The sequence below is a fragment of the Zalophus californianus genome, chromosome 12, assembly GCF_009762305.2.
Source record: "Zalophus californianus isolate mZalCal1 chromosome 12, mZalCal1.pri.v2, whole genome shotgun sequence".
Lineage (NCBI taxonomy): Eukaryota > Metazoa > Chordata > Mammalia > Carnivora > Otariidae > Zalophus > Zalophus californianus.
Window position 1 is genome coordinate 31,351,411 of NC_045606.1, and position 72,089 is coordinate 31,423,499.

The 72,089-nt window shown below is 39.3% G+C and overlaps 1 protein-coding gene, 1 long non-coding RNA gene and 1 pseudogene across 6 annotated transcripts; 1 reads left to right on the forward strand and 2 right to left on the reverse strand.

The window, feature by feature from the left end:
• Nucleotides 1–16,127: 16,127 nt before the first annotated feature.
• LOC113910927 lies at nt 16,128–19,824 on the reverse strand (annotated as a pseudogene). The gene has a single exon (XR_003516323.2). The product of XR_003516323.2 is annotated as an RAD9, HUS1, RAD1-interacting nuclear orphan protein 1-like (transcript).
• A 551-nt stretch (nt 19,825–20,375) lies between these two features.
• Nucleotides 20,376–45,025, reverse strand: STEAP4 (STEAP4 metalloreductase). Of its 3 annotated transcripts, none has more exons than XM_027574974.1 (5): nt 44,891–45,025; nt 25,788–26,245; nt 24,422–24,949; nt 22,887–23,051; nt 20,376–21,208 (listed from the first exon to the last, which is right to left on the reverse strand). In XM_027574974.1, exons 1-5 carry the CDS (start codon nt 44,895–44,897, stop codon nt 20,924–20,926), a joined length of 1,443 nt encoding a protein of 480 aa, XP_027430775.1. In that variant the 5' UTR covers nt 44,898–45,025; the 3' UTR covers nt 20,376–20,923. The 3 variants fall into 3 exon arrangements, with proteins under 3 accessions (XP_027430775.1, XP_027430776.1, XP_027430777.1); XM_027574975.1 differs by lacking the exon at nt 44,891–45,025 and adding an exon at nt 42,082–42,132; XM_027574976.1 differs by lacking the exon at nt 44,891–45,025 and adding an exon at nt 30,761–30,868.
• LOC113911986 lies at nt 41,913–53,713 on the forward strand. 2 transcript variants are annotated; one of them, XR_003516656.1, is made up of 4 exons: nt 41,913–42,050; nt 44,179–44,331; nt 49,070–49,137; nt 53,577–53,713. It is a non-coding gene; the product is annotated as an uncharacterized LOC113911986 (long non-coding RNA). The 2 variants fall into 2 exon arrangements; XR_003516655.1 differs by having other exon boundaries at nt 41,942–42,050; nt 44,233–44,331.
• The last annotated feature ends 18,376 nt before the right edge of the window (nt 53,714–72,089 follow it).

The window sequence follows — 72,089 nt, forward strand, 5'->3', positions numbered from 1 at the left end:
GTTCTAGAGGGGAGGGGGGTGGGGGATGGGTTAGCCTGGTGATGGGTATTAAAGAGGGCACGTATTGAATGGAGCACTGGGTGTTATACGCAAACAATGAATCATGGAACACTACATCAAAAACTAATGATGTAATGTATGGTGACTAACATAACAATAAAAAATAAAAAAGGAAACATTCTCTACCTCATTTGATGAGGCTGGTATAATTTTGAAGACAAAACTGGATAAAGATAATATGAGAAAGGAACGTTCGACCAATTTCATGCATGACATCAATACAATAATCCTAAATAAAATATTAGCAAATCAAATTCATCAAGGTATAGCAGAAATAATACAATTTGACCAAATTGGGAGTATTCTAGGAATTCAGTATTATTGATGTAAGTCACCATAGTAATATAGTAGATTAAAGGAGAACAGTTTCATTATCACTATAATTTATTTGTGATACAGGCTCTATCTAACATTAAATACAGAAGGTTGTTCCTTAGTCTGTAAAGGATATCTAAAGAAAGTGAAGTACAACAGGTTAAAAGATGTCCTTATTTTATATAATAAATAAAATCTTTATAAAAAAAGAATTAGATCCACAGTTTCTGTGATCGTTTATGTAGAAACTCAAAAGAATCTAAAGATAATAGAGCTTAGCCTTGTTCCCAGATGTAAGATAAATATAATATATTGGGTACATGTATAGATCTAGATCTATGTGTAGATTGCTATTTATATGTTGGCATCAAATTGAATATTAAAAAATAAAAATTATTACCACCAACAATATCAACAAAGTTAACATGCCTAGAAATAAATATAACAAATGAAGCATAAGGCCATTTTGTAGAGAATTATAAAACATTATAAAAAGGTATTAAAGCAAGGCCTAAATATAAATATAGAGGAGAGACATATAATGTTCAAAATAGGGACATTCCAAATATAATAAGTATATAAAATATAAAATAAATACTAAACATATAATATACATGTATTTTAAGATAGGGAGGGAGAGAATCCCAACCCAACCACGCTCCATGCAGGGCTCCACCTCACGACCCTGAGATCATGACGGGAGCTGAAATCAAGAGTCAGAAGCTTAATCGACTGAACCACCGAGGTACCCCAAAAGTTAAATATATTTTTTAATGTGAGGTCTATTTCATCATAAAGACTAGTATTGAATATGAGAGAAAAATATGCTTATATGACATGTTTTGTCAGTGTGAGTAGCAGCCTAAAAACACATTTAATTCTCAGCTGAACTGTGATTGTATCCTGCCACACTGGTTCTCAGAAGTTAGATATGTGTTGCATGGCGAAACAGGGACAAAATTCCTCCAATTTTCATGGATTGAAGCAGACAAATATTTTTTTTTTTACGGTTTATTTATTTATTTGAGAGAGCGAGCAGGAGCAGCAGGGGCAGAGGGAGATGGAGAGTGAATCTGAAGCAGACTCTGCACTGAGCACAGAGCCTGACGTGGGGCTCGAACTCACAACCCTGAGAACATGACCTGAGCCCAAATCAAGATTTGGATGCTTAACCAACTGTGCCACCCAGGCGCCCCAACGAATATTTATAATAGGCAAAAGTATCTGATACACTTACATTTTACTTCTTCTGTTTTAATTTTCTGAAGTGGTTTAGATAAATTTTCTATATAAATACAATATCATTGTCTTGTATGACAAAATTAACATTTCCTATTAACATTAACAATTAACAACATTAACAATTTCCTAATAATTATACACCCAGTTTGTATTCAAATTAGACTAATTATTCCTTATGCATTGCATTTCCCTTTTATTGTCTTAATTCTGTCAATCACAAAACCTAATGCTGCTTCCTTGTCCTCTCTCCAGGGTATCAAGAAAGGCCTTTCCTAACCCTCAAAATTGACTTGCTGCCTAATTGCTCAACTTCCCTTCACCTTAATCAGCAATTTCAACTAACCTGCTCTTACCTTGGAGTAAGGGAAAAAATAATCACTACTTCATAAAGTGGTGATGTAGGAAGGTCTTATGCATTTCTGTTTTCCTTTCTAGCCTATGTAAGATGCTCAGGTGTTAGTTATATTCAACTTACACGTGAGCTGTACAATTTGTTGTCAATCAGGTGATTATAAGTTGATCATTTTTTATATTTCTCGGTATCTCCTATAGTATGTCATTCAAATACTTGTTAATTGATTGATGCTGCCAAAATATAAATTCTGATTTTCAGAGTACTCAGCGTACTTAGTCACATGTGAAGATATTTTAGAAAAATCTTCACAGGTTTTCAGATCCAGTTTTTTGTACTCATTCCCTCACTTCTCCCATTTCCCCGTTGTCTCAGTATTGGTGTGAAACCTCTTCCCAGGATGAAATGACATAAAGTAAGCCATATGATCTTTCACTTAATTAAAACCACAGGAATAGATCTGGGAAAATCAGCCAGTTTCTAAGCAGGTATTTGGAAAGTCTACCCTGAGATCTCTGGTTGATTGGTCACCCTGGAGGCAGGGTACTTCTTTCTGTAGCTATCTCTCAGAAGTTAATGTTTTTATGTTAATCATACACATTACTGTCTCCTCCCGCAGGCTATCTAGTGAGTTTTGCTTTTATATATTTTTAATGAAAAAAATTATTCATCAAAATAAACACAACAGTCAGCATTAAAAATTATTTTAAGGGGCACCTGGGTGGCTTAGTCGTTAAGCATCTGCCTTCGGCTCAGGTCATGATCTCAGGGTCCTGGGATCGAGCCCCGCATCGGGCTCCCTGCTCCGCGGGAAGCCTGCTTCTCCCTCTCCCACTCCCCCTGCTTGTGTTCCCTCTTTCACTGTGTCTCTCTCTGTCAAATAAATACATAAAATCTTTAAAAAAATTATTTTAAATCATATGTCAAGAATTTCACTGGTCCACCTCTAGCATTTGGGCAACCTGTTTGTATAGAGTTTATTTCTTTTGTACTTTTGTCTTGCTAAATCAGAGAAATAACTTATTTTATCCTGTATTTATTTTTTTATTTAAAGCTTTTTTTTTTTTAAGATTTTATTTATTTGACAGAGAAAGACACAGCGAGAGAGGGAACACAAGCAGGGGGAGTGGGAGAGGGAGAAGCAGGCTTCTGCTGAGCAGGGAGCCCGATCCAGGGCTCGATCCCAGGACCCTGGGATCATGACCTGAGCCAAAGGCAGATGATTAACGACTGAGCCACCCAACCCAGGTGCCCCTGTTCTGCTGTTCTGCAATTCCCCATGCAACATATATCTAACTTCTGAGAAGTTTTAAATGGAGGAGTGCCTTGTTTCAAAAGGATCTCTCACTTTGCTGAGTGTAGAGTAGACTGTGAAGGGGCGAGGGAATAATGAAGGAGGAAATTGGAAGATAATAATCCAGGAATGAAATTATGGCGGTTTGGACTGGGGGGGGGGCGGGTAGCGGGGAATTCAGTCAGGCACGGTCAGGAGTGGGAGGAACAGGTTTGAAGGGAGGAAATTCCATTTTGGACATGTCAAATGTGAAATGGGATTAAATGAATCATCTGAGATGTGAGTGAGAAATCAGGTCTAATGACTGATACATGATGCATCCTAACTTTAGACAGTGGGAAGATGAGGAAGATTCAGTAAAGGAGATTGAGGTAGGCTGACCATCTTGAAAGAGTGGAAAACTGGAGGCCACATGAAGAAAGTGTGTCAAGTAGGAGGGACTGATGACTATGTTAAGGGCTTCTGATATGCCCAACATAAGAGAGGCTGATAATTGGATTTGGCAATATGGAAATCATGGGTGATTCTAATAACCCTAATAAGTCTGTATCTGATCCCCCCTCAGCAAAGTGAGAGATCCTTTTGAAACAAGGCACTCCTCCATTTAAAACCTTACAATGACTTCCCTTGCAGAGATAGTAAAAAGCCCGAGTCCTTGCCCTGGGTTCCTGGGCTCACCGAGTGGCTCTGTTACCTGTCTGACGTGTCTCCACCTGTTCTCCTTCAGGTTCATTCTACTCCTGCCACACCTGGGTCCTTGTCCGTCCTTGAGTACCAAACCCTATCCTGCCTCAGGGTCCTTGTGTGTGCTCTTCCATCCTCCATCTTCATTCTCCTTAGATATCCATGTGGTTCCCTTCCTCAAATTCCTTCAGGCTCCTGCCCAAGTGTCACCTTATGACACATGCTTTCCTGGAAACCCCATCTAAAATAGCTGCCTCTTCACCCTATTCACTTACTTTTCTTCATAAAACTTACCACCTGACCTATTTTTTTTTATTGAGTTATAGTTGACATATAACATTATATTATTTTCGGGTGTACAACATAATGATCATGTGACATGTAATTTTAAAAATCGTTTATTAACTGACTCCTACTGGTAGAATACAAACACCATGAAAACAAGAAATTTACCAATGTCTGGATCATAGTTTTCTTTCAAAAACTCTTTGTTGAATGATTGCCTGAATCATTCAATTTATAAAATTTGTGAATTTAGGGGTGCTTGGGTGGCTCAGTTGGTTAAGCATCTGACTTCAGCTCAAGTCATGATCTCAGGGTCATGGATCAAGCCTGGAGTGGGGTGCTACACTCAGCAGGAAGTATGCTTCTCCCCCTCCCACTGCTCCTGCCCCTGCTGTATTCTCTCTCTCTCTCTCAAATAAAATCTTTAAAATGAATAGTGTCTCCTATAACTTTCATTTCATCAGTCTCAGTTATGGCCAACAGCTTACTCTCACCCCTTCCACCTACTAGGACAACTCATCAAATGTAATATTTTAAGATTCAATCATTTACCAAGATTGCTTTTTTTTTTTTTTAAAGATTTTATTTATTTGACAGAGAGAGAGAGAGCACAAGCAAGGGGAGCGACAGGCAGAGGGAGAAACAGGCTTCCTGTGAGTGCAGCACCTGACTCGGGGCTCGATCCCAGGACCCTGGGATCATGACCTGAGCCAAAGGCAGATGCTTAACTGAGCCACCCAGGCACCCCAAGATCGCTTTAATTTTGATCTTCTGTTTGGAGTGCTGATACTCTACACTGTCCAGTTCAGTATCAATCTGTCTTTTTTTTTTTTTTTTTTTTTTTTTTTGAGAGAGCATGTGAGCAGGGAAAGGGCAGTGGGAGATGGAGAGAGAGAATCATAAGCAGGCTCCATGCCCTGCAAGGAGCCTTATACAGGGCTTGATTTCATGACCCTGAGATCATGACCTGAGCCGAAATCAAGAGTCCAGCGCTTAATTGACTGAGCCACCCAGGCGCCCCTCAATCTCTGTCTTAATTCTAACTTTTGTTTGTCCAAGAGAGCCCATGTTTGTTGTTGTTGTTGTTTTTAAGATTTTATTTATTTATTTGTCGGAGAAAGAGACAGAGCACAAGCAGGGGGAGCAGCAGGCAGAGGGAGAAGCAGGATCCCCGCTGAGCAAGGAGCCCGATGCAGGACTCCATCCCAGGAACCTGGGATCACAACCCCAGCCGAAGGCAGACACTCAACAAAGTGAGCCACCCAGGCGTCCCAAGAGAGCCCATGTTTAAGGATGTTCATCTGGGGTACTGAGCACCTAGGTGTCTCTTGAGATATTGTCATACAAAACTAAAAAACTTAACTTCCTCCCTCTTCATCATTAATAGGCTCTCGTTTTTCTTTCTTTCTTTCTTTTTTTTTTGATCTAGGGCTAAGAAAGTTGGAAACCAACTGGTCAATTCCTGTTTTCCTATCCTATTGATAAATAAGCATGTTATCTAGAGTACAGAACAGGCTTGCTGAAACTGAGTGCTAACATAAGCTACTAGGATTTGATACAAAACTCTCCATTTTTTTTTTTTTTTCTGGACTATGGCTACAGCTATTACATTTCATAGAATTTTAGAACTAGGAGACATCTTAGAAAAATATAATCTAACGCACTTAACTTCACATAGGGTAACTCAAGGAAGTTATTCTGGTTAACTGCTTTTTCCTGCTTTTTTGGCTACCTCATTCTGTGCCCTCTGCTTACCCATAAAGGTACATTCATGTTACTTTCTGGTGATTGGAGGTAAAAAATAAGACTTAAAGTTATTTTGTCTAATTTCCTAAGTTTATATATCACCAGATCTGAAAAGATTAAATGACTTGTCCAAATTCAAAAGATTAATGTCAGGGACTGGCCCCAGGTTTCACTCTGGACTTTTATTCTAGGACATTTTCTATTACACTGGAATTTAGATTAAATTCTTTTTTTTTTAAGTTTTTTTACTTTTTTATTTGACACAGAGAGAGAGAGAGAGAGCACAGCAAGTGTAGCGGCAGGCAGAGGGAGAGGGAGAGGGAGAAGCAGGCTCTCTGTTCAGCAGGGAGCCCTATGTGGGGCTCCATCCCAGGACCCTGGGATCATGACCTGAGCCGAAGGCAGATGCTTAACTGTCTGAGCCACCCAGGCACCCCTAGATTAAATTCTTAAATGATTAGAAAGCAGTAATTATTAGTTATCTAGATTCTCTGTACTTTGTAAAAGTAACATGAAATACTTTTAAGAAAACTGACAGAGTTCTTTGGGTCCACTTTTTCAATTCCACTATCTCAAATATATTTTGGAGTGCTGAATAGACATAAAAATATACATAAAAATTTTTGAATATACAAAAAATTTTGAATATACATAAAAATATACATAATTTTTTATGTATAAAAATATACATAAAAAAGGATAGCATAGCGAATACCCATATGCTAGATTCAATAGCTGTCAACATTTTGCATAACTGGTTTCATTCATTCTTTTTTGCTGAAATATTTTTTTTAAAGATTTTATTTATTTATTTGACAGAGAGAGAGAGAGCACAAGTAGGCAGAGTGGCAAGCAGAGGGAGAGGGAGAAGCAGGCTCCCCGCTGAGCAGGGATCCCGATGCGGGGCTCAATCCCAGGACCCTGGGATCATGACCTGAGCCGAAGGCAGACACTTAACCGACTGAGCCACCCAGGCGCCCCAATTTTTGCTGAAATATTTTAAAGCAAATCCCGAACATCGTGTTATTTTACTCTGACGTATATTAGTATGTGCTGCTTAAAAATGGACTTTAAAAAAGTCATGAAACCATTATCACCCCAACAAAATGAACATTTCTTCATATATTCTAATATATTTATAGTTCTCCAAATGTTTCAAAAATATCTTTTTACATTTGATTTGTTCACACAAGGTATCACACTCTGCATTTGGTTAAATTTCTTGATCTGGTTTCACATCCTCCTTGTTGATTTATTGAAAAGATTGGATTATGTGTCCTGTAGAATGTTTCATATTTTGGATTTGTCTCTGTGCTTTCTGTTGGTGACATGTAACTTGTTGCTCTATCCCTTGTATTTCTTGTTAACTGAAGTTGGCTGGCACTCAGTGCTTCATGAGATGCAGGTTCAACTCTATTGGCAAACATTTGTGGTGCTGGTGCTTCGTAGAAAGCACATGGTGCTAGTGTTTAGTCATCACACTTTTGTGATGCTAACATGCTACAATTACCTGTCAACTTTGCGTCTAGAAATTTCATCTACTGATGAAAACTGCCCAAATTATTTCATTAGACAAAATGGTGATTTTCTAATTTTTTTCCCCCACTTTCTTTAACTGGATTTTTTTCTGTGGAAAAGAACTTTATGTCACTCAACTAGGGCTATTTAGTTACTGCGTAGAACAGAGAAGGCAGGATAAATGCCTAATTCTTTTCTTTCTACTGTCAATTTTCAAAGTAAGGAAATATTTTAAACACAATGGTGACCAACTAGATTTTTGTATGTGTATGCATTGGGTTTTTTTTTTTAAGTGATGGAATGAAATCATAAATTCTAATTAATTAATTTCAGTTACTATTTTTTTTTTCATTGTTAGCATATTTTTGCCAATGGGATTCTTCCCTTATATTTGCTCCTGCTTGTTTATGTTTGCTTCTGATATGTCCCATTAGTCTTTGATTGTCTGCTTGTTTTCTGGCATAACTTGCTACAAACTCATTTAATGCATTTTCTTCTCCAAACCTAGAATCAAAATTCTGCCATAGAGCTGTGGTTGCTTTTAGTGGGAAATTCTACTTGGACACCAGAATGTGGGCACTGGGGGCTATTTTGTTGTTGGGTGGTCACTGTCCTCAAGATCTTTGCAGTTGTAGAGCTAAGGAATACATAGTTTGAAAAGAAAAATAATGAAATAATACTCATATTGAATATCAATATTCCATTCAAATTTAACATCATAGAATTTTCATTTAGTTCCTTTAAACTCTTTTACACTAACAATTTTGGTTCTTAGCAACATTGAACTATTTGATTTATCTTCATGCCTAAATGTATGTGTGTATTTGTATGTATACTAGTTCCAAATTAATACTACTGATACTAAAAGATACTGAATTAAGTTTAAGATTAATTGGTACTCTGTTTTTAATTAGAACACATTCCACTTAAGATGTACACTGGAAGTCCTCAAAAACCACTTAAAATAAATCTATTGCCTGTATTATAATGTCATTATTTTGATATTTGATAAGTTTGTTGTCATTTGTTTTAAGTTTGGAGGCAAAGTGTGGTTTTAGAACAGCTGCTTCAGCATCACTTAACAACTTGTTAGAAATACCAATTCTCGGCCCCATCTTAGATCTTCTAAATCAGAAATTTTGGGAGTCAGGCTCTGAAGGTGAATTTTATGTAATATTTGAGGACCACTGATCTGGTAATAACCATTTTGATCAGTTTCTCTTTTTGCAAATACAACAAAATTATGTATATATTAATTATCTGCTCTTTTCTTATCCAGATGATATCATACTATATATGATTATCTGTATCTTGCCATTGAAAGAATATACTTTTCATATAAGTCATTTTTTTAAGTTTTTAAGTCCAGTTAGTTAAGATACAGTGTTATATTCGTTTCTTTATATGTCATTTTTTATTTTTGTGGGAATATTTTGGAGGTAGATTCCTAGAAGTGAAACCGCTACATAGATTGCTAGTCTTTTTTTTTAGATCTTATCAAATTCCTTTGCCTGGGAGTTCAGCTGTTTGCTAGAACCTTGCCAATAGAGCACAATGGCAGATTTTGGGATGTTTGCCAATCTGATATATGAGAAATAGTAGCTCATTGTCGTTTTCATTTGCATTTCCTGAATAAGAGTGAGTTTGGGCATCTTTTCATATGTTTAGGCACCATTTCCATTTCTTCTTTTCGGAATGGCTGCTGATATGTTTGGCCACTTTTCCATCAGGTCATTAGTCTGTTTCTTCTCAGTTTATAAGAACTCTTAATATATTAAGCATATTAGCCATCTAAGTGGCTAAATATGTTTTCTCATTTTACCATTTGTCATTGACCTTTAGCTTTTACCTTATGTTGTGTTGTGTCATGCCAACATTTTAAGGAACAGGAACATGATTAGATCTATCCGTGTTTTCTCTCGTAGCTTCTAGATTGTGAATTAGTAAGGTTTCCCTCAACTCAGGTGATAAGGCAATTCTCCCATGTTCTCAGTTTTTCACATTTAAACTTTGATTTATCTTGATTTTTTCTGGGTGTGAAGTACGGACCTGATTTTATTCTATTTTCCAAATTTATGTCTGGTTTTCCTAACACAGTTTATTATAGTTCATCTTTTTCCTCAAAAATCTGCGATGCCACCTTTATCAGATATTGGGTTTCTATGCACACTTGAGCCTATTTGTACACTCTCTTTTTTGTTCTATGTGTCTGTCTGAACCACACTGTTTTAATTATAGTGGCTGTAAAATATATCTTAATATCTGGTGGTAATTAGGAATACTTTTCATTTTTATTCTATTATTACTTCTTTGCTACTGTCCTTAGTCTTCTCTGACTTAGATCCTCTCCGGTGACTTCCTGTGAGAATCAGTACTTAAAATCGTTGGTTACTGCTACCTCTCCTCTGCTCTTCCTCTCACCATTCAATTTCATTTTTTGTCTTAATTTTGATCTTTAATGTTAAAAAGACAAAACATGGTAGCTTTATCTAATTTTAGTCCGTATATTCTGAAGTACAATTAAATGACTCCTATTTGGCTTATCAGCTTCGGGAGATATCCTTAGCTCACATTTTCTTTCATTGGGTGTCTTAAAAGGTATAGCTGGGAAGTGCATACCTAATTTCTGCTCTACTTTCCTTATATTCTTTTCTCCCTTCCCATTTTTGCTCTTTGTATGGATTATTTACACGCTGTCAGAACATTTGGAATTTATATACTACTTTGTCACCCTTATCCCTTTCTTTTAGTTTTTGTTCTACAGGTGAATATTTTCACTGCTTAATCTGTCAGTCTTATGCTCAAGCTTCTGCAATCCTCTTGGGTTGGATTGTTTTCTAGTACCTTCTTCAGGAAGAGCTTTAGTGTGTTTACAGCTCTTTGTCTGTGGCCTTTAGGTTTTTTTGTTTGTTTTGTTTTTGTTTTTTATTTTGAGAGAGAGAGAGAGGGAGAGAGTGAGAGGGGTGGGGAGGAGCAGAGAGAGAGAGAATCTTTTTTTTTTTTGAAGATTTTATTTATTTATTTATTTATGAGAGACAGAGAGAGAGAGGCAGAGGGAGAAGCAGGCTCCCCAAGGAGCAGGGAGCCCGATGCGGGACTCGATTCCAGAACCCTGGGATCATGACCTGAGCCGAAGGCAGACGCTTAACCATCTGAGCCACCCGGGTGCCAGGGAGAGAGAATCTTAAGAGGCTCCACTCCATGCCCAGGGTGGAGCCCGAGGCATGCTGGATCATGACCCTGAGATCATGACCTGAGCTGAAATCAAGAGTCCCACGCTTAACTGCTTAACCAACTGAGCTATTCAGGCACCTCTGTGGTCTTTATATTTGAAGAGCAGTTTGACTAGATATAAATCCTTAGCTCACATTTTCTTTCACTGAGTATCTTAAAGATGTTGATCCAATTATTTTCTACCTTAAAATATTGCTGCTTGGAAAATGGATGACAGGGGAACTGGGGTGGCTCAGTCGGTTAAGTGTCTGCCTCTGTTCAGGTCATGATCTCAGGGTCCCGGGATCGAGCCCCACATCGGGCTCGCTGCTCAGCGAGGAGCCTGCTTCTCCCTCTCCCTCTGCCCCCCCGCACTGTACTCTCTCTCTGTCAAATGAATAAAATCTTAAAAAAAAAAGGGATGACAATCTGATTTTCATTGTTCCTGACTACCTAAAGAATATTTTCCTTATCTTTGAAGTTTAATAATTTTACTAAGATATGTCCAATAAAATATATCATTTATAGATTAATACAGCATTTCTCCTTGATCTAGATCCAAGAACTTTTAAATTCGGGAAAACTTTTTTTCTTTTTATTTTCAGGAAACTTTCCTTGAATTACAGTCATATTTTATTTGTTACAATCCTTAGATGTTATCTTACAGTTCTCCAGTTGCATTTATACTAGATCTCCTTTGTTTGCTGGCTATTTCTAGTACTTTCTCCTAAATCTTAACAACAACAACAACAACTTTATCTTTGAGTTCCTTCACTTTTCCCTTTCTATGCATTTATGGCATCTATTCATGTGTTCTTTTTAATTTAGTTTTTATTTCTCATTTTTTGCCCTTTTTTCCCAATTCCTTTTTGACATTAGTCAATTGTCATTTTCTATCTTTCCATAACTTTTGATGCACGACTCCTGGGTATAAGGAATCCGCAATTCTTTAATTCTTTAAATTGGAATAACTCTTCATGGAGCTACCACTCAACTAGCCAATAGAATTTTCGATCTAAGTAACTCTTTGTGGCTTATGCTCCCTCACTTTTTTATCAAAGCAGAATCTGATCATTGCTTGTGGCTAGAAGATGGGGAGGAGTCTACTCCTGTGCCCATGGTGGTTGGCATCTTTATTCTCATTCCTCTGGCTACATGGTAGTGCTGTTAAGAATTGGTTTGATTTAGGCTCTTTGCTTGGAGGGTCCTTAGAGATGTTTCTTAGAGCACTTCATTGCATTGTCAGAAGATTCTTACAAAAACCTTTGTGTCTTACTAAGACTCAGTAAGGCATATCTTGTCTCTTGGGATGCTTCATTCTGCAACCCTCATTCCTCCAGCTGCCTCAGTCTCTGGGCAGAAGAGGGGCTAAACTCATACTTTTCACTTAGATTTGAACATTTTCAACTTCTGTTGCCTAAGCTTCTTCCCTTCGCTACCCCCTCAGCACATTTAGCCCCTCTCTGAGACCATCAGTTTAATATTTTTTGGTGAAATAGAAATACATATTTTTCCTTTATGTGTTTTGCAGGATATTTTATGTCTTTAAATCTTTAGGAACACATGTTATCTTCTGTTTTATGGGGAAGAGATTGGAGCTTGGGAGAGTCGATGCCACCTCCAGTAGCACTTTCCCAACATGCTCTGTTACGTGTGTCTTATTTATGCCTATCTTCTCCTAATATATGAGTTAGTGAAATTAGTTTCACTATTTCAATGAAGGACACAATACATGTTATGAGTTTTAAGATGCATTATAATGAAAATAATTGATTTTGTGGCTTTTCAGTCACTGATGCTTTGTCAGTTAGATCCTCCAAGAAGCAGACAGCAAGGTAGAACAAAAGATGTGTTGGAGGAAATGCCTGAAGGAATAGGTGGGAGGGAGCCTTCCTACTGCAATGCAGGTCTCATACCTGTGAAAGGCAGAGGTGACAACAGAAAGATCAGGTAGGAAGAGTTTCAGATCCTGGTGCAGATGTGAAAGACTCATGGTGGGGCGGGGCAATGGGAAATACTCAAACAAAACTTGCCCATTAGTGAAATCTTGCACGAAGTGGTCATTGCTTGGGTCCAGTCCCTGTCGTGCTCAGTCACGGGCCAGGAGCAGCCCAGGTTCAATGTGGATAATGGATTGCGTGGATGAGGTGGTGCATCCCAGGATATGGCAGCTGGAGGCTGTCAATCAGCTGGTTCTCTTGAAGGGCCATGGGATGGGATATCTCTATGGTTGCCACTGATGTCTACTTGATATATTTAGCCAGTTTAATAAAAAACAAACATTTTACTGTAAATTTCTTTTATATTAAAGCAGTTTGATAAAATCTTCATATGGGAAAAGATTCCAACAGAGATTAATAATGTATAACATTTGTTGCTGGATATTCCTCAAATGTCTGCTAAGGCTCTAATATTATTTGAATTAGAGAATGTGAAAGGAGTTAAATATCATTTATCATTATTTAGTATTCTAATAATCATAAGCAATCTAAATACACTATTAGATTGTATAATGCTGTTCTTTTAGTCTTATTTGTCACTTTTCTAAAGGCAAAGTACTCATCACTTGACTGAAAAGTAAAAAATCAGTAACTGGCTATACCTATTTCTGATCATTCTGTCCTTTGGAACATTTTGATTTTGATCTCCAGCCAATTTGTTTTCAATGGAGTCATCTGCTTCCAAAAGGACCAGAAAAACTCTGAGCCTGGGAATCAGGTCATCTCTCGTCTAATTCTGCTTTGTTACAATGTAACTGTGTGACCTTGCAGAAATTACTTCACCCCCTTGGGCTTCAGTTGCCACAGCTGTGAAATGAGTTTATTAGATTAGATAATCTCTAGGCTTCATCTAGCCTATGAAATATTGCCGTTGAAATTGGAGGTTATGGATAAAATGTTTCTATATTTGTTATCAAAAACTAAAATAAAGACACGGAAGCTATATTTAGGAAATGTGTGGACAGCATACGTGTTGGAAAGTGCAATTAATATTTAAAACAATCTTCCAGGCCAGAAGAATAGGTTATTTTCTACTAAATAAACTTTAATAACGATAGGGTGGATTGTTTGTCTGCTTTTTAAAAATAACCCTTTAAAAAACCCCTAGTTTTAGAGTTCCAGAATTATAGCGAAGATAGTAGAGAGTGCTTATTTACTTTTACTTTACATTTAAGTTTAAAAATATTTGTGGTGATCATTATTGGGTGGTTGGTATTGGTGGTGGAGGGGGCTGAAATGGGGCTACTAGGGCATATCATGGAGAGACTAGACTTAACATTTTCTGTGAAAAGAATTTAGGCATGTTATTGACTATCAAAAAACCCCTCACAATGACAACCTAATACAAGCTTGCCTACATTAATAGAGACCTACATTAATGATCCAGAATAAGGAAACGACAATCATATTGTGCTCCAGCCTGACTACACTTCATCTAGAGTTCTGTTTTTAGTTCAGGGAACATTGAAATGTTTGTAGGAGGCCAAAAGATGAGGGAACGGTGTGATGAAAGACTTGGAAGTTATTATCTAAGAGGAAAGACTGGATGAGCTGGAGAGGTTTAGCTTGGACAAGAGAAGACTTAGCAGGACCGTGCAACCAATTCCTTTTTAAATTAATTTTAAAAAACTAGGTAAACTACTCATATAATCAAAAAATCAAAGTGATGCAAAAGATATCAGTGCTTCTACTTCTGTTTCTACTCTGTTCCCCCATCCTGTTTAGGTGTGAATTTTTTTTTTATTATTCATTTTTCAATCCTCCCAGTGTTTCTTTAGGCAATTACAAGGAAATACACATATACAAAGGAATCAAATTATGCATGTTATTTTGCACCTTGATTTTTTTTTTTTACTTAATATATTTTGGAGATCTTTCCATATATATATATATGTATATATATATATATATATAGTGCCTCATTTGTTTTAGACAGTTGTATAGAATTCTTTCATCCATTTTGAAGACTCAGTTTTTTCTTCTGAGAAGTGGGGATAATATGCATACTTCAGAGAATTGGCAGGAGGATTAAATAAGATACAATATGTGAAGTTTAGCACAGGCTTTGCCCATAGTATCATGCAACAAACATTATTCAAAGCTTTGCGGGATCCCCTTGAAGTGGGAAAACATGTAGAACTGGATGCTCCTGTCTTGTTGGGCTAGGGCAGGGGTGCACGGTCCTGCTCATCTTGTTGTCTCTAATGTCCATTCCTTTCCCTTTCACCCTTGATCCAGTTCCTCCTCGTTGTAGTCTTCTTCTCACTTCCTCTCATCTGGGAGCTTGGGGGGTTTCAGAGGGAATTGCACTGTGTGCAGCTATTGATGTGGTGTGTCCATGGGAGGAGGTGAGTTCAGGAGCCTCTCAGCTTGCCATTTTGGCCTGGAACTCTCAGGACTTTGGCTTGAGTTTGAGGAAAGGCAGTGCCTAGGAGAGTAACTAACACACGCTTTTCCTAAATTCTCCTGAACAAATTTTTAAAAGAGTAGAGGATTTTTCTACACTGTAATTTTAACTTATTATAGAGAATTGGAGTAGGATCCTGCAAGGGTATGTTTGGAGCGTGAGTGTGCAGTGGACAGGTGGTGTGGATACTGGTTCGGGGGATGGAGAATAAAACCAGCACCTTGACGGCCATTCCACCTTGACTTTGGGGGGAGGTCCAGAATCTTCTGGGACCCTAAAGGTAAAATTCATTATACACTTTCATCATTATCATGGCTCTTTTGTGGTCCCTGAACAATTAATGCATGAAGAGCTTTTAGTGCAATTTCTAATTGAGTAAATTTTTATAAACTTTTGAGTAAGGGCTTTGCTATTTGCTTCTAGCTTTCTCCAGCTTGCTAGCCTCTATTTATTTATCAGTTTTTATCTTGCTTTTGAAAGAATGATCATGCCCATCAGGGCTGTCCAGTTGTGGCTGTCCAGTTGTGCAGGACATTTAATGTCCGGTCTGCAGGCTGAAATCCAACTGGAAGTCAGTCCATTAGTGAAGTCATTAGCCCCATCCTGGCAGCATCTACCTGGACGAAGGAAAGCTTTTTTTTTTTTGACTTCTTACCAAAGTCCATTGTGGGATAATATATCCCTACCTCTGTTTTGGCCAGCTGATACTCTCCCCTCTCTGAGGGTAAAAGTGAGACACAGAGGATATTGGAGTGCACCCACTGCTGAGCTCAAGCATATACTGCACGAAGCAGTATATTTGCCAAGCTGCAAATCTGTTTATATGCTTTTAAGCTCATGTACTGCCTCTCCTTTTCCTTATGCCTGAAGGGAGGTATTTTTACTTCCAGATATTGGAACTGCTGTGATTTAAAAGCTTTTAATCTTTTTTTTTTGGAATGCTGATGAGTCAAAACTGGAATTAAACAAACTGGAACATATTTTTAAAATAACATTTAATGAGTACAAATTTATAGAAGCAGTCATCCCTTACCATGGGGAGAACATACAAAAATAAAAGGTCTGTGAGCTTAAAAATTTTCCTAGAATACAGTGCAGTTTAGTCTTTTATTTTTTCACAGAGGTTGCTTTTATTTTTCCTGTCCATCATGTCATAAAGGAAGCTGCTGCTGAGCCTGACACAGAGTTGGTACTCAAAAGTGTGGAATGAATTAGTTTGGACAAGGTGATTAGAGGATTAATTAGTTTTTAAAAAACAACGAAGAAAGACCTTTTGTGGAGAAGGCAATATTGCTGCGTGATCGGTAATCAGAAGCAGGATTCTGTAAAACATTTCTGCAACCATTTATTTACATACATTTTAAAAGTTACTATAAGATACTTTAAAATTTTAGACAGTTAATGTTAAGAAAAATATGAACTGTTTATGACACTAAAAACTTTTTAGGAAAAGACATCTTAAAAAGCAAATCTGGGAACTGAATTCCCTTATGACTCCAAGGTTCTAGTTAAAACATCTTTTTTTCTTTTGAGGTTATTGGTATTATTTCCATTTTATTCTCCTGATGTACTCTCCTGTGAGCCAGAAAAGTACTTTAGCAACTTTATGAAAATTTCTTGAGACTGCTGGTGTCGGAGAAATCCAGTGAGTTTTTCACAAGGAACTGGTTTTTGTTCAGCTTCCCTCTCTCCCTGAGGTAAGTAAACAAGTGGCATCGTTTCCTCCATGTGACCTTGATCCCATACTTCTCCTCGGGAGTGTCTTCAACTAGAACAGGCCCAGGCTCTGAGCTCTTGGGAGTACTAGCGTGGAAGGAGCAGCTAGGGAGGCTACCTTCCCTCTGATCTGGGGGAATGGGCCCCTCCTTCACAAACGATGACTCTGGGGTCTGGATATCAGGGGGAATGAATACATAAGGTAAGTTTTGAAGCGCATGTACTGACACTTCCCCACAGCTTTGAGGACGGAGCATTGGAACTAAGGGCCTTCCGGAAATGCGCTTTTCTGATTGACCGGGGCATTCCCTGCGTAAGGGGATCCCAAGTGTGGCTAAACAGGAGGAAGACAGTGGACTGTCAAATGTTAGATGTGGGAACTTGGAGGCGGTAGATTTTCGACTTGCATGTCTTGCCTGGTTTCAACGATGACATTTCTGGTTCACAGGGAACCAGCTTTCTGCTGCCGTATCAAACTGAGGTGATACCCAGGAAGTGACGGTGTTACGGTCAATGGGCTTGCTGGGCACCTGTCTAGTGTGGGTAATGGTAAGCTGGGGAGAGCCATAATGGTGTTTGGGGCCCTCCAGTGGTGGTTCTTGGAATAGCAGCTGGGCTTTCTGGGAAGGCTGGCGGCGTTTTTTTCTGGGAGGCATCAATAGGTGAATGAAGAGCAGTTAAAATTAGTAACCACCTGATGCTGGTTGTCGTCAGGTCGGGGTTCGGGCTCGGATTCCAACCCATGCCCGCCCGGCGGCGTCCCGGCCGCCGCTCCCCTGGGCCTCCGCTAGTCTAACTTTTTTTATAGAGAACAAGTTGGACCTGTTAAAAGGAATACAGTTCAGTATTTCCATCTGTTCCAAACTCATTCTTTCCAACCGTAGGTAAACTGGAGGAGTCAGCTGTGTTAGGAGGATCAAGTTGGTTTGATGGTTCGGGGAGGAAGGATGGTGAGAGGGACAAGGGGAGGAAATTGGCTTCTCTGGTCCACTGGTGGGGCTTGGAGCCCCTGTGGTTGATGCTGAGGGTCAGGTTTGCCAAGCCATTGTTATACCAAAACCACTGGAGGTGTTCTTCAACTTCTGGCTTTGTGGATGGCTTCTATTAACTACCCAGGCAGAACAGTTTTACTAGGTTATTAAAGTAGATTTTTACTCTAGATAGGCTTTTTTTTTTTTTAACCTAGGTGCGACATTTTCTATCTTTAGTGATGAACTGTGGCCCAGTAAAAACTCTTTACCAAAGAACATGGTTAACCCCAGACACTTTCTTTACATCAGCCTGGGTAGTATTTAATTTTGAAGCAACCATTCTCTAGACAACAGGCAGGCTCCAACCCTGGCACACTTGGCCGTTTTGCACAAAATGGAGTGGATGAGTAGTGACATTTTCCCTGTCTTTCCCACTGATGCTCTAGGGTCAGCACTATATACCACAGCTCTGCTCACAGTTTTCCAGGTTTTTTTGTACCCTTGCTTAGGTGGATCAAGGGTAAATTAATGGAGCATGTGTTCTTTGTACCTTCTCAGTGAACACAAACTGAGATAAAAAACAAAACTTATAAAAGGTATGATGAAACCAACACCCTCATCCAATGCCAATGATATTGACAAGGTCAATTTAGAAATAATTTGGCAATAAATATCAAGTGCTATTAAGATTTCTTAATTTTGTAATCCCAATTCTTGGCAAGTATTCCAAGGAAATAATTTAAAATATGGAAAAAAGTAATAAGTGCTAAAATATTCTCTGAAATGTTATTTGTTTTAGTAAAAAAACAGATATAACCTATATGTTTAATTAGGGCAGTGGTTAAATAAAAGGCCATTTGATGTAATATATTGCAGCCACTAATAATATACATATACCATGTAAAAGAATGAAGCCACTGATACATTAAGTGAAAAAGGAAGGCTGTAAAATTGACTATACAGTATAGATGAAACTATTTTCAAAAAGTTTTGTAGAGAAATATCCTGGATGGTGGGTGATGTTTTAATATATTTTAATCATTTTGTATCACATAGAATATATGATAATAAAGGTTAAAAAAAAAAGAAAAATAGATGGCCTTTTATAGAGCAGGCAGAAAAACATCAATCTCAAGGCCTTTTGGTTATCTCAGTTTGTGGGAAGAGGGTGCACGAGGCTCTTTCAGCTCCATGCATGAGCCAGGAAGGCTAATCCTGCTGAAGGTCATCTTGGAAATGGCACTATCAGCACAGGAAAAACAGAGAAAACCATCCTGCATTCCAGCAAAGATTTGAGAAAGAAGCATGTCTCATATCTCAGCTCCTGTTCACACCTTTCTACCCTAAGATTTTACATAATTTTCTCTCATCTATGCCTTAGTCAAACTTATACGTTCATTATTCATTTAATTTCACTGCTTAAAATTATAATAAGCACTGAAAAACTATAGAAATTACTTTTTTATACTAGAAATCCATTTCATAAATGATTAGTATTGAACAATATTTGGAATATACTATTCACAAAGCATACCATAATACCTTAATCATATAAACCTTGTATAGTGCCACTTTGCAAAATTTATTTAGCTTGCTACCTAAAATTCTGGCTTATTTCACCTTATTGTGCAAGGGCTTTTATCAACCCTTCCTTGCTTATTATATATTGAAAAAATCCAGTGGATATCTCTCAATTTGAACTCAATCTTCCCTACACGTATTCCTTCTAGAGGAAGAATCTTAAGACAATGGTAATAGATTTGCATGTATTCAACCCATGGTTACTTCCTATCAATGGTGATATTTTTGTTGTGTTATAAAATAGTTCTCCACAGTGCATATCCAAGTTGGCAAAAGCAAAATCAAAGAGCACATTTAACTATAGAATTCACTATGGCGATACTTAGGATTTCCTTCATTTAAAAAGAACAGTAAGACTGGGTATTTACCCCAAAGATACAAATGTAGGGACCCGAAGGGGTACGTGCACCCCAATGTTTATAGCAGCAATGTCCACAATAGCCAAACCGTGGAAAGAGCCAAGATGTCCATCGACAGATGAATGGATAAAGAAGATGTGGTATATATACACAATGGAATATTATGCAGCCATCAAAAGGAATGAGATCTTGCCATTTGCAATGACGTGGATGGAACTGGAGGGTGTTATGCTTAGTGAAATAAGTCAATCAGAGAAAGACATGTATCATATGACCTCACTGATATGAGGAATTCTTAATCTCAGGAACAAACTGAGGGTTGCTGGAGTGGTGGTGGGTGGGAGGGATAGGGTGGCTGGGTGATAGACACTGGGGAGGGTATGTGCTACGGTGAGCGCTGTGAATTGTGCAAGACTGTTGAATCACAGATCTGTACCTCTGAAACAAATAATGCAACATATTTTAAGAAAAAAGAAAAAGAAGATAGCAGGAGAGGAAGAATGAAGGGGAGTAAGTCAGAGGGGGAGACGAACCATGAGAGATGAGGGACTCTGAAAAACAACCTGAGGGTTCTGGAGGGGGAGAGGGGGGATGGGTTAGTCTGGTGATGGGTATTGGAGGGGGCACGTTCTGTGTGGAGCACTGGGTGTGAACAAACAATGAATCATGGAACACTACATCAAAAACAAATGATGTAATATATGGTGATTAACATAACAATAAAAATTAAAAGAAAAAGAACAGTAAGAAAAATTCTCATTCCTTTTACTTCATTCGTCCCCCTTTTTCAGACATACCTGAGAAAGCCTTTATCAGTGGCCACCATCTTACTGTTTCCTTTTTCATTGCACTCAGCCCTCGAACCAGAGAAGGAAGTTGCATGTATTTCCCCTGGATTTTGCAAGACATGAGGTCATGCATGTTGCCCATAACAAAAAAATGTTTTAGTGTGAAACCACAAAGCTCACTGTGACCTCAGCCCCGCTGCCTCTGGGAAGAAGAGAGGCAGGGACCTACATAGGTTCATCACTAACCTGAGATTAAATGGTGTTCTATTCCTATTTGTCAATTTCTCAACGTCAGGCAACAGTTCCTTCTCTGTTAACAAACTTAAGGGCAAGGTGGGAGAAAATGCTTTCTTAACTGTGCCCATTATGTAGTCTTCCCTAAATATACAATACTATAGTGGAGAGTCCAGGTAAATTGAACTTTGCTTTAAATGTTGTCCATTTGATGTCGGTTTTGAGTTCCTCTCCCAGCCCTGGCGGATTCGTGTGAGGGTCTTGTCTATACAAGGCAGCATGAGGATGCACTTGATCACCAGCACGGTGCAGGGAATGATGAGCGCTATCACGTAGGCTGAAGGAAGGTACCATCTGAGACTCGAAGGACTGAGGAATCTCTTTCCGCCATACACCATGGTGTGGGCTGTGCACAAGATCAAGGTCAGATAACCCAGTTTGGACTATATAAGCAAGAAAAAAATATGTATACATTAACACTACATTTATATTTTAAAGTGAAACACTCTAAGCCAATGAAGATATTTATTACCAACCACAAACCTTTGACATCTGAAATATTTAGAACACTCTGCTAAGTACTGGAGAAAGCATTAACCCTCCTTTGGGATGATAAATATTGCATTAAAAAAAAGATTGTGCTTACAAATGATACGTTGATTTCATCCTTCTAAAAATTTTTTATTCTTGAAGTATAGTCGGCATACAACATTGTATTAGTTTCAGGTGTACGACATCTTGATTCAACAATTCTATACATTTTGTACCGCTCACCACGATTAAGTGTAGGCACCAGCTGTCACCATACAACGTTATTAAAATATTATTGACTATATTCCCTGTGCTGTACCTCAGTTCCCAGGATGGGTGACACAGGTGAAGGGGATTAAGTGGTGGTTTCATTTTAACCTGGCTGGATGGGAAAGTTTGCTAAGAGTACTTTTTTGGGTTAGAATAAATAATATACCTTGGCTTCTTTCCCAGTGGTAAAACTTTTTCCTTGATCAAATTTTCTGGAGGCCAGAGATGAATAAGACACAGCATGTCCTCAAGAAGTACCACATTAGTTTGTGTTACTGACTAGAAGCAGATGCTAGCTAATTTCTATTGCTATAAAGAACAGTTAGCAAACTTTACTTTTGTTTGCTTGTTTTGGCCTAAATTCTAAAGCTCAGTGTTTATTTCTGTCTTAATGCCTTGACTAAAGGTGTTAACATGAGAAAATGTTGACTGCATTTGTTCTCGGGAAGAGACTGCAAAACTTTTGAAATTTGAATAGTTTTATAAAATTCAAATCTAATTTCAGTTACTAATGGTCTTTTCTATTATTATACTGGTTCACAACAAACATGCATCAGAATAATCTGGAAGACTTGTTAAAACACATTGTTGGGCCACATCTCCGGAGTTTCTGATTCATTAGGTCTTGGGGGAGCCTGGGAACTTGTGTCTCTAGTAAGATCCCAGGTGATGCTGAGGTTCTAGGTACCACACTTTGAGTATTACTGGTCCATAAGAATAGTAACTAACTGCCTTTAGTGAGGTGTCCGGTGGTTGATATATGGGAAACAGCAATTTTCCCTCTTATAGACCAGCACTGGGTCTGGTATGATAACAGTCTTCACATAGCTTGCTTTGATGGTTTTAAACTTGAGTTTAATATATATATAATATATAAACATATATATACACACACACACATATATATATATTTAATATATGCCCTTTTGTATCAATATGTCCATATACTAAGGTTGATTTTCAGAGGTAAACATTTTGTCTTTGGGTTTCTCTTCACATTGTGCCTAGCACATCCCTACACACAAAGTTTAATAGTTGTTGGTATTTTTCACTCTCTACTCTTACCTGTGGCTCTAGGAGTAAGCAGTAATCCTGGCAAGTGATGCCCAGCTAAGAAACAAAACTATTATGGTATGACTTTTGGTACCAGAGTTTAGCATTTTCTCACTTGAACTTGGTTCAGTTTCTATTTTTGTGACATTGCTAGGGAAGTGAGGGAGCAAGATGAAAATTTATGCATGGTATGAGAGAAAAATGAAAATATTTGTAAAGCCAGACTTATTTTGCAATATAAAGGAGATTAAATCTTGAAGTCCTTACCTGGACAAATCGGAACTCTCTCCAGTTGACCATGTTGCTAACTGATGGCAAGGAAGTGATTCCCAAGAGTACAAACAGGAAAAACCCAAGGATTCCCAAAGCTATGTACGAATCATTAAGCCAGGCAGTAGAGGTGCTAAATGGATCTTCCGTCTTGGCTGTTGCCTAAGAAAAATTATAAGCAATTTTTAAATATTATATTTTTTTACAAACTGCCCAAACTTGTAAGGGGACTGAAAAATACCTCTGCATGGTATATTTGCTCAAGATAAATTGTATGTATTTCCTAATAATCACTTGAAAATAACTGTCGAGAAAAATACACTTGGAAATGATATTTCTCGGTAGAAAAAGTAATTGGTTCTGCTGGGACTTTATTATAATAGTTGACTCCAAGAGTTGTGTAGAAAGTTTTAATTGACCCTATAAATTCTAAAACAAAGTAAACCTTTACTTAAACCTTCTTTACCATATGGCTTCTTGTTCCCCAAGCAAAACTTGATGTTCTCAAATGATTGTATCAAGATTCTGTTTTTCTGCTTTATATGCTTATTCACACACACAAAGTTTGGGTTCTTTCATGTTTATTTTTGCTGTAATATAGCATCAAATCTGTCACACCACAGATTGAGAAAAATCAGGCCCTTCAAATGGGACTCTTACCTAAGAACTTCCCATGTGTTTTTTAGGGAAATAATGTCGAGAAATCCACAGAAGTACCATCAATGAGTTAATCGTCTCATAAACTTTGAGAAGGCAGTAAGATTGATCAAAACCAATTATATCCAAACTAGAACGGATGGATAGCACTTCCTCTGGGACTGCTTTAAGACTCTCTGAGCTAATTCTCTCTGAATTTTTGACTATGCAGAAAATAGTATTTGACATTTGCTCAGAATTGTTTAGTTTTCTAGTTCTCGAGGGCAGCTCTCTGCAAGTCAAACATTAATGAAGTTATAAGCATCCTTCTATGAATTTGTTTACCTTCCTGTGACACAGGTTTGAACAGCCCCCTTACTTAGAAGATGGTTGGTTTTGACTTCCAAAAGGAAGTAGCATGCATAAAAATAGAAGCTTGAAAGCACATTGGTTTACATTTATTGACTGCACCCCCTCCCCAAGAAATTCAAATAAGTGTTATTAGGTTTCCTGAGCCCCCAGATCTGTCAGTTTGCCAGTATCCCAGTGAGTCCTGGGAATACACATCTGGATGCAAGTGAGCCCAGGAATCTAACTTTCATTCTCAATAGTTGTATGAGGTCTCAACTGAATTCATTTAAAACAAACAAACAAACAAACAAACAAGCAATAAAAAACCAAACCAAACCAAGCAAACAAACAAGCAATAAAAAACCAAACCAAACCAAACAAACAACAACAAAAGAGAAAACAACCAAAACCTGACAGGAGCTCTAGTACTTAAAAAATAAAGATGCTTCGGAGAGTGATTTTCTATAATTGTGAAATGGAATATGATGCAGCAAGATTTCTTTTTGATTTAAGGCATTGGAGAATATAAATGAGTAGAGATTTACCTGGGTAATGGTTCTGTTTTTCAGTGTCCATCGTACATAATAACGAATAGGAATCACAAGTGTGTAGAGGACATGAAGGAAGGCAAATCCCAGTGCTGCTAAGCCAAGCTGCTTTCTGCAAAGCAACCAGTGGTCAAGCCAGTCTGGGAATCGGCGGTATTTTGTACCTCGGTACAGTTGCAGAATTGCAGCAGTAACACCAGGGAGGTAAACCAAGGCAAGCAATGTAAGTGCTGCTATTGGAAAGATACGATTTGGAATGGAAATAGCCAAGCGAAATGTGCCATCTTTCTTGCCATTAACATAAGGGTAGATTATGTCTCTTATAACACAGTAGAAAAAGAAGAAGACACACAGAATAGCAGACAAATAGAAGGGGAACTTCCACATTGGAAATAGTTGCAGGGGGTAGTTTTCAATTTCTTTGGCTGCCATGAGAGATCCTTGATCCAGTGGAATAAGTCCAAGAGTACGAACAATATCCATCACTCTTTGCTTGGCTTTGCTATCATTTCCGCAGACAAACACCTGGGTTGAGAATAATCAGTTAATAAACAATTAAATAATACTTATTCTTTCTTTAATCATTACTTTGAAAATCTATGTAAGCACCGTGCAGAACAAGGACATGCTTTTCAAACAAGGATGTAGAAGCAACATGTTTTAAACTTGCACACGTGTGCTGGATGGTTAAGTACCAGGGTTGAAGTTGAAAGTGGTTTTAAGCATATCAGACTGATAAAATAGGACTTGGTTCTCCACAGGGTGAATGGTTTGATTTTTCTTCTGCATTCATGGGTGCTACATCACTTATGGATTACTTTTAATTTCAATGAATAAATGGAACCAGTTTCATACAATGTAATGGGAATGGAAAGGATATCCATCAACAATCTGTGTTATTTTTTAGTACTTACATGAGGCCTCTGGAGCCTGACACCATTGTGTTCCATCAAACTAAAAGCTTAGGGTGTCAACATGGGAAATAACTCACAACAATCGACTACTTGGTTAAACCCAAGAAAATTATCCATGGCACGTATTAGCAATCAGAAATGTTTAGTGGGTATTTTATTTTGGAATTCTATTTTGGCATCTTCGAGGTAAGTGCACATTAAAACATTCACTTTTTTTAAAAGATTTTATTTATTTATTTGAGAGAGAGAGATAGCAAGAGAGAACAAGAGTGGGGAGGAGAGAGAGAAGCAGGCTCCCCACTGAGCAGGGAGCCCGATGTGGGGCTCGATCCCAGGACCCTGGGATCATGACCTGAGCCAAAGGCAGACATCTAACTGACTGAGCCACCCAGGCACCCCAAAACATTCACTTCTTAAAGACTGAGTATAAATTAATCATTTAATCTTACCTGCCGATTTGCATCCAGTGCTCCGGACTGGAGAGCCCAGGCTGAGATGGTGTTAAATGCTTTTACTACGTGGGCTCCTGGCACTAACTGAACAAGGTACTCTGCATTAGATTCTGGATACTGATTGATTTTGAGGTTGTTGCTGATGTCAACCAATATTTTTCCTTTGAGCACCTCAGTTAGTTCCTTGAGAAACTCATAATGCTCTCTGTGGACTGCTATGATTATGATGTCTGATTTCTGGGCTGCTTCTGAATAGCTCAAGACCTCTGCACCGTTGGGCAGCAAACTGGACTTCTGCGGGTTTCTACTTCCGAAAACAATAGAATAATCACACTGGAGCATTTTAAGTGCCAGTGATCTTCCAAAATCTCCAGTTCCAAAAATACATACAGTCTCTTGCTTTTCTGAAGAATTCGTAGTAGAAGGAAATGCATCTGTAGAAGTTTTTTCCATGACTGAAAGATAACAACAGAAATAGCCAACAAAATATGAATGCTCCACAGGGAAAAATTATTGTCGTATATGTTCTCATGTGTCTGATTGAACAAAATCACTGGTCAAAGACTTCTTCTGTTGGATAAAGAGATGCAGTGAAAAACCAGGACACTTATTGGTGGATGCTTTAAACTACGGATATGTGTGCAATGATACTGCCTTTGTCCAACATTTAACAGTTCCAAGTGTTCTCAGAGCAAAATCTAGCAAAGAATGCACTAGTAAGGAAACTGTAGAGCCATTTACTTATGTTTCATGATCCAAAAAGCCTAAGTAAAACATTAGCAAACAGAATCCAGCAGCTTGTTAAGAGAAAATGGGGATTTTGGTCAAATGGGGATTATTCTAGGAATGTAAAAATGAGTTCTGTAAATTCAATATTAGAAAATCTATTAATATAGCTTACCATATTAGAAGATTTAAGGAGAATAATACAGTCATATTTATGTATGCTAAATGGGCATATATTAAAATTTGACATTTATTTTTGACTCAGTAAAAAAAAGGAACAGATAGGTATTTCCTTAACATACAAAGTATCTCTCTCAACCTAAAATCTAGTATTTAACTTAAAAGAAACTTACAAAAAAAATGACTAGAGACACTCCCAATAAAGTGATAAGCCAGACAGATCATAAGCCAGACGAACATATCTGCTTTGATCAATTTAGTTATTATTGTTTGGAAATTCTAGCTCACACAACTAGACCACAGAAAAAAATTTGAGGTATAGAAATTCAAAAGGGGTTGTGGATGATGAAACTGTAGTCTTAGAAAACTTGAGAAAGTCAACTGAAGAAGTACCATACATATAAAATCAATCCAACATCTTATTTAGGAACCCAACTAATATCAATATTCTTCATATATTAAAAAAATTAGTTTGAAGATTTGATAGAAGGGGCCCTACTTAAAGCTGCAACAATATAGGGAAAATACTTAGGAATAAATGTAACAAGATAACAAGAGAGGTACAAGAGCTATATGAAGAAAAATGTAAAATTCCCTTAAGACCCAGAGAAGATTAATGTAAATGGAAAGGTACAGCATGTTCCTGGATGGGCAGGCTCAGCTTTATGCAGATGTCAGTTTTCCCTAATTTAATCTCTAAATTCTGAAAAACAAAGTAAGGAATAGGGGGCTAGTTTTATTAAATATTTAAATATTATAAAGCTAAAATAATGAAATAATATAGCAGTGTCACAGGAATAGAAAATGTTCAGTGAAATAGAGTAAAAAATACAGAAATTGACCTAAGCACATATGATAAAGATGTCATCTCAAGTCAGTGAGAAGAAGATGGATTATTCAGGAGCAAATATTGGGACAACTAAATAGCCAATTGGAAGAAGAAGTTGAATCTATATGTCATACTCCCCTCCAAGGTAAATTTAAAATATATTAAAGATTTAAATTATGTATGTATGTATCTATCTATTTTAAGTAGAACTATAATAAAACTAGAAGGAACCATGGAGAATTCTTTTATAACTTTAGAGGGAAAAGGCCCTTTTCCTATACCACAAATCCCTGAAACCATTAAAGAATAAAGGGATAAATAAAAATACAAAGTATATCTCTCAACCTAAAATCTAGTATCTAACTTAAAAGTAAAAATTATCATATATATTACATAAAACTGTGATTAAATAAAGATAAATAATACTTGCAAAGCAGAAACCACTGTAAGCAAAGTCAGAAGATCATCAACAAACAGCAAAAAATATTTTTAACTCCTACAAATTAAAAAAAAAATTGCCCAATTGAAAATTGGACAAAGGATATAAGTTGACTTTCATCCTAAGGTGATATAACATAGTAAAAAAAAAAAATCTTAATCTTACCCAAAATAAAAGAAATGCAAGTTAAAACTAAACTGAAATACTGTTATAAAGCATGTGAGTTACTTTTTAAAAGCTTCTGAAATGTAAATTAAAAACAAACCAAATAAAAGTTCTCAAAGTTCCTATGGTCCAATAAAATAATTTAGGTTATTCTGAAGAATATTATTTTTCCTTTCAGTAATGAACTTTTCTCAAAAAATTATTTATTTTAAATAACATTTGTTATTTACTGTAAATTTTCAGTTAACCTTTTCCTTTCTTTCTTTTCTTTTCTTGGTCTTTTTTGTTCAGTAACATATGCCCCGTGCTAATAAGAGCGTGGACTATGATGGACTAGGCACTTCTTGACAAAATTTGTTGAGTGATACTAGAAAGATGGAACGTAGGTGTTGGAAGGAGCTGTTTGCTCTGTGTGCCAGGCACAGTGTGGGGCACATAATGAAGAGGAAGTTGAGTGATTAAAGTGTAACCACTGGGAAGAATAAGGGAGCAGGAGAGAAGTCGAGAAGATGTTGTAAAGACAGTACTTCTTTCACCCAAATGGGTTTAAAGTAACCCTCAGTGAATTTGCTGTGGAATTTTAAACCAGATGTAGTCATACTTCAGTTCTTCCATGGTGGATTTCATGCTGATTGTAGAGCATAGGAAGCTTGCCCTTTTTAATGGGATGTCAGAAATTTGCCCTTTCCATTGTAGCCTACAGAAAATACCTATATTCTTACCTGAGTTTATCCAAAAGTGTGTACCTGTGTCACAAGCAGACCATTTAGAGCTTTGTAGGTCATCAGAAGTATGGAAGAAACGGACAGGAAATATAAGACTTCCCTGTACTTCCACAGAAACTCTTGGAATAATTGAATTAATCACCACAACTGAATCATTTTTAAAACTAGCTGGTGACTAATATCCTGAACTGAGTCAGAGAAGGGCGTAATACAGGGCCTCTCATATGGAAACATAGCTGGGCCTTAGGGAAATTTTTTGTAGCATCTGCAAATGCAAACAAGTTTAGCAATTTATATTATATTGGTTAGTTGCTAATCAGTAAACACCTACTTGTTAGAACTCAAACTCTCAAACTGGTGAATAATGCCTTGATTATTGTGAATGTGTTCAAAGAATGTTAGTTGGCTGACTATCTCCACACTTTTTATCCAGTGTTTTTCCCTCATATATTGTTTTTCTCTCTCTTACATTCAGATGAGCATTTGCAAGCAAAATACAGATTTGATAAAGTTACCAGTGTTCTGTAATGAGATGGATGATATCTTTATCGACATATTTTCACTTGGATCATCTTAATCATTGCAAAGAGAGAGTGATTCTGGAGTCTGTTTTGACGATTTGGCCACTGCCTTAATTTATTCTAACCTGTCATAAACTTTTTTTTTTTTAAATGGAGATATTCACTAAACAACACTATTTTTTTGTTGCAACTCTTACTAGCACTATCAGCTTGGGTAAGTTACACAAACTCTTGGTGTCTTAGTTTCATCATCTTTCAAATGAGAGATTGATAGTACCTACTTTTGAGACATTGTGAGGATTAAATGAATTAATGTATTTTTTTTTCTTAGGGAGGGAGGGAAAGAGAGAGAGAGAGAGAGAGAGAGAGAGATGGTGTGGCACGGGGCAGGAGTGGGGAGGAGAGAATCCCAAGCAAGCTCCACATCCAGCATGGAGCCCCATGAGGGGCTCGATCTCACAATCCTGAGATCATGACCTGAGCCAAAATCAAGAGTCAGATGCTTAACCGCCTTAGCCACCCAGGTGCCCCACGAATTAATGTATCTTAAAACAGTTCTTGAGACATAGTAAGTACTCAGTAAATTGGCTGTCATTAATAGATTATTCAAATAATCTAGTAATTTTCTAATTTTCCAATCTATTGATTACCTAATTAACCTTTATATAAATTCCATAAATTAGGGATTAATTATGTTTCTATAACTGATTATTGGAAATATATAAAATTTATCTGAAATAGCATTCAATAATTCTTAAGAAGTTTCTGCTTTTCCCACTTATTTCTTATAAATAAAACCCTATATGAAAATGGCTTTAAAACATATGAGTTTATCAAAACACAGATGTATAAACAGCTCAAGTGTGATTTTCTCTCATTTATAATTCTTACTCATTTTAACATTTCCCTCTTAAAATGCAGCTTGGCAATCCAGTGTAACACACTTGGGCTGTTATAGCAACCATTGAAATTATTTTCACTTTCTTAAACTCTCAGAGACATCACTGGACAAATTGTAGGTACAAAGACAGTAAGGAGATATTAAAATATCACTGATTGACTTAGAAAGAAATATAGTCATTCCATTGGGCAGTTATTTACTCCTTATCAAGTTATGGAAGTTCTAAGGTTGATAATGGTGTTTGCCATATCTTGAGCTCCTCTTCAAATCCTCCTGGTTCTATTTCCAGTTACCAGGTAGTAATGGAGCTCTGCTGAACTTCCACTGCCTAACAGAGGCTCATTTTGGGGACTCGCATCTTCTATCTCTTGATTCTTGTCCTGAGACTTCTCTCATACCTGTACCTGCTTAGCATTCAGACATGTATGACCCATACGGCCACCATAGACCAATGGGGGACAGGACTCCATGAATAAGTGCTTACCCTTTCATCTCCTGGCACTCAGTTGTGACATGTTTTATGAGGCTCCTCAGAAAGCCCCAGTGGAATAGAGCACCATTCCTCTGTAGGGGTGGCCAACTTAATGTTCTTTCCTGCGATCTTTCTCACGATCCTGGTTTATGTCCTGTGCCCCTCACTCTTGCTCTTTGGAATCACTTCCTTGGTAAACTATCTGCATGCAAACCTTTGTCACCGGCTCTGCTTGCAAATCAACCCAGGATAATACAACATTTTGATTATTTTTTTTCCTAGAAAAAGAAAAATGATCAGACCTCAGGTTCCTAACTGGGATGATGAAATAACATGTAAAAAATAAAAAGTTAGAAAAAAAAAGTTAGTAATTCTTTGGAAGAATTTCATTCTGAACTCTTGGAAAAATTCTGATAATAGGAGTTCATAAAAATGAGATGTATGCATAATCTAAACCACAAGGGATATCAAGTTGAGGGTTCGTTTTACAGTAAGTACTATATAAAAAAGGAAGTTACGCCTATTTCAGACTATTTGTAATTCAAAATAGCTCCCATGTGTAAACATGGATTTTGGAAGTAGTAAGATTTCTTAGGCAATGACTTAAAAGTTTCCTAATCCTATTTTACTCTTAGATGTAGGAGGAAGGAATAAAGAAAATAAGAAAGGTGGTACACGGGAAGCAGAGTTATAGGGAAAGGGGTGTTCAGAGAGTTGAAACATAACACGGTGATTTCTTTTTCCTGCTGCTCTTCATAGACTTCAGTTCTGTAACAGGAAACACAGCAAGAATACCCCTGGATCGGAAAATCTCCAGGACCGATTTTGCATCTCCCAGAGAGGCTCCTCCAGAGGAGGGCCAAGATAGGTTAAAGTGATTGCACCGGGTGTTCATATAGATTAAGAGATTGGTAACCAACAGCACAGTTGCAAAGATGGCGAAGATGACTTCGAAGTGCCACAGTAGCAGCTGCTAGAGAAGCATGTGTGCGTGCTCACGTGCTTGAGCGTGTGTGCGTGCGTGCCCGTGTGTGTGTGTGTGTGTGTGTGTGTGTGTGTGTGTGTGTGTGTGGCATAAGAGGGGGCATCAGGTGTGGGTCATGTAGATCCCACCCTCTTGGTGTGCAGATCCCACCCCAGGCCTGGGGAACCTGAGGCGGCAGTCTTCTGGGATATTCCAATGAAGCCTCCCGTGAGGATGTTAGCGGTGGTTTGGCTTTTGGGGTTTACTTCTGTCACCTCCCAGAGGTCAGAAATTAGAGAAGTCCCGGCCACTCCCAGCTTAAGAGATTTCTAACATATTAAAAACATGGAAATGTCCAAACAAGATAAGAAAAATTGCGTATTTTAAACGTTTGTACTTAACAAGTCAGTGCTACTAACAAAAGACTCATTTTATTTGAAATAATTATAGATTCACAGGAAGTCGTAAAGATAGTACAAGAGATTCCTGTGCATCCTTCATTTGCTCTAATGGTTACATTGTACACAGCTATAGAGCGATGTCAAAACTGGGAAATTGACATTGGTGTAATGTGTGCAGATAGTTGTATGTCATTTTATCCCAGGTAGGTTCGTGGATCCACTGGGGCAATCAGGATACAGAACTATTCTGGCACCACCCCTTGATTGTCATATTTACCCCCCTCTCTGCTCTCCTAACCCCTGCAAACTATCTCTAAATCTATAATTTTGTCATTTGGGGAATATTTTATAAATGAAATCACACAAAATGTGACCTTTAAACAAAAATGGCTTTTTTTCACTTCACATAATGTCCTTGAGAGCCATCCAAGTTGGTACGCATATCAGTTGGTTCCTTTTTATTGTCGAATAGTGGTCCACTGTATGGATTTCTTCATTTGCTTATATGTTATCTATATGCCTTGTTTGGTGAAGAGTCATCGTGTCTTATGCCATTTTCTAGTTGGATTTTTGTTTTTTCACTGTTGAATTTTTATATATTCTAGATATGAGTTCTTTGTCAGATACATGGTCTTCATATATTTCCTCCAGCTCTGTAGCTTGTATTTTCATCATCCTAACGTGGTTATTGACAGAGCATAAGTGTTTAATTTTGGTTAAATTTAATATATTGCTTTTTTCTTTTATGGATTGTGCTTTTCATTTCATATCTAGGAATTCTTCACCTAGCCTTTGGTCCTGAATATTTTCTTCTCAAAGCTTGATAGTTTTATATTTTACATTTAAATCCATTATCCATTTTGAGTTAATTTTTGTATAAAGTCTGAGGTTTAAGCCAAGTTCATTTTTTTTTGCCTGTGAATATATCTAATTACTTCCCTATCAGTTGTTTAAAAGACCATCCTTCTTTCATTGAATTGCTTTTGTACCTTTGTCAAAAATCAGTTGCTTGCACATGTGTGGCTCTATTTCTGGGCTCTCTATTCTGTTCCATTGATCAGTGTATCTACCTTCTGCCAATTCTACCCAGTTTTGATGACTTAAAATTAGGTAGACTGATTCTTCCCACTTTAGTATTTTTTTTAATTTTCAGAATTATTTTAGATATTCTAGTTCCTTTGCCTTTCAATGTAAGTTTTAGGATAATCTTGTCCATAGCTATAAACAATTGTATATTTTAAATGCTTATACTTAACAAATCAATGATTTTTGGCATATTCCAAAAATAACAAGCAACCTATTTGGTTTGTTTAGGAGATAATCACAGTCTGTATTACGATACTAATTCATGTTAAAGCATAATAGCAGTGTACATTTATCTGATAAAGAGATACAAATCTAAAGTTGTATAATGGACTTTTCATCCTAAGCAGTATATTTCTGTATATGCATAGCCCTCATTTGGAGAATGCATCAAAATAAAATTTTAAAGTCTCTTGTGCATCAGCAACCAGAGGCAAATTGACCTTTCTCCCCTCTCTTTGCCCTGGAAAAGATCCTATTCTTCATTGCTCTTAGTAAGAAGAACAGGAATCAACAACCCAACTATGCCACTTCTAAAAGGTGGGCACTTTCTTGTCTTTCTTTTGGAAATAGGCCATTTGTTTCCCCTAAGGTTTTCACAGATTGAAGAGGAAAATATGTAAATACTTACGAATATAAGACCATTTGTAAAAATGGGAAGAGGAAAGAAAATCTTCCCCTCTCTCTCAGGTGCAGATAGACCTGAGAGGAAAAATTAACCTTCATGAACCCTCTTTTATCTTTTATTTTGAGAAATTTATAGAAAATACAAATTAAGGTAAATTCTTTTATATAAAAGTTCAATCTTAGTTATACACAGTATTATTTGTTTTTTAGCTTACCCAATTTTACATATTTATACAAACTAAAAATGCAAAAAAACCTTTCTCTAAAAAGTTTGGAGGTAATCATGGAAAGAACTATAAAGACAAAACTATCATCACAACACAATTTTGGGTAATTGAAATAGTGTTTTGGGAACCATAAAGAACTATAAGTACAAAGAAAGACCCATTTATAGAATTTGGCTTGGATGGGAATGCAGGGAGAAGAGCCATGAGGTGGTACAGACAGACGGACAGATGTCTCCCTGCCACTCTCCAGACTTTTGTATGACGATCAAAGCAACTTCTTAGAACCACTAAGGTTTATAAAATGCAAATACCACCACAAAGGGTTACACTAGAAACCAGTGGTTCTCAACCATGGCGCACATGAGAATCACATAGAGAACTTTTATAAAATATGGATGACCAAACTCTTGGAGAGTCTCCATCAACTGGTCTAGGATAGAGCCTGGGCATTTTTTTCCCCCAAAAAACTCCCTCAGATGATTCTACTGTTGAGCCAAGATTCTGAACCATTGCCTGTTAGCTTTCAGTTAATGGCCTGCTATAGTGGTTCTCTTCCCTGGTCACACATTAAAATCAGCTAGGTAGATATTAAATGCTAGGGCACCCTCTGAGATTCTGAATCAGTTGGCCTGAGGTAGAGCCCAGGCATCTGTATTTTAAAAAACAGAGAAAACAAACATACAAACTAACAACAAAAACCCCATCCCAAACAAGCAATCAATTCTAAGGAGCACCCAGGACTGAGAACCACTACAAATGAAAAAAATAAGCCTATCTTTTTTGGAGATGGATGGTGGGGAAGGAAAATGCAGAAAGCAGGGTGTTGATGAGGTTGTGAGGAGTTGCAGGAACATTTCACCTGCTTTACAACAACTTTTTCCACGGAATAGTCATTGGCTGAGTCTGAGAGGCGAGAATTCCTATTTTTATGAAAACCAGAGGTAAGAATGAGTGTGCAGGCCCCACAAAGAAGAGAATCAAGGGAGCCAGACTCAGGGCTTGGTATCAGAGTCAGGTAGGCTTTGCTCTGTAACCGTCTCAAGGAAACCTTGACAAGTTGTTCTTCATGAGCCACAAAGTCTGTTGGATCAAATCCCCCCACCAATCTCCTAGGGTATTCCTGAATACTAACTCTCACATAGGGCCACAGTCTTCCTTTATCATTTGGATGAAATCATTATTAAAGATATTCCCCACTTAAGAATTCAGCTTTGAACTCTGAAACGATTGTTCGTCCAAGATGTTGAATTCTTCCGCAGGTAGTATCCCCACTGGACACATACACTTCTACTGGGGTTGTAGCACACACAATCCAGTGATCTGGCTTGGCCCTTTCTGGGGAGTTAGATTACAAATAACACTTTTAAACTCTATAAGATGTGACACAATTTTTCATTTTAATTTGAGGCCTGTAAACAGGGATTTTTTTTTTTTTTTAGTCTTTCCTTCTGTTTTATTATTCCTTCTGAATTTCAACCTGAAAGCCCTACATGACTTGACAACATATTTGTAATGAGCTGAATGAAGCCCATCCATCAAATATTTCCTTTCATCACAAGGCATAGGGGCAGGAGGGAGTTCTGCAATGGTGCCAGTCTTTTTGTGATTAGAATATTTGTTTTAATATATCCCAGGGACAAATGGAAAGCAAAAATATTTTTAAAAATTTAAAACCTTCCACTAACACATGAACCCATCCAATTTATTCGCTGAGCTATTTCTGTATTTAGTGAGATCAAGGTTCTTCAGGGAGAGCAAGCATATTCACATTTAAGCCCATATCCTTTTCTGACAGGTATATATTATTGCAGCAAAATCAGAAGACCTTGGCTTAAAAAGACCTCTGATTGCAGCTTATGAAAAATGTAACATGTCTATAATCAATGGATTTTTCTACTAATTGTTTTCTTTTTTGACATTCAGTCTTCAGTGTCTATATGTTATTTGAAAATATAATAGTGTATTTCTTATTTTAGCCTCTGTATTAGAAGTACCTCTGTTAGTAATAGTCACAGACTAACATAATCTAGCATCTAAATAACTAACCCACTGCAGGTTGGTTGCTGAAAAACTGATAAATTATTTCAGTTGTTTTGTAAGAAAATGTTATTTCTCTTATAGCAACCAAGTTTACTGATGATTTGTTTTTATGCGAGGCAATAGAATAATACAAAAGGAAACAGTAGTCTTAACTTGTACGGTTTGATCAAGTCACAAGAGCATAACTAAATCTAACATTCACATTTATGTTCTATAGGGATATATACTTCCTCAGGAATTGCTAATAACTAGAACTAGCTTTGGCCTGTGCTGTAACTACAATGATTCTGTTAGTAACATTTCACTGCCACCCAATGAATTACCAAGACAGCAAGGAGATGCAGATTTCTGTTATCTATTTTAATTGTATTTTAAGAGAAAAATTATTTATTTTTAATTTAAGTTCTTCGTGAAATTCTAGTTCATTCAAAAATCTTATTAATACAAGTTTTCTCATTTAGATCTCAGCTGCATCTGTTGAGATAAATGAGGATTGTATTATGATTCCCTGGCCAAGAATTTTATCATGTAGGTTCATTATCCACTGACAAGACTAGTTAGTTCATTTGATTAAAGCCTGGGGCTCATGACAACAAGGTCAGGAATTCAGTCTCGTCTGAGTTAATTTGCTTTGACCTCTATTTACCTTCTAAATGCTGAACAACTTCGTAGGAATCTATAGTTCACCAAAGATTCAGCATCAGGACAGAACCTAGACTGCCACCATCAAAAAAACAACTCTATCTCACTGATTAGGTGGCATTTGGCTTGTACACACTACACAAGCATTTGCTTATTGGATAATTTGGTGATTGCAACAACCCACTTAATACTTAGTGTCAGTTAGTGAGTTTTGCTTTTTTTAGGATTACTGTGGCCAGAGATATTTAGCAAGAGATATGATCATTTCCATTTTTTTGTATTGAAGATTTTATTGATTTATTTGAGAAAGTAAGAGAGAGAGCACTCGAGAGAGACCATGAGCAGGGGGGAGGGGCAGAGGGAGAAGGAGATGCAGACTCCCCACTGAGCAGGGAGCCCTACTTGGGGCTCGATCCCAGGACCTGGAGATGGTGACCTGAGCCTAAGGCAGACCTAACCAACTGAGCCACCCAGGTGCCCCTGATCATTTCAGTTTTGAATGAAATTTGTTTCAGTAAATTTCCTATGAATAGTCATTTATCTTCATATTGAGGCCACTGAGAATTATATGAATATTGATAATTGCCAAAGTAGTTTAGGGGTAGAGGAGTTTTGCTGTGGATCTGATCCCACTCTGAAGTCCCTGCTGATGAAACTCCATTCTGCTTCATATTATCTATCTTCTTACCGTTTTTTAGAAATCTTCTGGGGTGGGGCACCTGGGTGGCTCAGTTGGTTGAGTGTCCAACTCTTGGTTTCTGCTTGGGTCATGACCTCAGGGTCATGAGATCAAGACTTCGCTTCCCCCCCACACCCCCCTTGGGCTCTGTGCTCAGCGTGGAGTCTGCTTGAGATTCTCTTCCTCTTCGTCTGCCCCTCCCCTGGCTTTTGAGTGCATGTGTTTTCTCTCTCTCAATCTCAAATAAATAAATAAATCTAAAAAAAAAAAAAAAAAAGAAATCTCCTGGGACTGATGTACACATTCTTAGGAATATAGTCTCCTTCATCTTTGGGGTATCATTTTCTTCTATTTCTAAGCTGGCTGTGAGAGGCAAGGACTCCCCAGTGGCCATAATGCCTCTAATGTTTGCCAGGACTGATCAGCTTGAGCTTCAGGGCAGGATCTGGCCTTGCAGGCTCTCCTTGTCTTACCCCAGGGGACAAAGTGCCCTTAAAACTCCCTCCCCCTTCCTTGTGTTATACTCTGATATACAAGCATGAGAGCTGTGCTAGTTTAAAGTATTTTTTAATGAGACAGCTCCTTCTTTTAAATTCCTTGGTTTTTAATCTCAGCTCTTTTCAGTGGTATGGCTAGAGACTGGCTTGCCAGGTGAGGGCTTGAACTCAGCCATGGGTGGGAGTTTGCACACCACGGAAATCAGCAAATGCTACAATGCGACTTTTTTTTTTTTTCTTTCCTTAGAGAGCCATTTACCAGCACTCCACTGGCTCTTTCCCTCCCTCTCATCCCCTCTCTCCAAGAATGGCACGTGACCAGGGAAATGGGAAAATAATTTGGCTGATAGGATAATACATTTTTCCAGTCCTGTCTGCACCTTAGGCCTAAATCTCTTTCCTTAGGGGCCTCCCTTCGCAGAAGGCTCCTAGGCTTTAATGAAAACAGGGTCCCTGTGGACTCCCTCTTACCCCAGCAAAGGGCCTACACCCTCTCCACCCCATACATGGAATGCACACAATGCTGGCTGTAAATCTGATCCTTCTAGACTCCTGCTTCCCTCAGGGAGATAGAGACAGGGGCCTCTTTGTGTACTACCATCCCCAAACACATACCTTCCCATTTTCCAGATATGCCTCAAGAATGCACAACTGGAGATTTCTTCGTTCTTTTTAAAAATACTTACAACAATTCGCACTATTTATTTTATATGTACTGTACAGTACACAGCAAGTTCATGCTTCTCCTCAATGGCAAGTAGTCGAAATCTGGACACTTTGACTTAAGTAGTACAGTACACGGGGCATCTGGGCTCGTAACCGCTACAGCAGCCATAAGGGTTTGCATATTCCAAAAATCAAAATCAGTTTGATCAATGTCTTGGTAGGGTTTCATGTTTTCAGTAAACTTTTTGAACAGACTCTCTGTGCCAGGTGCTGTGCTATGCTCCAGTCTTGGGGACGATGTAGACACAGAATCAAACTGCTATAATGCGATGTGTAAGGACCCATGCACAGGAAGGTGCACTGTGAACCCCATGTTAAAGAATGGGCAATAATTTACCTGGGAAACAGGACAAGAAAGTATACTAAAGTCTGTGCAAAATGGCTTCAGCCACTGTTTAACTTCAACAGCTCAAAGCTGTTTCCACACTCTTCAAAAGGAGCAGGTCTAGATGAAACACGCATAATCAGTGTGGACCGTTAATTGTCCCCCTCATATTCCCAGCATTGGTGCCATTGTCAATGAAGACCTGATTGGAGCCCCTTGCTATTTTTTTCCCTTCTGTATATGGAGCTGAGGCAAAAGAGACTACCTAGTTTGTGTTCTAATAACCTTCTGTGAGGCGTGATATATAGTCATATTGCTACCTCTTAGGTTTCTTTGTTTTTCAAAATTATAGTTCCTAACTTTTCAAAATTACCCTTCACAGACATTTTTTTTCTTTTAAGATGAAAAGTGGACTTTACTTCAGCCTGACATTAGGATTGCTCATATAGTCTACATTTAAAAGAAATGTATTTCTTTCAAAATAAGTTTTTCAGAAATCTGTGACTGTCAAAGTACAATGTGGTAAGAACTCTCACACATGGTGTAATAAACTCTTCTGGGACATTGTGGAGAAGGATTTGGATCAGGATGTCAATGTCCTGCCTAGTTAGAGTGGAAATACTTCTTGTAGAATAGTACATTTTTTTTTTAGTGATATATTTCTGAAAGATGGTCTTCAAACAGTACAAGCATTCTTTGTTCTCTTTTCCTTAATGATTTTGGAAGAACAAATTGTTTATGTATATAGGCCAAGTATGTTTTCTTATCATGCATTGTTTTAAGCACTAATTATCCTTTAGTTACTTGGCTTTATTCCTTCCAGGACTGATTTCTTGTCAACAAAAAAACAAGTGTTAATTCAGATCATTTTGGAAATGTCCTAAAAGTCATTCAAAATATCTTGAGTAGGTTTAACACATCATACAGAACTGTTCAGAAAGTCTTTATCATTAACTAATGACTCATTTTCTTTGGATTTACAAAGAACAGAGTCAAATAGGTGACTTCAGAGCTCTTATATTTGTAAAGTCTTATTTCTGTTATTTCTGGAGGAACTATAACTTCAAAAAAACCCTCCTACCCAGAAAACTACATATTCATAGCCTGTGTAGAATCTTACAGTAAGAATTATAGGTAGATGTGGGTGCAGGCATTTAGCAAATGACCTCCTTCTTGGAGGACAACCCAGAGGAAATGAGCTACAAGGTACCCTAGCAAGTCTTCAAGTTTGAAGGGTGATTATGTACATATATTTGACCATAGCTTATTAGCTTTCTTAAGATTTTAAAAGGAAATGATTTTTAAACAGCAGTTGACAAAAGATCCAACTGACTTATAAAGAGAAGCAGATGGTGAGGATCATGAAACATTGGATTGTATTTCTGTGGGAGACTGCAGAATCAGCTACTTGGGAGACTTTAAAAGAAGAATTTATGTCCTTTTAGTAATGGCATTAACAATGGTAGAGTGACTAGGGGTGGTCTTTCAGGAGACAGGGAAGAGCAGAGTGACCAGGGTTGCTTCCATGTTGAAATTTTATGACATATGAATCTATTCTTCTTAAAACTGTTCAGAACAAGGCTCAAGGCCCCGGATTTTCAATTTATTAACAGGCTTATACAAATTTATTTGGTTACGTCTCACAACAGTTAGCAAGCTTAAGCAAGGAGGAAATCTGGAAATTATTCTCAAGTTAGGGGTCACATCTTGTACACATTGGTTTCTGAACCTGAAGTTTCTATGTGAACTTCAGCAGGACCATAAATGTTGCCGATGGAGAAAGTGCTATGACCCAATTTCTCTGTACACATGTACCATTTACTTTACAACCTCAAAGCCTGATAAATAGGGGAAAGTTCCATCCTGTTTTCTGGGTTGGCAATGTTTGCCATGCAGGTAGGATACACGCAGGTGGAATTTCATCCGGTGCTAAATCAGAGCATTCTGAAAAACTCGGGGCCTTGCAAAAGGCCATATCTCAAAGAAGTTACTGCTTCAAATAAATGTGCCATTTTATAAAAATTACACCTACTGTATCAGAAAAAATGTTCTTTCATGTGAGTGACATTTATATGACTGCCATTTATAGGGAATAGGACATTCTCACATAGCACGGCTGAAGAATGGTTTTGAAAGCTGAGAATATTCTCTGAATGATAAATGTGGTAGAAGTCTAAGATACTTGTGTGGGAAGAGATGCTCCACAACTGGGTAGTATCCCTATAAAAATGAAACTTGCATTATTATGAAGAAAGCAATTACTTGGTTATGCTTATTGCATTAATGAGATTTTCAATAGATTTCAAACCAGCAAGCGTATTTGGTCATGGATTTTCACCTTGTCAGAGTTAGAGTGTTGGACCTTGTGGATCATCTGGTCCAGTAGCCTTTTATTTTACATATGTGGAAACGGAGGGTGAGGTGGTGAGCTGCTAGTTAGAACTAGGAGTAGAATTCTCCAACTTCCTCGCCAATTCACCTTCATTACACGGGTCATCTTTTTAAAAAGTTCCTACATTACCATCAGGAGGGAAAAAAAAAAAATTTCTAGCTGCCTCTGGACAAACAGGGAAACCAGACTATGTTTATTCTTCACAATAAATTACATTTCAAACAATATTTCTCTGGAAAAGCAATCGCGAAATTACACAAGGGAATTTAAATCAAGGTCAAGGACCGAAGGGGTTGCAGGTCTCAGGACAAATTTCATCTCTTGGTGAAGGTCTGAGACTGAGGAGATTGCCAAAACCACATTCTTCCAGGCTCCCTTCACGGTGAGCCTCACAAGATTGCTCTCGTCGAGAATTAAGGGACAGAGAGGAATACAAACCCTAAGTCTTCCACCTTCGGGTTTCTCTGCACCCTCGAGAAGACAGGAGCGATAAAACTCCAGGAAGCTAGATGCTTGTTGAATTGCTTAACTGATCGCGCGACACCCTTGGATGGCCTTTCCTGGAGAGGGGCGCGGGGGCGCGGCGGGGAGTTTGCCTGCACCTCTTTGCTGGTGCGAGCTGGCGGGGGAGTGAGGTCCTGGAAGCGGGGGCTCAAGCTGGGCTGAAGCGGATAAGGCAGCGGGGCAGCGTGGCGAAAGGTACGAGGCAATAGCCGGCGACGGGACCCACCTGCTGGGAAGTGCTTGGGAGGCGAGGCGGCCACGGTCAGCTGCAGCTCGGCTCAGGGCTGCGGGTGGCGCCTCTCGCGGGTATAAGAGGCCGGAGAGAGCGGAGGGGAGGGCCCGCTAGATTTCGCAAGATAAGCAGTGAAGAAAGCGTTTTCCGGAAGAGTTCAAACTGGGAATCCCGGGCAACTGGAAGAACCAAAACTTCCGGTGCTCTACCGCGGCGGTTGCTGCAGATGTTGTTGAATGGTATCAGCCTGCGGGAGTTTTCAAGGGTTTTTCCCCAGAGTCCTTGGAATCTGTGCATTCCAGGCAGATGGAATTTTAGAGAGGCTGGGGAGGATCCCTCTCCTGAAGGAGTCAGACAGCTCTGAGTGGCTGAGAAGACACTACCTGGTCTAGGCTTCGAGGCATTTCTCCGGTTGCCATTTTGTCTCAGTTCAGCCTAAGAGGTTGACATCTTTCCCCCTCTGTCTGGAAGCCTGGGGTTCTCCTGGGCCCCATAACGGGTGATCTTGAATTTGGAGGTTTTAATTTAGGTAGATTAAATCAAAAGAAGCCAAACGAAAGGGAGGGATAATGACGCGGATACCTTATTGTTGATATATATCTATATAATATTGAATAATAGTATATATAATTATGCAATTGGATTGATACGTCTTTCTGTATAGGAGAAGCTCAAAAGCTATAGCTATAAGGGGTTTAGAGATTTAATTCATCCTGATAACCTATGGGGCAAAGCACCTCTGCCCTCTCAAACTCTGCAGTGTAGAACCTGGAGTCCTCCCCGTCTGGCTCTTGCCCAGCCATCAGGTCTTAAGTTCCATGGCATACGTGCCAAGACCCAGATGTTCAGCCACATGGAGGACTGTTCCCAGCACTTCTGAGCCAACCCTTCCTTTGCCTGAATTGCAGCTCTCCCCAGAGTATCTTGTGGTGTTAGCTCAGACCTCCCATCTTCCAAGAAGACTTCTCTGAGCCTCTCCTTGCAATTAAACTTTCCTTTCTCCGTACAGTGTAGTTGATACTTCCAATACAGCAGTTAGGACGGCTTGCCTCTTGAGAAAGTTATTGTGTCCATATGTCCTCTCCTGGACAGCAAGCTCGGGGGCTGACACCCTATCCTTTTCAGCCTGGGATTCTCCACCACACCTAGCACAGTGCTTTGCTTATAATAGGTACTCAGTATTTATAGCACTCATTAATAAACCTACTGTCAATTATATTTTGTAAAATGTTCATCTGATAGTATTCTTTGGACAAGGAAGAACTTAAAAAGGTATTCATTGATGTTATAGCATCAATTTTTCCAGCTTGAAGACTGACAAGGTGGGAGAAAGGGGTGCAACTAGGAAAGAAGGCCTCCTGGTGTGTGCCTTAGAGGACTCATGGTTGAGCAACAGTATTTGGGTGACTTGCTCCTGGGCTAGCATCTGGCTTTAAGCCTTGTGGGCACAGAAACTTGATTCTTAGCACACTGAACTTGACACTTACAACCAGAATGCTGATCTGTTAGTTGTCAGTGGAATATAAAGGAAATAATTACTGTGAAAATACAGTTGCTGAGGGCACCGAACGTTCTAGCCATCACATTCTTTCCCTGGAGACACATCCTGAGGAAGCCATTTGATGCAGAAGTCTGCTCTATAAATGGGGGAGTGAGTTATCAGATCCCAAGGTCGCTGGCATCTAGCCATCCACCACTGACACCATGGTGACATATCTGCCATCAGGAGCATGTAGCTGGGTCTGTGGACCAGGTCACTCTGGTTTCTGAGTGGTGTTTGGATCCATAATGAGTTGACATATGGCCAATCATATTCCCAAATGCAGCCTCCAACTAATAACAGAATCATTCCTTTTATACTTATTTTCAGGTGGGCAAAAAATTTTAAAAACCCAATTTTTATGAGAAGCAGATATATTTCAGTTATGTAAGCTCTTTTCTTTGCCAAAGGCAACCAGAGTCCCAGAAAGGGAAGATGAAATTACTAGAATATGAAGGATAGAAGAAATTGTCTTTATTAGTACTAAACTTAAGAGGTGCTTGACTTATTTATCTTGAGGTTTAAAGATTGGATTTTTCCTTTGGTCCTAGGAGGGACACAAAATTCATAACTCTCCTAGTCTTTCCTTAAACCCTTATTGTCAGGAAAATTAAACTTTCAAAGATGCCAGCAACCTGAAGACCCAAGGCTTTGCTGTTGGCAGAATTCTTCCTTTTCCTGAAAGCTTATCATCAGAACTCCAGGTAAGCTTTCCCAGATGTTTCGCACACCCAAACCATTCCTGTTTAGAAATGTCCACGTTTACTCTGCCCTGAGTCTCTTCTCCCATGTCCTCCCTTGCCAGCCTGCTCTCTCCATTTCTCTATGTGGCAGAACTTGGGAAAACTGATGAAGTAGGCCTAGTGCCAGTATTAAATGATTGAATGAAAGTATGCCTTTAACCTTGTATCTCCTTTTCTTTGTCATTTTTCTCCTCTTAAGGGGCTGTTTTCTGTGCCGGTCTCGACCACTCCTCCCTCTTCCCCAAGGCCTTTCCTTACAGTGCATCACACATTATCAAGGGGGCTGGCTCTAGAGGTGACTAACTTGATAGTCTATAGTTAGCATGTATTTGGGAAACTCTAGTTGACTTAAACATTTGCCCTCTAGGTGTTTTTGAAAAACAAAACAAAACTGAGGGATTTCTGGAGATGTCTGGCTTATCCAAAGAAATAAATCTCTAACGGAGAGGGGGATGGATTTCAGGCACTCTGGGAGATATTTTTGAATATGGGTATAATGAGTATTTTGTCTTTTGCTTACCTAGCATCCAAGGTCAGGACTATGGTGAGATGAGTGGGGAGCCTAGGGCACAACATTTGAGGAGGGGCTCACTCTCAAAATAGACCCCCATGAACCAGGAAGTGAGGCCTCTTGGTGATCCAATGACTTCCTCTTGTCCTACCCTTGCAGAATCCATTTCTCTTTATGCTAATCATGTCTTTATTTTCCTTTGAAACACACCCTTGCACAATCTCAGTCCCTGTGGTTCAGGTGGAAGTGACAGCACTGGGAGGGGGGTTGGGTGGTGTCAGTTTCAGAAATAGACATATGACCTAGACCTGGCCAATCAAAGCACACAGCCTTGTCCACAGTGATTGGTTCAGTGATGACATGTGACCTAGGCCTGGCTAATAGGTATCTTTCCTGGAACAACTCAGAAGGAAGCATGTTCTTTTTTTTTTTTTTTTTTTTGGTATATGTGCTGCCAAAGCCAGCACTGGAAGCATGTTCTTTACAGAAGGTTGTGGAGCTGCTTGAAGGTAAACCTAGGGCATTGTGAGGAGAGAGTGAGCCTGAGAAAGAAGCCAGTCAAGACAAAGGAGGGTGAAGAAGTGAGAAGGAACAGATTTCTGAAGTTGTTGGAACTCTACACCTGAAGAGGGTTCTCCACCCTGGGCTTTTGAGTTCCACGTGTGGGTAATTGTGTGTTATCTATACCGTCCTGCCTAACGAAGTGGGACTGGGTGGGATGAGAAGGGCATCTGCTCAGTCTCGCTTCTCCAGTCAGACTGCCTCCTAAGGTGGCTTCATCACTCTGTGCAGCCAGAATGAGGGTAATATTTGTTTGGGGGAAAAACTATTTTTTTTTTTTTTGTAGCAGATTTGAGACATGAGTGAATAATCTCTGGCTGAGGTTTCTCAGCTACTTTTTGGTAGATTTGGAAATTTAATTTCTTATTCCAACCAACTTCTTTTTCTACTTCTTTCCTGCTCTCCTGGGCTAATAGAGCCACCTTCTCTCCCCTCCAAAGCATGAAACTGCAAAGGGCCAAAACCAGGTTCATGACCTGAATTTATTTACTGTACCAATCTGTAGGATTCCTGCCAACAAAGAACAGGAAGCAAAACCCAACAACATTTAGCCACCCACCTGTTACCCAAAAAAGCCCTGATGGGAAAATATGCCAGACACTGACAATATTGGAGACTGGGCTAGGTGATGATGTCAGGAATGACAATAAAGAATTTAAAAATAAAACATGCCCTAAAGACCCTAATTCTGTCACTAGAAATTCAAGAGAAGGTAAAAGTTGAGTGTGTGAGATGTTCTTTAAAAAGTCACTGACTAGAGGCACCTGGGTGGCGCAGTCGCTAAGCGTCTGCCTTCGGCTCAGGTCATGATCCCAGGATCCTGGGATCGAGCCCCGCATCGGGCTCCCTGCTGGGTGGGAAGCCTGCTTCTCCCTCTCCCACTCCCCCTGCTTGTGTTCCTGCTCTTGCTATCTCTGTCAAATAAATAAATAAAATCTTAAAAAAAGTCACCGACTAGAGGTAAAGGGCAGTTACTTCTGGGATTTGGAAATGGGGAAGGAATCCCTGTCCACTTTGTCTGAGTCTCTGACTCTCTGAGTTACAAGATCTGTGGTGCTTTGGCAGATTTCCCCAAGAAAAATCTGGATGTGGCCCAGGCCACACCTGCTGATCTCAGAGGAGGTCACTTGGCCATGATACTATCAAAGAACAAGATCTTCAGGGGCGCCTGGGTGGCTCAGTTGGTTGAGCATCCAACTCTTGATTTCGGCTCAGGTCATGATCTCAGGGTCCTGGGCTTGAGCCCTGCCTTGGGCTCTGTGCTCAGCTCAGAGTTTTCTTGTCCCTCTCCCCCCGCTAGCGCAAACACTCTCTCTCTCTAAATTATATATATATATATATATATATATATATATATATTTTTTTTTTTTTTTTTTAAAGAACAAGATCATCAAAGCCTGAAGAGATGAAGAAATATTGAAGTGGAGTTAATGTTTTGGTAAATGCAATTTTTGATAAATGATACATGTTTTGATAAATTAAAGGAGATATTGTTTTGGTAATTCAAAAACTGAAAATCAGCTGTATCTCAGCCTCCTGGTAAAGAAGCTGATTGTCAAGTTGCTGGGAGAGTCATGTTTCAACAGTGGGTGGTGGCTCCTGTTAGTACTGGAGATATTGGTAAAGGTCAATCCAGTACGGCGAGCTAATCTGTGCCTGATGCCAGTGAGGAAGGTTAGTTGAACTGTTGAATTGTCATATACTGAGGAGGAGAAAAAAAAAAAAAAGAAAGAAAAAGAAAGAAAAGGGTGAGTGTAGCTTAATCCATTGTTCTGTTCAAACAGAATTTGCAATGAAATGAGTGTAAAGCAGCTCGCAGGAGGAAAAGGACAAGAATAATGAAAGTATGAGGCCATTTTTTTCCCCGCATACTTGTGACTGTTTATAAAGATCAGTTACTTGCTAAGAGTTATTTTTCTTCCTTGACTTGCCTGAAAAATAACTATAAAACTTTATCATGCTGGTGAGGAAATGCCAAATACAGATGATTTGTTTTATATGTATAGATTATTTGCCAAACAATTGATTTCACTACTGTAGATTGTTTTTGGGTATGTAAAACTTCATTTGAAAGGATTAATTAAAATATTTGAAAAATTGATGCACAGGTGCAAAATTCAAGATTTTTTTTTTTTTAAAGATTTTTTTTTTATTTATTTGAGAGAGAGAGAATGAGAGACAGAGAGCACGAGAGGGAAGAGGGTCAGAGGGAGAAGCAGACTCCCCGCAGAGCAGGGAGCCCGATGCGGGACTCGATCCCGGGACTCCAGGATCATGACCTGAGCCGAAGGCAGTCGCTTAACCAACTGAGCCACCCAGGCGCCCAAAATTCAAGATTTTAAAGCAGTGCATAAGAAAGCATTTCCCCCCAGACATTGAGTTCTCCTGCCCGGAGGCAACCCTGTTGATGATTTATTGGATTCCTTTCATAGACAAACTATGCATATGAAAACATGTCTATTTAGTCTTAAAAAAATCCAAGTGGCAGCCTCCTAGTTACATTCTACGCCTTGCTTTTTTTCACTTAACAATGCAACTTAGAGATCATTCAGAAAGAGCAGTCAAGGCAGGCCTATTTGAATTTACGTCCCTACATGCCCAGCCCAGCTCCCTTTCCTTGATCCCCCCCTTTCTCTGCTTCGTTTCCATAGCTCTCACTACTTGCTACTGCATTATAATTGAATGATTCACTATGTTTATTGTTTGTCTTTCCCCTGGATTGCTGGGGCCATGGGGACAAAAAATTTTTGTGCCGTTTGTGGTCTGCTGTGTATGTAACACCTAGAATGGTGACTGGCACATAGCAGGGTCTCCATAAATATTGTTGAATGAATGAATGAATGAATGAATGAATGAATGGATGAGTATTTCAAAGGAAAAATGATGCATTGGTAGAAACCCATAGAGAAATATGTAGAAATTGAAGATCTTTGAAAACATTCATGTAAAAACTGTATGGATGTGATTAAACCTCTTCACCAGCGGAAGTGGAAAGCTCAAGTAACTGGCTCTGTTGATTGCCAAACATTTTTGTGCTAAAATCGTTCAGAAAAGGCCAATGCCTCTGGCTACTTATCTCTTGCTATTCCCAGGGTTCTGCTTCACCCCCCCCCCCCAGACTTCTTTTTCAGCTATAACCTTTTCATTTAATTACTTCCCTCCCAGCTCTGTATCTCCTATGTCTGCAGTAGCATTTTGTGAAAATGTAATGGAGTTCTGTGTCTTTTTTCTGAAAGCAAATTTGTAGTGAGATATCTCACTAAGTCCCAGCAGTTAGCACTTGTAAACAGGCTGTGGGAGGATGTCCAGCATTCATTATAGAAAACGAAGGAGAGCCTACCCTCTTTGCGTTTGGGGACCATACAGGAGGCGCTGAAAGGGTTTGGATTCGTCAAAACAGTCACCTGTGTTTTTATATAACGATTGCAGGCAAAAGGGCTGTGGGACAGATGCTTTCAAATGGCCTAAGTAAAAAAATATTTAGAATCATTAAAAAAAAAAAAATGAGGTGGAGGAAAACAAAATACCTTGTTCTCCTGGTCCCTTTTAGGTAGATCTCTGATTTGGTGGGGCTAGTGGCTATTTGGAATATTCTTAATTTGTGCTTTCTTCCATTTTGTAAAGCAGTGATTACCTAATGGATTTGATACATGAGGAAGACCACACGGAAAAGCATACTTGGAGGCGGTGGAGGGGTAGGTTATATTTTTTTATGTCATTCAAATATGAATTACTTAAAACCCTAGATCAGAACTATTTTAACTTTGAACTTAAATCCAGGGCCATTCCTATCTTAATGGCTATTCCTTAAGAAGAAAGCAAGAGATATATTTTAATTAAATACTAGAAATTTAAATAGAGAAGTTTGTCAAATCTTGTCAAAATCCACTTGCTAGAAATAAAGCCTTATTATTTTTTGGAGAGATTGACATCTTTCGATCCTGGTGCCCTTTCTCCCCTTCAAAGAATAAAACCTTATTTGACCAGAGGGAAGGAAGGAAGCCAAGTAAAGTTCACCTAAGAAACCCAAAAAGATTCAGTCAAGTTCATTGACTTTAACTGTAGTGCCATTAGGACTCTGTAGAGAGCAAAATGGAGTCTCTCATGTCAAGCAGGGGCCTGTGTCAAGCAATGACGCAAGCAATTTACGTATTGTAGCTAGGAGATATCCCCAGGACCAGTGTCAGCTGACACCCCAGAACTGGGATAATGAGCAGAACCAGAGGAGGTCTGCGGGGGCCTGAGATACATTAAATCCCTTTGGAAAGGAGAGGATTTGGGTAGCAAACTGTCAGACTCTTCAGACATGACCCCTCTATGTCTGACCACTTAAAAAAGGCAACTGCGGCTGAAGGCTCTGCCTGATGGATCCCCGAACAGAACCAGGATTCTTTGCTGCTTGAACATCAGAAGCAGTCAGTGCCAAGAGCTGACCCAGACCCGACCGAGGTCTCATCTTAGCTGCGTGCCCACAGACTGACTTTGCATGTGGTTCATTAACTTCCTGCACCCTTCTGTTATCTTGTGTGTTTGGGGTTTGTCTTCTGTCCTGCTCCGTGTGCTGTGTGAGAGGCCAAGTTTAATCACATGGTGAGATGTCATTGAGTCTGGAATCCTGAACCTGCTTTATAATTGTGATTTAACTTTGCTTTACGATTGAACACAGCTGACACTGTGGAAAGACAGAACTCGTGTGTGAGCCTTCATAGCGTGCTCATGACAGACCTCCTCACTCAGGGACATTTTAGTGAATTCTAAGAAGTCCAGGTTCGAGGCTACTATGCCTGAAAGGGAAAAAGGAAGAGACAGGAAAACTCTAAAAAACAGCCTCAAGGGCTCCAAGTACAACTGTCTGGGATACTTTATTGTAGGAACAAAACAATCAGGAAATGCTAAGGGAATTACCATATATGTCATAATATGTTAATCTTTATATTAATAGCCCTATTATGACAAGAAACATTATGTTTAGTGTGCTTCAATCATACAAAGAATGGTATAAAAACTATTTTAATGGCATTTCTAAACAAAATGTTTGTCATAAAGTCAGTTTTTTTTTTTTTAAAAGGTTTTATTTATTTATTTGTTGGGTGGGGGTGGGGAGAGAGAGAGAGAGAGAGAGAATAAGCAGGGGGAGCGGCAGGCAGAGAGAGAGGCAGGCTCCCTGCTGAGCAAGGAGCCCAATGTGGGACTCGATCCTAGGACCCTGGGATCATGACCTGAGCCAAAGGCAGATGCTTAACCGACTGAGCCACCCAGGTGTCCCATAAAGTCAGTCTTTTATACTGACCCACCCTCCTTCCCGAGAAACCACTCATAGTCAAGCATATCCACCTTTTCATAACTAATAATTGCCACACTTTCATTTCACAACTCTCATTTTCTCATCATGACCTCTGTCCATCCAGTCCACTCACCTAGTCTGTCCCACCCTTGCTAGCTTCTAACTTCATTTCCTGCTCTTATTTATTTTTCTATTTGTCACTTGCTCTTGCTTCCCCCATCTTTTCGCTTCTCTTACCCAGCTGAGATTCCATATACTACTATGACTCTTTTCTTGCAAATGCTTTTTGATTCCCTTGGGTATCTCTTTGTGCATTTCCCTTATCTGGCAAAATCTCAACCTTGGTTTCCCCCAGCTAACTGCCTACTTTGCACCTCCACTCAAAGCAGCTAAGTGTTGCTGGAGAAAATCACACAGTTGTGCCGGCTGGAGTCATTTCAAAACCATGACCACACATGGCACATTACACTAAGTGACATCCTACTGTACCTGGCAAGCGTAGTCAATGCCTAACTCTCTGAAATGACTCCTTAAATCTCCACTTCTCTTCCCCACTCAGTCAGATGTTATGAAGTCACCATGATCTAATCTTCCTACCTCCAGTTCTAAGAGCCCACCATATTCATCCTCACACACTCTGCCGGGTCTTTTTGCCCTTGAGGCCATTTTCCACAGGTATGCTCTGGATCCCACCCCACGCTACCTGCATAAAGACCACTCCTCCAATTATCTTCTTCCTTTTCCCTGTCTTCAGTCCCTCCCTGTCCACTGGATTGTAGCTGATAGCGTTCAAGTAATGACTTCATACACTAACCTTGAGCATTTTTTCCCATTGTGGGATGTTTGTATGTTGTAGTTACTATGGCTTCTGCTTGGAAAGGTCTTAGCTCAGAGCTACAAGTGACTGCCTCATTATTCTGGTCTCAGCTCAGCTTTTCTTCTTGTTGCCTTTAATGACCTTAGCTCCGATTAGCTCTCCCATCCACCACCGTTCAGGTAAGCACTGTATGTCGCATTACATAGTTTTATTTTCCTCATGGTACATATTACCTGAAAGTATCTAACTTTTTATTGATATATTTATGTGTTTCTTTTCCCACTGGAGTGTAAACTTGTTGAAGGCCAGGGACCGTTTCTTCTTCATTACTGTGTTACTATATTGCTGGAGAACAGTTACTGGCATTCAGTAGGTGCTCAATAAATACTGACTGATGGATTGATTGGATTGACTACTTAAGGGTAGTAATTACAGTAATTTGGAAGACATTGTTCCCCTGGGTCCTTTCTGGAAAGGTGGGGTTAATCTGTTGAGTAAGTCTAAGGACTGTAAATCTACCAAGGACTGTATAGTATCAATAAGTAGGTGAACAAATTGATAAAATATTTACACCTTTGAATGCATACTTCTAGGTTTAGGTGACAGTATTCTTTCTATTTTGAAGACATGGAAAATATTCATGAAGTTATATGTGTGGACAAAGGCCATATCACCATGCCTTGGCACCTAGCTTTCAAAGTCTTAGGATATATAAAGGGTGTTGAATCCAAACAAGAATTTCCATATTTGGGCATCAAGCAGTCTCCCTTTTCTGAATGCAAGTATAAGTTGGTCTACCCAGCTCAGATACCATTTTTCTTAGTACCTCATTAAGAGTCTTTTTCCCCACTTTTTTAGGACTTTATGTAAACATAAAAGTCTTAGTTTAGCAGAGTTGGCTACATACCACTAGATGAACTATAAATTTTTGAAAACTCACAAAGTGCTAATTTGAGAACAAATATAGACAGCATATCTTAAACAATTCAGTCATAGCTCCAACATGGGGTGGGTGATACTCAGCCTATTTCCTTCAGGAACGAGGAACACCCTTAGGCAGCAGTGACTAAGGAGACATCTGTCTTCATCCTGTTTTTCCATCCTACACTAGCCCACACCTTCCAGGACTGGCCTGGGCACAGCTCATTTCAGAGATGATTACCGGGAGTTTCTGGTTTGTGTCTATAATTTCTCAAAGTTAAGTCCCTAAAATATCTTAACTTTCTGTTTCAACTACACAGTCTGCACCAGCTCTATTTCAGTTCTGTAGCTACATATACTCCCCGTGTTTATTGTTCAGATCTGCAGTGCTAAGAATTTATGATGTGCAGTTTTTTAAAAATACAGAAGTATCTACTGAGACTGTGTGTAAGGAAAAAAATGCTTTATACTTTGTGTATTTCCTGTCATCATCTACCAAAAGCCTCAGTAGCTAGCATGTATGAAATTTTAAGATTTTTAAGATTCTTTGATGTAGTCAGTTGAATTGGTGTCCCCCTGAAAGATATATCCCAGCCCTCAGCCCTGTGAGTCCCCTGCGAATGTGAACTTCTTTGGAAAGTGGGTCTTTGCCGATGTAATTAAGGATCCTGAGATGAGATCATCCTGGATTTAGGGTGGGCTCTAAATCCAGTAACTTGTGTCCTTGTAAGAGAATGGTTTAGAGACACGGAGAAAAAGGCCAGATGAAGACAGAAGCAGACCCAAGCAAAGGGATGTTATGCAGACCCAAGTGAAGGGATGCCAAGGGTTGCTGTGAGAAAGGCCTGGAACCGGTTCTTCCTCAGAGCTTCCAGAGGGAGCCGATCCTATTGAAACCTTGATTTTCACCTTCTGGCCTCCAGAACTGTGAGATAATAAATTTTTGTTGTTTTATGCCACCAGTCCTATGGTAACTTGTCATGGCAGCTCTAGGAAATTGATACACTTGGTTTTAGGTGGGAAAATAACAGATTCTTGGCTTGAGTAATGCCATGAAAATCCTCACCTATTACTGATTATTTCTTCTTTTATGGTTATTTCCTGTCTCATAGATCATCAGTTGCCCACTTTTGCTGAGATACCGTATTAGTTAAGGTGGTTGCTCCTAACCTTTGCGATAAAGACAACCCAATACCAACAACAATCAACCAACCAAGTAAATAAAAAGAAATCTGTACTTCTGTGGCTTTGCTTTGTAAGTATTTCATGTATATTATTATAAACACTACAATTAGCATGCATTTTAAAATATTTTAATGAACAATGCCTAACTTAGAATTTTGGTGAAATGAACCTTTCTTCTCTTAGAATTTTAATCAAAATATTGCAGAGAGAAATATACTTAGCAACATGATCTTGGATAGTTAAGATTGTCATATGCAAATTATGGGTTTTCGGGACACAGAGAGTAAATCATGTGAGGCTGGAGTACCTGAAAGAACACCACTGTGCTCATCCTTCTTCAGGGCCCTTCCAGGAGCCAGTTTAGCGGTAAAGTGAATTTCTTGGATGTTGCTTGTCAGAGGGTATCAGAGATTCTCTGCATCCGTGGACTTCAATCTTTCCTGTGCTGGCTGCAGTCACAGTTGTGGGTCTTTGCTGTCTGATCACTCACTGACGTCCAAATAGTTCTAGAAGGTAAAAAGCTTGTGTTTATTTTGGTAATAATTGCAGTTGGTGAACACCAATTATATGTGTTCTATTTATAAAAGGGACAACCAAGGGTTCTTAACCTGGAGTCTGTGAATTCAGGTTCGCAGCAAAAATTCTCTATTTTTTATGAAACCCAAACTGAAACTCAATTGTAATTCAATTTCGGTTGCTTTTGTAAACTTACTTATGCATTTATCAATTTTATTCTGAGAAGGGGCCCATGGGCTTCACCAGAATGCCAAAGAGGTCGATGGCACAGGGAATTTAAGAACCCTTGCATTAGTTCTTAGAAAGACAACAAGGGTCTGAGGCCCCTAAATCATTTGCTTCTGCAGGCCTAGGTTATTTAGCACAGTTCCCTTCAAGGGCATCGATAAATGGCAGCAAGTAACATTCCAATTTTCCAAAAATGACTAAGCTCTTTTTCTTTTTAGTTACTTGACATTTTATTTACATCGTGCGTACCAGCTTTTTTTTTTTTTTTTTTTTTTTTTGACATCGCACTGAGCATGTTTTGTTCTGTTTTCTGCTGAAGGGTACACTCGGTTATGATCATTAGTCATTTGCAGCTCTCAGTTTTGATTCTGAATGTGTGATCATCTTTGCTCTGCCTTGGTCATGTACTGACTTTCCTTCTTTGCCTGGTCACTGGAAACGGGCTGCACGCTGCCCTCAGAATGTTGGTGCTGGAGGGCACTAAGTCATTTCATGGGCAAAAGGGGACATTAGAGGCAGGCCACGTGGAAGGGTGTCATGGAGTTTCCTTTATGGAAATGAAAATGCTCTCTGTTTATAGTACTTTGCTTTTCATAATGGCAAATTATTCTGCTGATGCTGTGGCTTCCAAGTATACAGGTGTGGCTGAATTAACTTGGGTATGACACATAATTGCATTTCTCTTCCTGATGTTCAAGGCAAGTGGAACTTACTGTTATTTCTGGCTCTCTTTAGGGCCCCTGGTTATAGAATGCTCTCTCTTCTCTGAACTAAATTTTAAGAACCTTCAGCGACAAACACATCTGTGGCTCCGGTCACACATCCATATTGCAGTAGCAGAATCATTTATTCATTCGACGAACATTTGTTCCGGGCTGACTACTAGGCCTGTGCTGTGGACTGTGACTTCACATGCTGGCCTCGTCCTTTCTCTCGGGAGGCCTGTCCTGTGATTTTTCAGAGGTTGGAAGACCTCATGCTCGCTTAACTGTCTCCCTCTCCAAATCCGATTTTCCTCCTCAGGAACCCTCGTGCTCTTTGTCCCTTCCAGGATCTTATTCCTACCAATTTTACTCCCTTTTATGCATTTTCAATCTCTGGGGTCACTGGTCCCTTCCCCACTCCCTACAGTCAGGTTGTTCAATATTCAAAACAATGACAGCAATGACACCCCAAACCCACCATCCAAACACAAATGAAAGAGAAGAGGAAACACGTGATCAGGCCTCTCTTCTCTGCTTCTCTTCCTCCCCAAACACACTTGGCAGATCTCATTCTCCTCACGTGCTCCTACCTACTTACCCCTGGGACCTTTGTCATTTGATATTCTCTCTCATCAAGCCACTGAAAGTGCTCAGTGACTTCTTAAGGTGAATTTTGATGGCTAGTCTCAAATTCTCAATTTTTTTCCTAACCTCTCTGAGGTGTTTAAAAATGCGGGCTACCCCCTCCTGCACTCTTTTCTCCTCCCTTAGTGTCCCTGGCACTGTGCTATCCTGATTTCCTTTGCTTTCTCTGGGGTTTTTTAGTCATATTTTCGCCATCTGTCCATTCCCAAATGTGGCTCCTCCCCCAGGCTTTGCTTGTCCTTCTTTCTCTCTCCCTGTAAAGCTCTGCCTAAGAGAGCTTGTGTCAACTGTGAGCCCTGATGAGCAACTCCCTTACCTGCGGCTGCTGGATCGTCTTTTCTCCTGGACTGATAGATGTCCCCACAGGGGCGAGGCCGACGCCTTGTGTACGCATGAGCTCTGGCCCCTTAAACTAGTGCTCCTCCTGCTTGCAGATGGAGTTACTGGTCTGACTCTTGAAGTCCCCCAGGCCCCAGACCTGGGACAGTTACCTTTGACTCCTGCTTTCCTCCTTTATCCCGCACAGCCATTTGGATGCTAAGGGCCATCCAGTCTTCTTTCTTAGCATTTTCCGTACCATGTTCCCCCTTCTATTTGTACAGGCTTTTCTTTGTTAAGGTTCATTCCCCATTTCCAACTGATCTCTCTTATCTATCCCCCCCAGCTTCCATCCCCCACTCCCAAACCCATTCACCAGGTTCCTTTTCCCGAAGCGCTGTTATGATTTGTCTGGAAATGTTTGTTTGTTGGTTTCCCACCAACTTCATTGTTCTTGGGCACATGCACATAGCTGCAGACCCAGGCCATGAATCTATTCCCTTTCCTACTGTGGAACAGAATGGGAGGCTTGAGGGATTGTGGCTCTAGATAGCACATATGGAAAATAACCTCTCCTCTTACCCCTCCCTCCATCTGTTCCTCCTTCCTCCTTCCTCTTCCCCTTCCTCCCTCCCTTTGCCTCCGTTTCTCCTTCTTTCCCACCTCCCTGCTGTCTTCCCATTCTCCTCCTTTTTCTTCCTTCCTTTTCTTTCTTTTGGCCATTATATCCTAGTGAATGGGCTATTAATTGGCCTTCTGCAGATTCTGCAGTATTACTATTTAAGACCCTGGTTTTAAGTAATGGAAACCAACTCAAGTGAGATGAAAGGAAATGGGATACAGCACTAAGAATACAGGTAGGCCTCATAGGACTGGAACAGGGACGGCAGAACCACTGGCTACTCTCTTTGTGTCTGTTCCTTGATTCTCTTTGTGCTTCTATTTCATCCCTCTCTCTGTAGACTCATCTGACATTTGTTCTCAAAGTGGAACATGGCCCCTCATAGCTCCTAAATTTACATACTTTATTTTCTGACAGGTGGAGACACAAACTCTCTGTATCTTGGTTTCAATTCCCAAAGTCTTCCTTTAGAGAATCTGATTTTTTGGCTCGGTGCGGTGTATACCTGAGGTCCAATTAACTAGGGCCTGAGTGGAGATGTTATGTGGTACAACATGGCTGCCCGTGGCTGGGTATACCTACCAGAATAAGAGAGGAGGGGCAATTTTCAGAGAAAGGAGAGGAGGTTAATGATTTATGAGTTAATGATTCAAGAGTTCCCAAAGTCAGGAACTAGGACTCAAGGGTGGGATAACAGAGAAAAGCTGCCTCATCTACTTACTAGCTGTGTGGCCTGGGGGTTTAAAAAAAAAAAAATTCTTTAAATTCAATTAATTAACAGATAGTGTATTATTAGTTTCAGAGGTGGAGGTCAGTGATTCATCATTATAACTCCTAGTGCTCATTATATCACCTGCCTTCCTTAATGCCCATCACCCAGTTACCCCCTCCCCCAACCCACCCCCCTCCAGCAAGCCTCAGTTTGTTTCCTATGATTAAGAGTCTCCCTCTCTGATTTCAAATTGTTTTATTTTTCCCTCCCTTCTCCTATGCTCAACGATGTGGATGGAACTAGAAGGTATTAAGCTCAGTGAAATAACTCAATCAGAGAAAGACAATCATCATATGATTTCACTCATATGTGGAATTTAAGAGACAAGTCGCTAAACTTAACTAATATTTCACAGGGCTACTGAGGTAATCAAATGAGACAATAATCTCAGAAAATACCATATAAATTATAAGGAACTACACAATAGATGTTTATTGTTATTGTTAACATACTTGGTTAGTATCGTAAATACCTATAAGAACATGGGAATAAGGGAATTAAAAACATTCTCTTTATAAATAAACTGTAAAATTAGTCCTTGTAAAGGGCAGGAAGTATCCATGGCCAGCAGGGCTAGACTCTACTATTTTGTTTACTCTATTTACTTATTTATTGAGTGAATATATCAATCAGTAAGGGGATAAATCAGACATAAATCTTGATTATTTGGTGATTGATTCAGTTAGTCATAATTTCAATGCTACTTCTCCCAAGAACTGTTTGGTTTTTTAATCAACAGTTGCCTCCTCTTCTGAATTCCTGTATAATTTGTTCAACTTTTTGGTCAACTGTCATACTGGAAAATTTCATTAGCAGGCTTGGATTGATGGAAAGACAAGACAGAGACATTTTTTGAGTAAATCAAACACATTGCACTTAGGAATGCAGTCAGGATAAATGATGGCGAGATCAGTGGCAGCATCTGGTACAAAGATACGAGTTTCCTAGTGCCCTCCTCTAACCAGGGATTATGTAATTGTGAGTGCAGATTGCAAGTCTTTCTAGAAGTGTAAGTTGTCCCTTTCCATGCTCAGTGTTTACGCATAAAGCTGGAGAGGGCCTACACATTGTCTAGTCTGGATACATGCTGATACTTCCTTCCTTGCTCCAGGTCATCAGTCTCAAAATTATAGAGTGCAAAATTCAGTCATATCCATTACCCTCAGAGGATAGTTCAGCTGATCCAGCCACATTCCTGAACTCAGGCTTATAGAAGCAGAATAGGCATCAGTTCCCCAGAATTCTTGGATTCATTCTAAGAAGCTCTTAGATCATCTAAAGGGCATATCCTACAAATCCTAGAGCATTCAAAAAAAACCATATAGCCTTGTGATATTCATTTGTGTGTTATCTCCCCTTCTAGATGATACATTTATTGAAAGAAGAAATTGTAATTTATTTATTCTTATGTCTTCTGTGGACTTAGCCCACATGTGTGGGCTATGTGCACCAAAACATTTTTTTTTTTTTTATTAATAAACGAGTCTTCATTATTATTGAAAACATGGATACCTACTTACTTCTTCCATCCTATTTCTGGAAACTCCTGTTTGTCTTTTAAAAGACTTAGATTATGGGGGGTGCCTGGGTGGCTCAGTCGGTTGAATGTCTAACTCTTGGTTTCAGCTCAGGTCTGAACTCGGGGTTGTGCGTTCAAGCCCCATGTTGGGCTCCATGCCTAGTGTGGAGCCTACCTAATTTAACTAACTAACTAACTAACTAACTAACTAACTAACTTTGATTTTGTATCACCTCTCTTTGATAGGTTCCCCTCACTGTCCAAGAAGTTAGTCATTCCATGTCTCCAGTAGGAGTTTGGACAAAGCTCTATAAGCACTGTTTTCATTGTGTTGTAATAATATATCCTCCACTAGACTGAGTTTATCGAAGGCTAGAAATCTGATTTGTTCCTTTTTGTGTTCCTTTCAAGAAGTTAAAGCTAGAGTCTGTTCATGATAAATGCTTATTGAAGGAATGAATCCCTAGAGTCTTCCTTCCCCCTAGTTTGTAGTGTTACAAAGTAGTATTGATGTAGGGAAGATGTTAGAGTTCAAAGCCAATGACCAAGAAAGAATTCTTGAGAAGTCTTTGGTGCAAAAAGGTGGTTTTATTAAAGCAAGGGGACAGGACCCGTGGGCAGAAAGAGCTGCTCTGGGCCCATTATAGACTTTCAAGTTAGGAGGGGGTTAGGGATGGTGTAGTGTAAGCCTCCCAGGTATTTTTGGAAACAAAGTTTCCAGGATCCCGAGGGGGCTAGCTATTTGTTAGGAAAAGGTCATTTATTACTGTTTAGTAAAAACTCGGTTATGGGACTCTTCAGATATGTATCGGTGGGTCATATGCTTGGAGGATGATTGCCAGCATGTATCTTGGGGGGTAGAGATAAAGGAAGTTTCTAAAGGAATTGTTATATGGTAAAGTAGACTTACAGGATCCTGGGGGTAGGGCTAGGATTTTGCCTTTTGCCCTTAGCAAAGTATTAATATTGAGGCAGCTGAGTTCCTAGAGTAATGTCACTCTGCCTGTTTCAAGGATTTGTTAGTGGGCTGTAGGTAGTAAGGAAATTTCATATTTTTTTTCTTCTGCCTTTGTTTCCCATATCAATATTTTATGGAACTCACAAGTAGATGCAGTAACATGTTCTTTTGCACATCACTTACTAGGTAAAAATATGGTCTCCAGAACTAGATTGCTTGGGTTGAATGCTGGATCTGGTTATGTACTAGCTCTGTGATCTGGGTCCCTGTGCCTTGGCTTTTTTGTCTGTAAAATGGAACATTAATAGTATCTATCTCATTGAATTGTTGTATTAAATAAGATAACATTGGTAAAGTGCTTAGAGCAATGCCTGGCTTATAATAGGTGCTCAGCAAACATTATCTGTTAATATAGAAAAGTTTTCTACTGAATTTAGTAAACTGGGGAAAAGGAAAAGAATGGAATGAGGTATTTTGCCCTGTTGTAATCGTGATTTTCCTTGTTTTTTTCCTTCCATTGATTCCTCATGTTTCCCCCTTGTTTCCTTGCTGCCTTCCTGTTTTTACTTTCCCGATCCCATGTCTTTTCTTCTTCTTGAGTTGAGTGGTAGGAGATGTTAATAATAAGGTTAGAGTTGGGCATTGAAAAAGTAATAGTTCTTGGAAGTCATAGATTAAGCCAACTAGACTGTGATAATGAGAGTTTGATATACATGAGTCACTTGAAAGAGTTTTCTGGATGTGGGCCTTAAAGATGTCAGGAGGAGAAGTATCCAAAGATTAAAGAAATGTGAGTTGGCCAGTGTATGAAATGTGTTTGCTATCTTTTGCCCTTCTTCACTGTGTGATAGTTCTTTGTTTAGTGCAGATTAAATGCCAGTTACGTTTTGGGTGAGCAACACTTTCTTGTTTATAGATTTAGGACTTCAAGGCTTCAAGGTTGAGATCTCCTTATTTATATAGAGGTTTGTACTGCAAGGTGTGCCTGTCTGTATAAATCTTCATCTTTTGATCATTATGTTATTTTCAGAATCTCTTTGGGCAATTAAAAAAAAGTCTTGCTGTTGATATAATTTGGTCTTTGGTAGTTGTACGAAAGATGATCTTGCCAGAGCTATCTGTACTGTTTGTTCTTGAAATTCTAGATACATTTGACTACCCCTCTTCAACTCTTTGGTTATGTACTACAGAATAGGTCGTGTACTACACAGTAGAATACAGAACAATAGATTTTTTTGACCCGAAACTTGGACTTGCTGTTTATGTTTAAAACTTCTTTTTAGTTCTAGATTAGGACAGTGACACAAAATATGCTTTACTTTATGCCTTTAGCTTAAGCAGACCTGTTTATTGAAAAACAGGCATTTGCATAGTTAGCCTTAAAATTGAAGCGTGTTTCAATCATATTGTATTTCCTATATAATCAATTATTTTGGAAAATCGGGGGCAGCAGGGGTGGTGGGAGGGCAGGGCATGAGAGTGCTACAAAGCTGTTTGAATGAGGTAGATTTCAGGATCAGAATTAGGACTGGGATATTAAATGCATTATTCAAGGGTTGTGATAAAAAGCTAAACTTAAAAGATTTTGGAAAGTGAATTTGACATGAAATAAGATTGTTCTTAGTAAGTAGAATGTTTGGTTTGGATAATAAGGTGAGCATGAGAGAGAAGTGTATATACTACTATAATTGGAAGCTACAACAAAGCTATCCACAAAACGATTAGAAACAGATTCTGATGATCTATTAGCCAGGAAAGTGAAGCTTTAGTGGCTTATAAGGCCATCAAAATTCAACAGTGAGAGAGTGTACTTATTCACAGTGTTCTTTTGTTAAAGATGCTGGTCGGATGCTTCCCAAGGTCAATGAGAAACACGTGTTCAATGAACTGCTCCCCTGGTTTTCTTCAAGGCCTCATTCAATAGAGGCATCCAGATAAAATGTCCTTGTTTTCCTGATTTTGCAAGGTGTAGCCAAGCAGAAACTTTAAACAAGTCCTCCATTTTCATATCTTTTGGAATAGCATATTTATACAATTCTTTGAATATATCTTTATTACTTTTGACTGCTCAATTTGAGTGAGTCAATAAGGTTTTGACACAAAGATTAAGTTAATATGTCAATTCTGGCATCAGCAAAAACATCAGTCTTTTATGGATACATGTTTATCATGAAGAACTTTTTCAGTGAACGGGTGGTTGGATGTGTGGAAACTTTTGAGTGAGTAAGATCAAGAGGGTATTTCCATTTCCTCTGGTTATTCTCCACGACCACAAACATTAGCAAGTGGTGACGGATGACATTTAGATTTAAAGATTTAAATAGCTAACTAAATATTTCTTGACTAACAAACTAAAATGTAACACTTGCTTGTGTTTTTTTTCTTTTTTTTTTTTTTTAGTAATGAGGGGGTGAGGTAGGAGGAGGGTCTAAATATATAACCTGAATTCAAAAAAACTTCTATGTAATCCTTTTTTTATGTAATACTTCTTAAAATTACTTTTTTATTTGTGGTAAAACACACATAACATAAAATTTACCATCTTAATCATTTTGAAGTGTACAGGTTAGTGACGTTAAGTATGCTCCCATGGTTGCACTATCATATAGTCACCTCCGTCTATCTCTAGAACTCTTACTTGATACTGTTTCATGTGGTGAAATTCTCACATCTCCAGTTCAACCTACCAGGTGTAGAAATCAAGGAGTAGAGCTACTTTATAAGAAATGTGAATCACGACTAAAGGTAGAATTTAATGATGTGCAGTTGGCACGAGTAGAAAAAGAGGAAAAACCAAGTGGACTGTTGTTTATGTGATTTCGTGGTAGGAGATAAGCACCATTTTCTAAAAATACACTCAACCTGGGGCACCTGGGTGGCTCAGTTGTTAAGCATTTGCCTTCGGCTCAGGTCATGATCCCAGGGTCCCAGGATCGAGCCCCGCATCGGGCTCCCTGCTCCGCGGGGAGTCTCCTTCTCCCTCTCCCATTCCCCCTGCTTGTGTTCCTTCTCTCGCTGTGTCTCTCTCTGTCAAATAAATAAATAAAAAACCTTTAAAAAATATATATATATATACACTCAACCTGACCTTATTGCCACAGAATTTCCATTCCTAAAATCTTGTTATGTGTCTAATTGTCAAGGATTAGATTAGATGCCGTACTGTGTTTTTGTTTGGTCACAAATTGGATGATAGGGCAGCAGTCATAATTTCTATTCTAGGGCTGGAAAGAGGCTCTTCACAGCTCTCCAGAGGTTTAATGACCCCTTCTTGCTACAACCTCATGTCTCCCATGTCCACAATAGGCAGAAGAACTTTAGGTCATAGAGTTGTCTTTATTTTCCCAGGCAGAAGCCTTCATTCCTCACATCCTTCATGTTTAAGAAAGTGCTGAGAAAGGAGAGTAGCTGATGACAGGGCCAGAGATCCAGGTAGTCTGGCCTAGTTGGGAATCTTCGAGAAAGTCTTTAAGAGTCTCTGTTTCCCTTTGTACTAAGGAGAGCTTAATCCTTGTACTACAGGGCGGGACTGGGCTGAAAAGTAGCCAGAAATGGGAAGAGAACACATTTTTCCCATGTAATTGTCTCATTGAAAGGATTGGTTATATAGAATTTTTTTAGACATGAGGTCATGACCCATTAATGATGGCAAAATCAATGATAGATTACTATCAATATTTTAATACATTGAAATAAAAGAGAGTAGAGAATATCACAATGAGTGCTACTTTATGAAACACTTTTTAGGTGTGTATGTGCAAATACATTTGTTTATATATGTATATGTGGGTGTGGACATGGGTATTGTAAATGGGTGTTTGTGTACAACGGACAATTCATTGCTTACCAAGAAGTTATTGAGGGGCACCTGGGTGGCTCAGTCAGTTAAGCGTCTGCCTTCGGCTCAGGTCATGATCTCAGGGTCCTGGGATCAAGCCCCACATTAGGCTCCCTGCTCAGTGAGGAGTCTGCTTCTCCCTCAGCCCGTCCCCCCAGCTTGTGCTCTCTCTCTCTTTTTCAGATAAATAAATAATTTTAAAAAAGACTTAAAAACAAAGAAGTCATTGAGAAAAGTTTGAATCAACTAAAGTCACAACTGATTGCTTCTGAGTTTTAGAGTCTGATTTCCTCAAGGTATTAACTAACATCTAGGTACAATTAAATCAAATCAGTAAACTGTTTCCAGCTTCCTTCCGTTTTCAATTAATTCTTGTTAACTCAAGTCAATAGAGCGCTAGTCAGTCTTATAGAAATGGTAATTCCCTACTAAGTTAGCTAACATTTATCATATTGTCCCATATTCTTCTAAGAATATTATATGTATTGATTCTTAAAACAATTCTTTGGGATGGGCAATATTCTTTTCCTCATTTTACAGATGAAAAAGTGGAGACACTGAGAGCTTTAGTGAATTGTTTGAGCTGGTAGCTGACATGCAGCCCAGCCAGAATTCCAACCCAAGTATCTGACTTCAGAGTCTATAATCTTGACCACTACACAGTACTGCCTCTCACTATATGAAACAGAAATATTTTGTTAACCAAAAATGTAATGTTTTTAGTATCACTAAAATACTTGTGGATTTGAGTCTTTGGTAACACCTCATTCAAAGTGCCTGAAGGAATGTTATCACTACTCTTCTCTGACAATTCCATTTCAGAGAATATTTGCCAGTGACTTGATCCTTATTCACTGATGTGGTGCAGAGATGCAGTGTGATGCTGTCTAAGACTACACTAGCTTATAGTTCATTCCTCTCTGTGTGAAGAGGAATGATATCTTTGAACACTGAGTAGTGTTCATTGAACAAGTTGACTTTGAGTTCAAATTCTCAGACATTTCCAATTGGTAAGTGGCTGCCTAATGGGGCCCAGAAAACAACTATGCCAGATAAGGGCTATTACTTGCCACTTGTCAGGCATTGTATTGTCTCAGGAATTCAGACAACAACAACAACAGCAACAGAAACCTCACACACAGCAGAGTTGGAATTAGAAACAAACTGATTGAAGCTGTTCACCTTGGATGCTTCAGATCTCTTTGAATGGTGAATATGTGTTGTATGTAGCATTCACAGACAGGGTCTCATATTCTCCCGAGAGCTTGTTCCTTCTGGGCGTGACTGCCAGTATTTGGATCAGTTTGTCTGAGGCACACTAAGCCATTATAGCTGCTTTGGTATTAGCAACCCTGCAGGGGGCCTCCAATGACCTGGGGGTTTGGCATATAAGTACCCCAATTTCCTCTGTGTGACCTTGCATAGGATGCATTGATTCTGAAGCATAGATTAATTCAGAAATTCCTCGCTGGAAACCCCCCAGTATGGCTGCTGGTGGTGGTGAGTTGTAAAATAACCACAAATCCGCCTCCCCCCTGTCATGTGACACTGCAGATCTCCCATCAAAAAGTGGAATTCATTTCTCCAACCTTGAATCTAGTGGCTGTGTGAACTTGATTTGGCCACTGGGAAATTAGCAAATATGACCCAATCAGAAGCTTGAAAAGTGCTTGCTTGCTGGGGCTCATTTTCTTGCTGCATTTGGAACTTGAGGCTACCACCTAAAGGAGCCCAGGCTCGCCTCTTGGAGATGAGAGGTGACTTAGAAATGAGCTTATCCAGTGAGAGCTCCCTAGGCCAACCTTTAGAAGTGTGTGTCTGAGCACTGAAGGCATCTAGCCGTAGGAGAGCAGCCCACTGAATGTACCAATCAGTTGAGCTCGCCCAGACAACAAGAACCCTCTGGATGATTCACAGAAGTGTGAGAAACTACACGTGTTCCATTTTAAAGTCAGTAAGCATTGGAATGGTGTGTTATGTGGCACAAACTAACCAATGCACTTGCTTAACAACTTACCCTCTGTTGCCTTCCCTTCCCTGTATCTTTCTCCTACTCTGCTACTGGAGTTTCCTAAGCCTCCCAAGTAAATGTTCACTCAGATCCTTACCTCAGGATCTACTTCCTGGGGAGCCCAAACTACAATGCTCTGTATTTAATTTTTACATACAGTGAAGTCTTTTTCCTGAGGCCTTCTCTTTAGGGATTGTGAGCCGTTAAGTGACACTGGACAAGAAATAGTGTGAAGCCCAGACTGTGCCCATTTGGACAATCCCACAGTGCTCCCTGCCTTGAAAAGCTCACAGTTTAGAATGTTCTTTGCTCTGCTGACATAACTTCCTGATTCCCCCAGATCAGAATGTCATACACGCTCTTTGTTCTCCCCCAGCAAGGCTGTGAGAATCCCTTCCTAAACAGATAGAGAAAAATTTGTCCTCCTAGGCTGGAATGATAGTGCAGAGTTGATGAATTCCTCTATGCAGTGAGGGAGGAAAAGGTGACTATTTCTATGAAACTTGACTCCTACACCTTTCTTCTTTGATCAATTTACTGTCAATGTGATTTGAATGAAAAAGAGAAGCTCATAAGCTTAGCAGTGGCTTTATGAAGCAAAGAAACTCAATTTCCTCTGGATTTTCCCTAGGTAGCAAAAATAGAAAACTTAGGCTCTATTGTAACTGGATAACCAGACAGCAGAAAATTTGCCAGGTAAAACTGCAAAGAAATGTGAGTTGTTTTTGATTATCATGGCGATGAGATGAGAATGAGTGTGTGTGTCTGCGTGCGCACGTGCGTGTGTATCAGGGAGCATGTAAGCTTGAGTGGGATAAGGAGAAATTAAAGAAAGGAAGTTACATTTGAAGAATAAATATATTCATAAACTTGCAGATACAATGATTTTATAAATGCTTTAACAGATAAATTCTAAATGTGGTTACGTGGATCCAAATTTCCCAAATGTTTCTTTTCACAAAGTCTTTATGTGGTGACTATATGAATCTAATAACATCACTCTTGACGCACTTATCACCATGCATCAAAAATTAGTATAATGATTAATATCTTAAATGCTATTAAAACTTTTTCTGTTTATGCCGCCTCACAAAAGAGCACCATTTACCAGAAGTACAGTCTACTATTCTTGATTATTTATTCTACCAGCATCTCTCTCTTGGGAAATTTGCATTTGCTTGACATACGACTTTGAGACTATTAATATTACTTTGGCTTCCATTGTAGCACTCTGACACTGCTTCATTGTAAGAGTGCTTGTTATTTATTATCATTTCAAGGTGGCAAGATAGGACTGTATCTCTAAGAGGTAACACACAAATTATTCTCTGCCATTACAATGAAGAGCTGCGTTTCGTCCCAATCTTCTGATGCACGTAAAGTGCGTTTTCTTTATCATACAATTTAAAAATAGGTAGCATTTTTTTTTAATTAAAAGGCAATATCCATTTATTTTAGCTGATTTTTGGAGTAAGGGTATAAAAGCAAGAAATAAAAATTGTGTATAATTCAAATAGTTAGGGACAACTAATAATGTTTGGTGTATTTCCCTCCAGAACTTTTTGTTTGAGTAAAAATGCACGTTTATTTTTAACTAAATTGCCATTAGAGTATATTAAAATTATTTTATGTTTAAATAATAATGTATTTTAACCTTAAAACGATATTGTAGTTACTTTTTAAAACCTCTCAGTTTTTAAATATCATGTTAATGGCTTCATCCTCTCTCCCTGCATGGCTCTTCATGGCATGCTTTACTTAGCCCTTGCTGTTAGACATCTGTGTCACTTCCAAATTTTCAGGATTATGATTATATACAATGCTGACATCTTTGTAACTGAATTTTTCTGCACATATATGATGATTGTCTTAGTCTAATTTCCCAAAAATAAAAACACTAGATCAAAGAGTAGTACAATTTTGAGGCTTTTGATCTATTTTTCTCTCAAACAGATTGTACCTATTTTCAGTCTCTAAGGGTATATTTTAATAGTTTTGTTGCTCTTGGAAACATGAATTTTATATACAGTTGTCAGCTAGTTTGATTCCTGAACACTAAGTAAAATGAAGATCAATCTATCTACTTATCTATTGAGGAAAATAGCATAAGAACAAATATGTGTCGTGGATTTGTCCTCGCACTTTCTCATCTGAGCCCCTGGTAACCTGGTTCTTCACCTGTGTCCAGTGTATAAGAATGGCAGGGAAGCACCTGCCATTGTGTGGCGTGAATGTCTCAGAGCATGCCATACCACACCCATATTTGTTTAGAGATCATAATGCAGTCCAATTCTCCATTGCTGTGTGAATCAGAATGGCACTTATACTATTGCTTTGGCTCATTCTGTTGCAAACAAATGGGCTTTTTTTTTTTAAAGATTTTATTTATTTATTTGCCAGAGAGAGAGAGAGAGAGAGAGAGAGAGAGCACAAGCAGGAGGAGCGGCAGGCAGAAGGGGAGGGAGAAGCAGGCTCCCTGCTGAGCAGGGAGCCTAATGCAGGCCTTGATCCCAGGACCCTGAGATTGTGACCTGAGCTAAAGGCAGACACTTAACCGACTGAGCTACCCAGGCATCCCAACAAATGGGCTTGAAAGAAAGAAAACTCTCAAACAAAATTCGTTTGGTAAGGCGTAAAATTTAACATATAGGAACTTGCTTTGTTCTTTGAGCCTAAGGGAAGTGAGACTACGGAGTAAGACAAAGGTGAAGGTACACATTTAGGGCTAGATTTTGAAGCTAGAAGAGAATGTGCTTAGTTAATATACACAGAGTTATTAGAAAAGCTATTTTGCAAGAAGGAAAAGACCTTGCAATTTTCAGGGCAAATGTCTCCATAGAGTTGACTAGTCTGACATCTTCTTTGCCTCCTCCCCAGGTCTTGTCTCTCTGTCCTGCACCTCAGCTTGGGACTGCTCTTGTCAGTTCTCACTGCCATCTTGCTTGGGTTGCAGCCGCTAGAACCACTTGGCTTTCTACCTCACAGAGGACTTCTGTCTTCCTAAAGGCTCAAGGCCCTCCTTACCTGATCCCATAGCAGATATGTGCTGAAGTGACTCCCTCTGTGGACCTCAGCCTACACTCTTCTCCTGGGAGTCACATCTCCCATCATTGTTCAACCCAAGAAATGTGAGGGACTGAAGCAGAGTCATTCATCATCCCAAACCTACAGTCTTGACACTCTGCCTCCAAGTAGACATATCTCAGTGCTTAGATTTTAATTTCTTGTTTATTCAAACAATTTATAAATATAAATGGACACCTTTCCATGTGTCAGGTACTTCTAAAGGGTATGAACTCCACATTGAACAAAAGTATACAGATTCATGACCATGATGGAGATTATAATCTAGTAAATCTAGCAGATAATTAACAGATATGCAGCATTTTTTTTTAAAGATTTTATTTATTTGAGAGAGAGAGAATGAGAGATAGAGAGCACGAGAGGGAAGAGGGTCAGAGGGAGAAGCAGACTCCCTGCTGAGCAGGGAGCCCGATGCGGGACTCGATCCCGGGACTCCAGGATCATGACCTGAGCTGAAGGCAGTCGCTCAACCAACTGAGCCACCCAGGCGCCCTGTGCAGCGGTTTTGTAATGTAGTGGTAGGTGGTGACAAGTGCTCTGAAGAAAAATTACGTGGAATATGAGGATGAAGAGGGAGAGCGAGAGGCTACTCTTAGATAGGAGGTGAGGGCAGGTCTATCTGATGGGATTTCAGCAAAGACCTCAAAGAGAGAGAATAAGCCATAGAGATACCTGCAGGATAGATAGATTTCCGGATAGGGGAAACTGTATGAGCAAAGGTCCTGAGGTGGGAGTATGGTTGAGAAGAACAAAGAGTCTGGTGTGTATGGATGGAGTAAGTGAAGAGGAGAGTTGGAGGAGTTGAGGTCAGAGATAGCCAAAGGTCAAGTAAGGTAGGTAATGTAGGGTCCAGCTGATGGAAGCACTGGATATTTTTTTGAAACATGATAGGAAGCTAGGGAAGGCTTTTGAGAAAGAAGTGACGTGACCTATTAACATTTGGTTGCTGTCGTGCGTTCTTTCTAATTCTAATTTCATGGTCTTGTCCTATGGCATTGAGACAGCAGGACATTTTTTCAAATTTTCTGTCACTTTTGTCAACATCAGCATGTGGGAGACAGTTTAGATTAGATAAATGCTCTGTCTCTGCCAAAGGCATAATTAAAATTTCTGGGACTTTATATAAAAGTTTACAGAAGACTTGGGAGTAGTGAAGTTTCTCTGGATTTGAAATAGCAGAATCCGACCCAGATTACTTTAGCAACCATCAGTTGGAAAAGTGATGGTGTATCTTGGAGAATCCAGGGAAGAGGTCCATCTAGGCCTTGGGAAGCAGGGCGGCTCCAGGGGCCTTAGCAGCGGTGGTGGTCCTTTCTCTGCAGTTTCACATTATGGAGACCAACAGTCTCTGGGTCCCTTTTTTTCCAAGTCTAAATGACTTGAAGAGAGAATTTGGTTCAGCTTAACTCTTATCTTTTGAACCCGTCAATTCTAGTCAAGGGGACAAGACAGTAGAAACACAACTGCTCTAAGACCTCTGTGGGTAAGGTACATGGTTCCCAAAGACCAGGCTTTATAGACACTTTCTCTGGAGTGGCATGTGACTGCTCTGTGGGCAATCACCCATGTGCTTTGTTTATGCACTCTGATGGAGGCAGACCCCTGAATGAAAGTAACCCTATCTCTGGTCTCTTTCTCTGTGGAGAGTTAATACCCTGGGCAATTTGGTTGCAAAGTCCTTGACAGTAAGGGCCAATTTTACCCCATTTTGTACCTCCTTGCACAAAATAAAGGGTAGGGGATATTTTTTGTATTTAATTTTGCTTCGGGCCCTGTTCTTCATGATCCTGGAGCTGCCCCACAGCTATCTAAAATTACAGGTTCTATTTTACATTCCTAAGAGATTTGTTGATAACTTGGCAGGCAGATACAGTTTTATTGTGAAGAAATTTTTGCCCACTCTCACATGTACTGCTGTGCCAAGAACATGGAACTTGGAGCCAGGAGACTGTATTAAATCTGGTTCCTGGGAAACTCGGAGATGGAGATTTATGGGCAAGAGGTTTGTTAGGGAGTGTTCTGGAGATTGGTACTCATGAGGCATGAAGGAAACAAGACTGGCTGGAGGAAGAAGGGGCAGTATGATGCAATTGCAACAGGTCCTTCAGCCCATCCTACAGGGATCTGTGGAGCTTGGGTGGACCTTCCGCATTATTGGGAAGTGAGGCAAGGAGGCCAGACCCCTCTGTACCCTCCAGTGGCCAGTATGGGGAGGGGCTCCTGTTGGGAGATACAGCTCCCTTAGGCCTAGCAAGGGCAATGCTTGGAGAAGGTTGCTGCGGCGAGCTCTCGGCCACCAGTGCTACCAGTAGCTGGGGGAATGAGTGCTTTCCTCCTGACTCCTGATCTGGCTGTTTCACCATAGCATCCACTCCAAAGACTTAAATCTCAATTCTGCTCTACCATACTCTCCCATAATACTTTGGGGGAAATTCCCTAATTTCTTTTAAGAGGCACAGGGCATCATGTTGTTTCCAAGTTTTTTAAATTGATGTCTGGACTCCTTGGGTTCACTCTTTGAGAGCTTAAAAAATTCAGCTCACATATTCTGAGCTGCTGCTTAGTCTTTGAGGGCTGTGCTGTAGGGTACAGAAATGAAATAAATGTTGTCCTTGAGGGATAAAAATAAGACCAATCAGTGACAATGATGGGAACCCATGTACTGGAGAAACAGGGACATTAAAAAGAGCTCGGAGGCCCTGGGAGTCTGGGTCAGAGTCTTCAACTGTCAAGGTGACTCGTACCATAGATGGCAGCTTATGTTTTGAACTTTATACGCTTTGACTTTCAGGATGCATTTTTATAAGGTGACAAAGTCATGGCAAAGAACCAGTCTGTGGAATCTTTACGAGTTTGAAAAAGAAAGCGACTTTGTGTGTGAGGCCCATTTCCCCCTGGGCACGTGAAGTGCTTTATATGACACACAAAATCCAAAGAAAATGGAATTGTTTTGAGCACACATGGTCACAGATGTATTTTAAATTGCTTTGTGAATGATGGATATTCATGAACCTTAATGCAAGCTCAACAGCACATTTAAATTTAGGTTGAAATAGTGTCTCCACATTATTGTGAAAGCCCCCTTTCACCCTCATTTCATAGTTACCTTCTTAGAAAATTGTAGGGTTTTGATAAAATTTTATGAACTCTTATTTCTGGAAAATAATCAAATATTACTACTAACGTATACTGTTTGACTAAAGGTATTACTTCTAAACCATGAAA

Bases quoted from the DNA above. Each gene is read 5' to 3' on its own strand.
- STEAP4 (XM_027574974.1), bottom strand. The intron at 24,950-25,787 runs GTAAGATTAAAT...TTCTCAACCCAG, and splicing joins CACTGGATGCAAATCGGCAG to GTGTTTGTCTGCGGAAATGA. The intron at 23,052-24,421 runs GTAAATCTCTAC...AATTTTTCTTAG, and splicing joins AAAACAGAACCATTACCCAG to GCAACAGCCAAGACGGAAGA.